Consider the following 72,089-nt stretch of genomic DNA (forward strand, 5'->3'; position numbering starts at 1 on the left):
CCGCTTTGTAAAGAAGGAGAAGGGGATATCGCCACCAGAACCTCACTTAAAGTGGCATTCTGGTGGCGATATCCCCTTGTAAATATTCCCCAGAGTGTGCCACAAGTCTCCTAATATAAAGAAATTAGAGACAGAATTTTATACAAGGACTGAAATATCCCATGTACTATAAAGACATTAGAGACAGGTTTTATACAAGGATTGCAGCATCCCATGTGTTAGAACGAAAGTGGAGACAGGTTTTTATACAGTGATTGCAGAATCCCATGTATTACTAAAGGAATTAGCTGATCTGAACACTTCGACCTGGATCCCATAGGAAACTGATCTCAGGTCAGTGGAAGATTTGTGAAGATATAGAGGTCTCATGGAGCAAGTCATACCAGGATATCAAATAAAAAATGCCTCACTCCTAATGGCAGGCGTAAGCCTACTACAAAATAGAGGCCTTGAAGAGTACCAAAAGAAAAACTTTTCCCTGTACAATAACTTACAATTTCATAGGTAGTGACACAATGCAAAATGGAAGGACTCCCCTCCAAAATGTGAAGAGGGCCCCCTGACTCTTACCTATCTCACAGATATCTATTTGCATTGGACTGAATGGGGTGGGGGCGGCGGGCTTCTGAAGTGTTGAGGAGCCTCTGAAGGGTTTGGGCCCATGTTACGCCCATGCCCAGAGGAAGAGAGCAACATTGAACCCAAGGCTTTTCTAGTCCTAATGATCTGAATCTGTAGCAAATGGTCTCTGAGTAAACGACTTGGTGTGATTAAACTGAGGAAGCCATACCATTCAACAAGGATGCATTATGTGGTACTAGAAGTACTAATTAGAAATGTCACCATCTCCCATATGTACTCTTGGCACATTATACAGCAGTAATGTAACAATTAATTCCCCAGCCACAACTAAACCACCTCATACAATGACAGTCCGCCACACCAGATAATAATGTTGTAGCCAATTGCAAGTGCTGATAAGAATGCACTTTAGTAAAATGAGTCGAATAAAGGCATGCACTACAACTGTAAAACATTTAGGGGGAGATTTTCCAACCTTTTGCGCTAGTTTAGCATCATAAAAGTGACGTTAATCAGCAATTTTTTTTTAGCTATTTTCTTTCCAGTGGATCAAGTTTGCGCTATATAAAATTTTATAAATAAATAAATAAATAAAACATGTTTTGCTTTGGAAAGCACCATCTAAGCAGTGCAAGCACTGCTTTGCGTTACTTTGCGCTGAGGGGGCGTTCCATGGGTGGTACATGGGCGTTCTCATGCAACCACCCATGCCTTTTGACACAAAACCATATTTACAAAGATTTGTAAACATGGTTTTGTGCCAAAAGTTAACGCCCTTCAAAGGAAGCGCTAACAGGAGAAATGCTTTCATTTGTCCATGCTTTTCCGACTCTCCATGCGTGCTGCACTGTTCAAAAAGTGGGAAAAGCTTTGCATTGTGCCTAGCATAGTATTTTTATTACAGGAAGGGTATGCTACACTCATGCACACACCCTTGTGCTGTGATGCTAAGATGTGTACCTGGTGCACGGCAGCTGAAATCAGTGCCGGCGCAAGGGAAAGGGGAGCAGAGAGCCATGGCCCTGAAGATATGGTGCTCTCCGACTTCTTCCCTGTCGCGCATCACAGCTCAGCCTCATGGGGGGCTGCGCTGCATTGCGTGACTTTTTTTTTAACCCCCCCCCCCCAAGACTCAGTAATTCACCTGGTAACAATATATTTGACTATGTAACACACAAAGTGGAAAACACTAATTGTTTGCTAGTAAGTGGGAAACACTCACTGAACTTTAATATATTCCTTGGCACAAAGCAGGAAATAAGAACTGAGAGGCCGATTACGGTGACGGGCAGACAAAGTCCACCCGCCATCGCAGCTGCAATATGGACCGCCCACCATAGGTGCGGCGGTCCCGCCTATCGAATTTGGATGTGCCCGCCACACTGGCGGGCGCATCCTGCATTTTAGCATTGCGGCAGGTAGCAGTACCCGCCACAATGTTAAAAAACATGTTTGCCATATGCATGTACAACGTGACAGGCACCGTGCGGTGCCTGCCACATTGTACATGCATATGTAGGGGGGTACCATAGGTACCTCCCACATGCAGAACCTCACCCTCCGGAGGCCTGCAACGGGCCCCCAAAGGCATTCACCGCCTGTCTTTTTGCGGCGGAAACTTTGCCGCAAAAGACAGGCATCCTAATACCCATGGCAGTGTCTGCACAGCACCGCCTCCATTACCCCATGCCCTATGATACCTGGTCCCGCAAGGCGGGCGAAAAAGGCCCGCCTTGCGGGACCACGGCGAAAGGTCTTTCTGTCCGCCACGGTACCTTTCCTATTCCCACCGCCATACTAATTTGGCGGTGGGAATATTCAGGGAGATGGCGTAATTCCGGCCGGTATTCCTCTCCACCAGCCCGGCTGTGGCGGACTTCCCGCCATCGTAATCGGCCCCTGAATTACTAGTTAAATTAACCCAAAGTGCCCAATATTCTTCTGCTACTGTCCTATATCAGACTGCCATGCCGTTTATTGAAGATTTATTTCATAGCGCCACCCAGGGCTTCAGTGTTAACCTCTTCGCTGCTGATGACGAGCTCAGCTCGTCATCAGCTACGGCGCTCGTATGCTGATGACGAGCTGAGCTCGTCATGTAACGCGGGTTTTTGAAAAACGCCGCACACAGCGGGAAAAGCCGCCGCAGCGATGCGGTTAAATAGTATGGTGTTTATTTCAACCTAAAAAAGTTTATATTTGATGCCATTCTGTTTTACGATTACGATGCTTCTTAGCTTTTGGTACAGAATTTAATCAACTTCGCTCTCTTTTCTCCCTGCCCCGTCCAAGCCAAGGAGTGTTTCATAAGAGAGGGGCTAAACTTGGTAAACCTGTAAACTGGCTTCAAATTGGGCCTGGCTTTTTAGCCGCCCAGTCAGTAACTCCTAAGGCTGCCATTTGAACCAGATCACCAATTAATCACCAGGGATGTCTGTCATCCCCCTAAAAGCACAGGTAGCTCAAAATTGCAATCCGTACAGACCCCATTTTTAGGCCGAAACCTATCAGACAGCATAACTGTTTGGTTTGCTAATGACTTCTTGTGGGTATTCTGAATGTTTCCTGGGAATTCATTTCACCCATTGCTTATAATTGATTTTGTGGTTTGTAACTCACAGTTGCCAGGGGTGTTACTTGGTCAGTAGGATTGGGGGGTGTGAGCTTCAGATTTTCCAACAATATAATTTTAAAATATATTATATGACAAACGGGGCACACAAGGGGGGCTTAAGGGGCAGTGAAAAGAGAGGAATGCAGATTGGCAGGGGTACTCAGTGAAAGATATCAATATTAGATAAAAAAATGAGAGAGTTTGACAGTATGTGTGCGTTTTGTCTGTGTGCATATAAAAAATCCTAATGGACATATACCTCACCATGAAAGTGCATATATCCAACTATTTTCCAGAAAATACATTTATTAGAAGCATGTAACACCCCAAACACTTCTCTGAAGCTACGCCCTCACAGTTGCTTGCTTTCTATGGGCTGGTTTTATTTACTTTAGGCTGTCCAGCTTGAGTTTGTCCCTCCTGTGGAGCGTCCCTTGTTACTGTATCCTTCTGAGTAATCGCTTTTGGTAAACAGGCCTTTATGTCTTGTCTTCTCAGGAAGTATGATGCTTACTTTTCTTTCTTTGACTTCAAAGTGAGAGATTCTGCTGGGTAACCATGTGAGAGAGGAGACTGTAGGATGTTATATTTTCTAGCACACAACAAAAATGAACTGTACTGATATTTCAGAATATATCAGAATTAGGAAAGGTCAAATGAAGCACATTTTCATTTGTAATTTCATAAGTGCGGTGGAAACTAAGGTTTGAGTCTGAACAAAACACATCAATACACTAGGTGATGACATTTCCACACATTATCGTTTGTATGTAATAAGACTGTATGTCTCTGGGGCTCGCATAACTGTGAAAAAATACAAATTGTGGAAAACAAGTTTGTTAAACGTTTGTTATCTGTCCCAATGGGCACATCTAATATATTTTGCCATGGAGAAGTTGGAATCGAGTTTATAAGTGATATTATTCACGTTGCCCCTTTAACACTATGGGCTAAGGTTTGGCAATCTGAAGAACTGAAATTAACAAAAGATATTATTCAAGATTGTCTTAAGCTTGATTATTACACCCAAATCCCGTGGCTACGATATGTTAGAGAGACTTTTAATAATATAGGTTTAGGTAAGATGTTTACAAATCCTGAACTGCTTGGTAGGGATACCAAGGAGATTATTAAAAATGCTTTCAGTAATAGTTTAGGTTCTTTTAAGACAAATGACCATGTGTTAAGTGTAAGGGGAAAACTAGTTCCCCAGTTTTATTTGTCATATATTATGAACACGCAATGGCGTTTTTATCTTACAAGATTTCGCCTTGGCACCTTACACTTTTTGTTTGCCTTCCCAAAGCAGGGGGGTTGGTGGGAGAAGTTACCCTACTGTCCTTGTAACAATAGGGTCTCACAAAATACTCTCCACCTTCTGCTTTTTTGCACTTTGTATAAAGTGCCAAGAAACACTTTCCTTAAACCATTATTAGAATCATTTGAAACGCGTTATTATAAAGAAGCGTATGATCGCTTGTTATCCTTGTCAACTGCACATATTTGTAATGCCGTTTTAAACTTTATTAGATCAGCTTTGGTGATTAGAAATAGATACTGATGGAATTTGGTTTAAAAAAATTATGTAAACATGTACTGTGATTTTATGGTTGATTGATTCAAATGTCTTTTTAAAATTGTCTATGTATACTTTTATGGTTTCTACATGAAATCGAAATAAAGTTTTTGAAACGAAACAAAAAGTCTGTGCAAATGTAATGGTAATTTCAATTGAAAATGTGTTGTCTTGAATGGTAATGCGCTAATACACCATGCATATTCCTCTACTATGCCACTCCGCTTTACATCACTCCATCTTTATAACACTCTAGTCCACTCTTTGCCCTCCCATTTTATGCCAGCTCACTTCATTCTACAAGGCTTAACTCTTCGCACCTCCACTCTAAGACACTATATGAAACGCCACTCCATTTGACGTCATACAACTCTACTCTACGCCACTCAACTCTACACCACTCCACTCTAAGTCCATGCACTCCATATTACTCACCTCACTCCACTCCAATCTACCCAACTACCCTTCAATCTACCCCAATCTACCCCAATCCACTTCACTACAATCTACCTCAGTCTGCTCCTCCACAATCTACCCTGCTTCACTCCAGTCTACCGGACTGTACTCCAATCTAACCCACTCCACTTCAGTCTTTCGTAAGGTACCCCACACCACTTCAGTACAATATACTCCACCCAAATCTATTTCACTTCACTCAAATCTATCCAACTCCACTGCACCCAGTTTACCCCACTCTACTACAATCTACCCCACTCCACTGCACTCCACTCTAATCTACACTACTCCACTCAATCTACCCCACTCCACTCCATTCTACCCAACTCCACTGTACACCAAGCTGCCCCACTCCAAACTGCACCACTCGATTTCAATCTATCCCGATCTACCCCACTCCACTCTACTGCATTCCTATTTCCCCTGATAACACCAATCTACCTCATTCCACTCCAAACTACCCTAACCCACCCCATCCAATCGACCCTACCCCACTCCAATCTACCCTAATCTATCCTAATCCACTCCAATCTACCCGAATCTACCACACTCCACTCCATTCTACCTCAGTCTACCCGACCCTACTACCATCTACATTAATCTACCCAATTCACTCCTCTACAATCAAATCTAGCTGCTCCAATCTATCCCACGCCACTCCAGTCTACCCCACTCCACTCAAATCTACTTCACTCCAATCCAATGTACCCCACTTCACTCCAATCTCCACTCTACAACATACCATCACCCCTCCATTCCAATCTATCCCACTCCACTACAATCGATGGCACTTCACTCCAATCCATCCAATCAACCCATTCCAATCACACTCCACTAAAATCTACCCTACTCCATGCCAATGTAGCCCAATGTACACCACTTCAATCTACTCCACTCTACCCCAATCTAGCCTACTCCACCCCACTCCAATCTACGCCACCCAACTAAACCCCACCCCACTCTACCCCACTTCAATCGACCCAACTCCAATCTATCCAAATCTACCACACTCCAAACTACCCCACTCCAATCCATCCCTTCCAATCTAACCCAGTCTGCTCCACTCCACCCCACACCATTCTAATCTACCTTGTCCAATCCACCCAACCCTACCCCATTCCCCTCTACTCCAATCTAACCCAATGTACCCCTCTACACTCCACCATAATCTATCTCACTCCACTCCAATCTACCCCCTTCTACCCCACTCCAATCTACCCTACTCCAGTCGACCATACACCAGTCCACTTTAATTTAGGTCACTCCAATCTACCACATTTCACTCAAATCGACCCCACACCACCCCAGACTACCCAAATATACTCCACTCCACTCCAATCTATTCCACTCCAATCTGCCCCAGTCTACCCCTCGCCACTCCAACGTACCCCACTGCACTCCAATCTAACTAAATCCATTCCAATCTACAGTGCTCCAAACCAGCAAATCTAACCCACTCCAATTTACCCCACTCCATTCTACTCTAATCTACCCCACTCCGCCCTAATATACCTCACTACACTCCAATCTACTTCAGTCTAACCCACCCCACTCTTCCCCAGTCTATCCTGATCTACCCGACTCAATATACCCAACTCCAAACTACCTCAACCCACTCCAGTCTACCCCAAACTACTCCAATCTACCCCAATCCACTCCAATCTACTTCACTCTACTCCAATCTTTCCCACCGCCTCCACTCCAATCTACCCCACTCCATTCCATTCTACCCCACTGCACCTCAATCTACCCCACTCAACTTCACTGTACTCCACTCTCCTGCACTGCACTCTACCTCACATAGAGTTGCACTGAGTGTGATGAGGTTACCCCTCTCCATGCCGCCTGACCCAAAGATGGCGCTTGAAATGCCAAGCAAGGGAATCTCCACATGATGCGCCCAGTGAAGCGTCCGGAATATGCGTGCGGCCCCCCTGGGGCTCTTTTGGAGAAGCAGCAAGTAGAAATAATGGGAGAACAATCCTTGGCAACTACCCATGCCTGACCTCAAGTTGGCATTTAGCACTGCTATCGAGTGCATAATATCCCAACAGCAATTCTTAGCTTCCCAGTAACTCCCGGATGGGTGCTGCCAATTTGTCCATGACGATGCCCCCGGTTGGAAACCTTGATCATGGTACATTCGATGGAGCCGGAAGTTACATGGCCCACTCCTGATGGAATTTTGGATAGCCCTTTGATGATGCCCCCTGGGCAGATACCAGAACTGTTGGTACTTACCTCGGTGCACGAGCAACCGTGGCCGATGCCCGGTGGAGCTGTCATAAGCAGCTATAGAGGAGTCTGGCCCTGGTTTCACCCCCTCGACCGTCACCTGCCCAGCCGGACATCTGACATTGTTTTCCTCTTTCCCTTTTGTGTTCTCCTTCCCTCCCCCTCCCCTGTGACTCTCTGATTTAATTGATGTGTAACTATGTAACCGTACTTACCTCGATGCACGAGCAACCTTAGCCGATGCCCGATGGAGCTGTCATATGCAGCTATAGGGGATTCTGGCCATGGTTTCACCCCCTCGGCCATCCCCTAACCAGCCGGTCATCTGACATTGTTTTTCTCGTTTCCCCATTATGTTTTCCTTCCCTCCCCTCCTACTCCCTGCGCGATTCCTTGATTTCATTGATATGACTATGTTAACCTGTAACTCGCTGATCCCCATGTAAAGCGCCCTGATACCTCGGTGCACGAGCAACCTTGGCTGATGCCCGGTGGAACTGTCATATGCAACTAAAGAGTAGTCTGGCCCTGGTTTCACCCCCTCGGCCATCACCTACCCAGCCGGTCATCTGAAATTGTTGTCCTAGTGTTACTGTTGGGCTCCCTTCCCTCCTCCTCCCTCCATGATTCTTTGATTTCATTGATGTAACTATGTAACCTGTAACTTGCTGATTCTCATTTAAAGCACTCTGATAACTCCGGGTCTAGCCAGTGCTACATAAAACTTTTCAAATAAAATAAATGAAATAAAAATGTGCCGCAGAAAACTGATATACAAACTTTGCCTTCCTGATCATGAGAAAGTCTGTGCAACAGAAACAAGATTTATTTCATAGTGCCTCCTTGGTCTTCTGTGTTAAAAAAGTTTGTGTTTATGTTTGATAGCATTGGGCCCGATTGACAAAGGTACATAAATATACAAGTATATTTTCTTATGGGTATATTTACTCTTGAACTTTGGTAAAACTCACTACTTTTTTACTATTCACCATTTCTGAGTGAAAATGTACACATAGGGGTAGACTTACATGTCTCCACCACCTCCAGTAAGGGGGGAGCATTATTTAAGTAATTTCATGACTGTATTTTACATTCCACCTAGGTGGAAGGCATAGCCGCCACCTGGATGGAGACCTCTGTCACATAGCTGGAGATCACCCTTTGGGAAAGCACTGGTAAATTTACTAATGTTTAATTTAATTTAAAAATATATATATTTTTAAGTATAATATGAAAATGGATTAAAGTAAACTGTTTGTGGTTGACCTGGAAACGGAACAATTACAATCCAAATTCAATGTGCATTAAATAGTAACATACATTAAATGCACGAATTCAATATATAAATATCCATTTTTTATAATATTTGCAAACAATATTTTTATTTAATATTTAGGAAATGGGTAAAAATTATGTTTTATTAGTCTTAAAAAGTTTTCATTGTTTACTGTATTTTTCAACTAAGTTTAATATTTAATTACAAATGTAACTATTATTTATAATTGTTAATCACTTAATAAAAAGGCATATATATTCACGTATGTCCAAACTATTTTTCCTCTACAAAAAATTATGCACTCCCAGTCAGAGTAGCAATTGGGCTATTGTGCAAAAACGAGTGCAGTTTTGTTTTCAGAGGAATATGGAATACCCAGGGCTACACTCATCTACATGCATTTCTAGGTCTACCTTGACAGCACAGCTGTGCCAGGCCTTATGTGAGAAACAAAAAAACTTAGTTTTAAAAATATTGCTGAGAGAGGGGCTTAGGCTCCAGCTGCATGTTGGTTTCCCCGAGCAGAGGATTTGATTGGCCTGGTGTTGAGTACTTCCTCTACAAAGAGTGATTTTATTTCAATTTGAAGGTTCTTATACTATAGTCTGAGTTGATTATGGCGGTAGGCTAATGATCATGGCTATAGGTCTGATATGTTTATTATGAAATGATACCAAAAAGGCAGTAAGTGTGATATATTTATTGTGAAAAAGCATGTGTTAAAGTCAGTGGGTGTGGAGTGGCCTGGCAACATGGTCGAACAGACGCCCTAAACGTGGCTCCTGCGGCCACCCTCTATTGATTCGCAGAGGAGACCTTCCTCATCCCTAATATAAACCAAACTAAACATTACATATTCAGACTTGCTGAACAAATGTTTTTCGTAAAGTGATCAAGAGTGATTTGATGCCTATAAGGGAGCTGACCAGTGAAGAGAAACAAGATGGCAGCGCTCCGGTTTTACCTGGTTCTGGGAAGCTAGAGTATGATCTTCTGAGACTGGTGCCTGGCCCGAGCTCCTATTGCCTGGATGTTGCAGATGGAGAGTTGGTGACTGGTTCTTGAACTCCAGAGAATACCCAGGAAGATAGGGAGGAACTTGAATCTGAGATTAATATAGAGGAGGCAGTTGCTGCTATACGTGGGCTGCACCCTAGGAAAGCCCTGAATGTTATTGGGGTATCCTCCAAGTTTTACCACACATTCGCAGAGGTGGTGGCAGACAGGCTTCTGGAAGTGTACTCAGAGGCCAGGAAGGACGCACTGGGAACTGGGGAAACAGTTTTCTTCTGGGCATGTTTTCAGATGGAATCCTGTTGATTTGCCTAATGCAAAGTAGTAACCAGCATTAGACACCCCACATGTGGCCTGACAGGTGGTAGCAGTGTGGAAAATACTAGACAAAAGAGTACTGAGGCGTCCGCCTTTAATAGAACCTTCCCACTTGAGAGACTCTAGCCATTCTGCCAGATATAGGATGGCATGTCATTGGCAGCTTGGAGTCAGGGTGGTTGCCTCACATAGGAGACTCATCCATTGGGGATAGGTTTTTAACCTTTAGTGATGCCCCACAGAACTCTGCGGTGGCTGCTGGAAAGTTTCAGCAGTTTGCCACACTGGCCTGTACAGCTAGGGTGACATGGGCGAATTATCAAGCTGTTCCTGAGAACCCGCATACTCTGGACTTGCTGTTAAATTTGTTGGATAGGATGGGAGACTTGTGTCATGTATATACACAGCATTAAAAGAGGATAGGCGAAAGCAAAGCAAGCCTGGAATTAGGACTTAAGGACTCTCCCAAGGGATGCAGATTGGGTGAGAACCATACACAAGCAAGGAATGTCAGAATCAAGCTGACCAACTTCAATGTAATGCCCTGCTCATACCTGGCTCCAACCAGACTACACCGAAAGTACCGTAATAGAACTTTAGTGTGTCCGCAGTGTAGCAAGCAAGCAGGAATCCATATTTCTCTATATGGCTGGGTCATGTAGGGTACTGATGAAGTATTGGAGAGAGATAGTCTTCAGAATCAAAAACTGCAAACTAATATGCCATTCAAAGACAGGTAAGTGAGAGAGAATGAGTCATTTCTTTTCTTTCTGAATTGGCCAATACAATGTAACTTTATTATGCATGGCAGAAGCAAGAAAGACTGGTCTAAGATTATTCTGCTTGACCATTTTGGTTCATGGATGTCCGTAAAATATTGTTTTTCCTGCAGTTTTGTGTGTTTGGATTAAAGGTGCAGGGTTTAGAAATATGTTCTCAGGTCTGGTCAAATTATTTTAAACACTGCAGAGAACCTAGGAATGTTAACACCATATTTAATCTTTTGCCAGTGCCTATTTTTTTATTGATTAGTGAAGTGGCTGGCTCATTATACTTTTGGCCTATACGTATTACCACATTTAGCACCGAACGGAATTGGTAAAATCCCTTTGATACACCAGACCCTTTTTATATCTAGATGGCATTGATAACAGGTTACCTGCCAAACACCCAAGGTTTTGAACATTCAATGCTTAATGACAGGACTGCTGTCACCATGCACATGGGATAGTGGTAATGCACAAGACTTTCCATATACAGAAAAAATTAATAGCTGTAGGGTGTTTCATTATCATGAGTGAAACCATCAGCTAAGCTTGGCTTTTCAACCAAATACACCCTAATGTGTGTGCGTGTGTGTGTGTGGGGTGGGGGGGTGAGTCGATAGTTACAATGTTTACAGCACAATATCAAGTCCCAGAATAAAATCTGATGTCTGTTAAAAGATCAGGACTGACTTAGAGTGTGAAATTTTCTATGTGGTCACTTGGTAAGTGCAAATGTCCACACAACATACCACGTTAATGTAGTTAGGCAGAATTGAGAAAAGCAGCCTTGTTCATGTTTTTAGCATCAGTTTCTAGGTGCCTTAGAATGCAGGGCTACAAATTAGTCTGGGTTAAATCAACATTTTAAAGGTTTGTTTCAAAAGGTGCTACATCCAGTGCAATAGCGTAGAATGTAGTACAGAATAGTGGATTGGCATAGAATGGACTGCCCTAGAATGGAGTGATGTAAAGTGATGTAAAGCGTAGAATGTAGTGGCGTAGAGTGGCGTAGAGTGGTGTGGCATACAGTGGAGTAGCGTACAGTGGAGTGGTTTAGAGTGGAATAACGCTCATTAATACTGGCATTCAGTGTAGTGACATAGAGTGGAGTTGCATAGAGTGTAATACTGCAGAGTAGAGTGCACTGTAATCCAGTGCAATAGCGTAGAGTGTGGTACAGTAGAGTGGAGGGGCATAGAGTGGAGTGGCGTAGAATGGAGTGATGAAGCTGATGGGCAGGGAAACAGAATTTGTCAATATTGCAGATGTTCGCCTGGAGAAGCGCACAATTTATGCAAATGCAGTGCAATAGTGTAGAGTGGATTGTCGTAGAGTGGAGTGGTGTATAGTGCAGTGGTGTACAGTGGAGTGGATTAAGGAGTAGTGGCATACTGCATAATACCATACAGTGCAGTTGTGCATACTGAAGTGGCATACAAAGGAGGAGTATAGAGTGAAATAGCTCAGAGTATTTTCTATATATTTTTATTTGTTTGTAAGTAATTTGTTTAAATACGCTAAAAATGAAAAATACACTGTTGTTCACTATATTTATACAATATAGTGCACTACAGTGTCTTTTTTGTTTTTTTACATATCTATTTTTTTAAACTTTTTTTTATCGGGGTACTCCAGAGGCAGTACCGCAGTACTCCAGACATTTAAAAAAATGTATATAGAAACGTATGAATATTTTTCCTTACCTATTGCCACTTTAGCAAAAAATATCAAATCTAATACATACCTACATCTAAGCGCGAAATGCAGAACACAGGCAAAGTGTACCTAAAAACATCTTGGCTACCTGTAACGTTTGTGAAGGCAGTCATTAGCCAATCGCATAATAATTTGTCATTGTTATGTCCACTGAAAAAAACCACAACATTTCACGAAAACACCTTGATAACCGATATCACTAAGATAAATTTCCTTATATATTAAAAAATACATACCCTACTTAACTTTAGTACCCAAAAGGATCATCTTTGCACCAAAATGTCTAATCCTGCCAAATTTTATGTACATCCGTTCAGCAGTTTTTGATTACAAGAGATACAAAAGTCTATGGAAAATGCATGGTGGAAAAACGCGAATATATATATAAATATATATATATATATATATATATATATATATATATATATATATATATATATATATATATATATATATATATATATATATGTGGCCCGCAAACAGTGAAGGCATCGTGGCAAAATTCACCAAGGTATTGGTAGTTTGCAAGGGTCCACCGCGAGAAACATTATGGACATGGGGCTGCTGCTGAATGCAGTCTGACATTGCACAGAGACGCTGGATCACTGTACCACGGCTCCGTCCAAAACTGCTCTTGGGTTGCAGCGGTGGGGACCCGAGGTGGCCTTTCACGTCATATATTTACGGGACTGTCTGGACTCAAATTTGTCCCCTTCCCCCCTTGGCAACAGGTACATCAAGGCGCACTGAAGCATCAGCTTCCTCCGCACTAACTGTGAACTGATGAGTGCATTCTGGGATATGGAGTCCTGGAGGTAACAACCACAGCTGCACAACATCAAGGCGGAGCCTGCTTTGACTCTAAATACTCGGAGTTACCGCGACGGCCACGAGAGGAAAAAGACAGACCTATGGCATGGTTAGGCATCTGATGAAGGCAACGAAAACGCCGAAATGCATTATGCCCTAATGCGACAAATTAAAGGTTACCTGGAATCCCCGTTGTTGTCCTCTGGTCTTCTCTTTTGAAGGGACTTTACATGGATAATTTTCACGAGCTGTGCCTTGGCGCGTGCAAACAGAGGACCCGCTGCTTAAGTGGCCCGCAAACAGTGAAGGCATCGTGGCAAAATTCACCAAGGTATTGGTAGTTTGCAAGGGTCCACCGCGAGAAACATTATGGACATGGGGCTGCTGCTGAATGCAGTCTGACATTGCACAGAGATGCTGGATCACTGTACCACGGCGTCACGGCTCCGTCCAAAACTGCTCTTGGGTTGCAGTGGTGGGGACCCGAGGTGGCCTTTCACGTCATATATTTACGGGACTGTCTGGACTCAAATTTGTCCCCTTCCCCCCTTGGCAACAGGTACATCAAGGCGCACTGAAGCATCAGCTTCCTCCGCACTAACTGTGAACTGATGAGTGCATTCTGGGATATGGAGTCCTGGAGGTAACAACCACAGCTGCACAACATCAAGGCGGAGCCTGCTTTGACTCTAAATACTCGGAGTTACCGCGACGGCCACGAGAGGAAAAAGACAGACCTATGGCGTGGTTAGGCACCTGATGAAGGCAACGAAAACGCCGAAATGCATTATGCCCTATTGCGACAAATTAAAGGTTACCTGGAATCCCCGTTGTTGTCCTCTGGTCTTTTCTTTTGAAGGGACTTTACATGGATAATTTTCACGAGCTGTGCCTTGGCGCGTGCAAACAGAGGACCCGCTGCTTCAGTGGCCCGCAAACAGTGAAGGCATCGTGGCAAAATTCACCAAGGTATTGGTAGTTTGCAAGGGTCCACCGCGAGAAACATTATGGACATGGGGCTGCTGCTGAATGCAGTCTGACATTGCACAGAGACGCTGGATCACTGTACCACGGCGTCACGGCTCCGTCCAAAACTGCTCTTGGGTTGCAGCGGTGGGGACCCGAGGTGGCCTTTCACGTCATATATTTACGGGACTGTCTGGACTCAAATTTGTCCCCTTCCCCCCTTGGCAACAGGTACATCAAGGCGCACTGAAGCATCAGCTTCCTCCGCACTAACTGTGAACTGATGAGTGCATTCTTGGATATGGAGTCCTGGAGGTAACAACCACAGCTGCACAACATCAAGGCGGAGCCTGCTTTGACTCTAAATACTCGGAGTTACCGCGACGGCCACGAGAGGAAAAAGACAGACCTATGGCATGGTTAGGCATCTGATGAAGGCAACGAAAACGCCGAAATGCATTATGCCCTAATGCGACAAATTAAAGGTTACCTGGAATCCCCGTTGTTGTCCTCTGGTCTTTTCTTTTGAAGGGACTTTACATGGATATATATATATATATATATATATATATATATATATATATATATATATATATATATATATATATATATATATATATATATATATATATATATATATATATATATATATATATATATATATATATATATATATATATATATTTATTCATACTTAATACCCAACATCAATCTTAAGGACTCCCATGCCCCTCCCCAACTGGAATGTAGGCACAAGGTACCAGGGTAATGTGCCAAGGTGCCAAAAAGGTAATCTGCCAGCCAGCAAAAGGTCCTATGGGGAAAGAAATCCGAAAACATGTAATATTCTACAGGGAAGGGCTTGGAGCCAGTAGCAGGGAGGCCAATTTTATCTGTGGCTCCCGACTCACATCCAGAGGTTTTTCACATTTTGCTAGTATTTCTGAAAGGCCAGCAGGGTTGGTGCCACGTTAATCAAGTCTAGTAGACACTTTCTAAATATAACTTATTCAACCCAAGCCCTGACAACAATATTGCTGTACCAAACTTATCATTGTCCACAAAACATACTGGAGAGTCAATAGTAATGCTACAAGACAGTGTGCAATACAAGTGTGTTATATTCAGTGTATTTATGTAACATTCCATGATCCTCTTAGATACAGCTGTCATTTGGTTTGTGATGTCATTACATCTTGTTACACTTGGAATGTGATGATTCAACTCTGAAACCTAACTGACTTGTGACTTCGATGTACTTCACACTTGATCAGCTGTGTAGTCTTTTGATGAATAAACCACTCCTTAAACTGAATGCTGTTGAGTGGATTACTACAGATTGTTGGCGACGATTTGATTACACAGCAGAATCCACAGCTAAACATTTTCGAATATTTTCATACTCATCATCTGCTTCCAGATACTTCAATATAGAACTGTTTTCAGAATCATTTTCTGATGAATCTATGATCCTGTACTTCTCTATCATCACATCGATTTTTTTATTCAACTTAAAATCAAGCTGTCTTCACCTACCTTTCGTGAGTTTCTATTTCTCTCGTTTCGCTGCTTTTGTCGGAGCAGTTGGGAGACATCTGCTGCATCGATCCCAATGGGATGCCTGCACTTATATCCTTTGAAGCTTTAGTCTGGTGATTTGCCTATTTTTGTCGAGACTGTTGCAAGTGGTTTCTTACTGTGAGACGTCTGTGAACAATTCTCGTCTCGTTTCTCTTCGTTCCGGTGAGTACTTCCTGCATTTCCTGTCAAACCGACTCGAAGAGGCATTCGGGTGCAGCGCCTATTTTAAAGAATTGCCGGTGGGTGATTATCTTTTTGAACTTTATTTTGTTCGCCGATTTTCAGACTTGCAGTTGTGTTCATGTGCATTCGCGCTCGTGTTTTTGCACACGCATTCTTGCGTGCACATTTCGGTGACATCACAAGTCTCCACCCTCACTATACTCTCTGCCAACCACGACGTTGCCAACCATTGTTGAAGGCGAGCTTGTCAATTACGCTCAATAACGTCACAAGTACTTTGCCAACCACATCCTCATCACAAGTGGCTCCTTGCCAACCACGACGTTGTCAACCACGGTTGCAGTCGAGTCCATCAATTATGCTTAACAACGTCACAATCACTTTGCCACCATATCGCCTTAGCTACCTGCTTCAGGAGCATTTTGCCATCCACGCATCTTAAAAAAAAACAATGAACTATTACATCGTCTGGAAAAGTTTTTAACAATGGATGCGCTTGTGTTTTTCAATTTTGAAGCATTACTAGCAGAATTTGTTTATCGATCTTGTTAACACTTCAAGCATTTATGTCAAGTTTTTATTTCACTTCTATGTGAGTGTTTCAACGTGGATCACAGTGATTCGCACACTAACCTTGCAATTTTTTCTCTAAGATCACAGTGATGTGCACACTACTTTCTTCAGGCGTTATGTACATCTTGTTTATTCAATCTTTTTATTTTTTTTAAATCTCTTTATTTGCATCAGATTGGTCCATATAAGCATACAATCACATGGCGTGTAAATTACATCATAAACTTCGTTAGTAATAATACAAAACAAGCATCTGCAAGACGTGACCAATAATATGACGAATGGTGTTACGCATTCTAGAAACCTCATTTTCCGTTTTCCAGTTCTGTCAGTGATTCGCACACATGCGAGGATGATGCAAAGAGATAAACATAATTCAAAACACATCAAAGAGAAAAATGCCAACGAGAGAGAGAGAGCGACAATCAACACATCAATCATGACAAGGTGGTAATAGCGGTTGCATAGGCGATCGTAGGACGCCGGTGTGATATGTGAATAAATGCAAGTAGAACAATCTCGTCATTCGGAGACTAGTAAGCAAAGAGACAGGGAACCACACATCCCGTCGCCAGGCTTCATCAACAATGGAATCTGTAGCACCCCTCCACATTCCTGCCACAGCGCAGATTTATTCAATCTTAATTTGCAAATTACCTTTCCATTGTGTACTTCAGTGATTCGCACACTAATCTGGGAGGTCTCCATTCAAGTAGATCTCTGTCATTCACGCACTGTTACTACACTAGTGTTTTAAGCAATTGTTTTTTGAAAATGTCATTCTTTTTAAAAATGTTATGTCCTAGTGTATTTCTGTGATTCACATATTTCTTTCTCATGCAGTAATCCATTTTTTCTCTTCAGTACCATGTCGACTATGCAAGCAATTAATTCTCCTCCTTCTTTTATGGACACACCAGGAGAACCACCTGTAAAGTGGGATCTTTGGTTTGATGCTTTTGAAACATATCTTGAAGCTATTGGAGCTTCAAGATATGTCCCGAAAGAAAAAAATGTTTATTACTACATTCTCTTGGTTTTGAGGGCAGGTCAATATTTAAACATTTACCTTATTTGGCTGATAATGGTGAAGTGTTGGATGAATACCAAACTACTGTATCCAAACTAATGATATGTTTCAACAAGCAACCTAGTTTAATAGTACTCAGAAACAAATTTTTTAAGAGGAAGCAAGTTGAGGGGGAGGATGTTGACGCATATGTCTCCATTTTCAGAAGGTTGGCCCCAGTGTGTATTTTTGAGAACTTCACTGAACAACTTATTCATGACCAATTTGTTTGTCACCGCAAAGACAAGCATATTAGACAGAAATTACTCTCTATGGATAATCCGTCACTCGATGAGACTATTAAAGTTGCAAAGAGCATTGAAACATCCCAGGTTTCTCTAAAGGAACTCGAAGACAAACCAATTGAAAACATCAATGTTGTTGGTGCTCACAATAAATCCAGGATTAGATCTTCTAAGAAGATTATTAATAATTCAACTAAATTTAATTCTGATATCACTATACCCAACAATGTTTGTCTATGTTGTAGTAGTTCTCCTCATGTCAAGGGGTCAAGATGTCCTGCTCTGAATTCTGTGTACAACTATTACAAGAAAATGGGACAATTTTCAAAAGTATGTCTCACAAAAAATGTTCAAAAGAAAACTGTAGGATGTGTCATGGAATCTGAAGATGATTCAGAAGCTGAAATTGTTTCTGTTGTCCTTGATAACACTCTTTCCAATGATTCGTCTTCGATTCCTCTTACTGGGGATCCGTCATTATGTTTTGACCCCATGGTTAAAATTCTTGTTGGGTATAAGAAACTTCAATTACTGGTAGATTGTGGTGCCAGGATTACCATGATAACCCAGAAATGATTTTCCGAAACCTTGGATGAGAGAGAGTTGTTTGCTCCTGATCGCTCACCTGACTCGTATGAGGGACGTAAAATTGAACTATTGGGTTTTATTGAAGATTTTCTTATGTTCAAAGGGAGAAGAATTCAGGGGTAAAATCTATGTAGCTGTCAAAGGCCTTAACATTGTAGGGTGGTTTCACCAGGGCCTTTTTGGCATGCTACTAAAACCAGGGACGAAGGAGCAAGTCATGCTGGTTACATATGAAGATGAGTGTACCAAATGGAAAGCGGAATTTCCTTCAGTTTTCGGTGATGGTCTAGGAACAATTACAGGATTCAAACACAAAATCATTGTTAGGGATGGTGCGACCCCTGTTAAGCAAAAACTTAGAGGTGTTCCATTCCGTATCAGAGAAGATCTCCATAAGGAGCTCCTAAGTCTATGCTACAAAGGGATCATCGAGCCAACTGAATCATCTCTATGGGTGTCAGCTCTAATCGTCGCTCGTAAACGTGATGGACAATTGCGTGTGTGTGTGGATCCCAGGTCTCTTAACAAAGATATCTGTGTTGATTCTCACCCTTTGCCTAGAATCACTTATCTTTTCACCAGTATAAAAGGTGCACATGTGTTTTCCAAGCTAGACTTAGCTAGCGCATATCATCAAATAGAATTGGACCCCGACTCTCGCTCTCTAACAGCGTTTGTGTCCCCTCTTGGAACAATCTTTATAGAGGATACCTTTTGGGTTAGCCTCCACTGCGTCGGTGTTCCAGAGGGTCATGTAGAACATGTTGAGAGGAGTAGAAGGGGTTCTTGTCTTTCAAGATGATGTCCTTATCTATGTCAAAGACAATGATTTGCATGATGTTATTATTAGAAATGTACTTGAAATGTTCAGGAAAAATGGTGTAGTACCCTAAAACTGAGAAATGTAAGTTTTGTGTAAAGAAATTGAATACCTTGGTCATCTACTGACACATGAAGGAATCAAGCCCAGACACGGTCTTGTTGATGCCATTTTCAATGCCCCTGTGCCCTAAGAGAAGACAGGTGTTAACTCTCTATTAGGTCTATTGGAATATTATTTAAGATGTATTCCCAATTACGCATCAATGGTTAGACCTATTAGTAATTTACTCAAGGGTAATTCCAAATTTTTTGGTGTGTAGAGTGTGACCGTGCTTTTAAAGAGGTTAAGAGTTCCTTAAAAGAAAGTGATGCTCTTACTCCTTTTGACCCTGATTTATCCTGCTGTATAGCTGTAGATGTGAGTCAGGTTGATCTAGGGGCCATTCTCACACAACAGAGTGGTAGTCGGGAGAAGATGTTTGCCTTGGCCTCCAGAGTACTCAGGAGTGCAGAAGTCCAGTACTCAGTAATTGAGAAAGAATGACTTGCTTGTTTATGGGCCATTGAAAAATATCGGCCCTATGTATGGGGCAGACGTTTTAATTTGGTCACTGATCATAAGCCACTTGTTTCCATATTAATATCTGGTCCCAGTAAGTGCTACACACCAAGGATTGCCAGAATGGTCAGTAAACTTCTTCAATATCAGTTCGATGTATCACACATCGCTGGGGGAAAAACACAAGAGCTGGTTTTCTGTCACGTTTTCCTTAGAGTAGTGGGTTTGGTGAAGGGACCAGTTTTCAAGATTTAAATGAAGAAGATGCTGAAGACTGTTTTATTGCTGCTTTAGATATTTCTATTCTTGCAGTTGGTACTGAAGGAGATTGGAGGGCAACCCTTTTAGGAGATAGTCTTCTTCAACAAGTATGTATGTTAGTCAAGAGTGGATGGCCAAAAGAGAAAATGTTGTTGACCACGCACAACCATATTGGAAAGTTGAGTCGGAAATATCATTGGAAGATGGTTTACTCATGAGATGTGATAAGCTCATTCCACCTCACTCCCTTAGACCTACAATTATCAAAGAAGCTCATGAGGGACATTTGGGCTTTACTCTCACTAAACGGAGTGTCAGTCAAGATTTCTGGTCGGCACGACAGTTGAAAATTGTCCTGTGTGCTTCTTGTCAGAGAAAACATTTAAGGTTGTCACTCCTCCTTTATCTCCTATTGAATGTCCATCCTGCCCATGGGTCAAAGTAGGAGTTGACATCATTGGGCCATATGAAGTTTTACCTTTAGGAATGAAGTACATTTTCGTTTTGATGGATTATACATCTAAGTGGCCGGAGATTAAAGTTGTCAAGGAGGCCAGTTCTTCTAGTGTTGTCAAGTTTCTTAAAGATGTATTTTATGGGAACGGTTTCCACAATTTTTAGTTTCTGACAAGGGAACTAAATTTTTAAGTCAAGAATTTCAGTCTTTTCTTAGTTCAAGTGGAATCAAACACCTTAGAAGCTCTTTATATCACCCATAGACCAATGGTCTTGTGGAGAGAATGAACAGAGTTGTGGGGGGTGTCAAGTGGGCTGTGAATGGTAAACATGATGTTTTAAATTCACTTGAAAGTATGCTTTGTTTTTATAGGACCACACCTCATTCATCCACTAAGGTTTCTCCTTTTGATCTTAAAAGGGGAAGGAAGGCCTATACGAGTTTTAGACCGGGATGGTTAGGAAAGTGGATAGATGCTGTGACGAATGTTGAATTTCTTATGGAAAAGGTTAAAGTCAATTCTGATATTGTACAGAGAAAACTGGGTGACTTTGTTCGCATTAAGAGTCCTGTACACACCAAGAAAGGAAAATGTAAATTTGGTGAACCTGTCAATTATTAGAATTTGTAACAATGCTTTTCAGGGGGAGGGTGGTCATTGGTGAAACTTGTCCAAGTTGGTCAAGACAAGATCTTGTCCAATTTCGAATGGTCCAAGTTCAAATGGACAGGAGGATTCTTTTTCCTCTCCTCTTCTTCAATGTAGGAAGAGCTCTAGAGTCTCTAATACTCTTCGTAGGTTTCGTGAATAAATGTTGCATTGTTGTACATCTTCTCTTAGGTACTGTTTTATTATAATCTTTGTTTTGCTTTTGTTTTTTTTTGTTTTGGTTTGAGAAAAGGAGGTATGTTATATTCAATGTATTTATGTAACATTCCATGATCCTCTTAGATACAGCTGTCATTGGGTTTGTGATGTCATTACATCTTGTTACCCTTGTAATGTGATGATTCAACTCTGAAAGCTAACTGACTTGTGACTTTGATGTACTTGGCAGATGATCAGCTGTGTAGTCTTTTGATGAATAAACCACTCTTTAAACGGAATGCTGTTGAGTGGATTCCTACAAAGTGCAAGCAGCATACTTGCCACCAAGTTTCAAGATATGACAGACCTCCTCATCAACAGACTCAATATGCTTCACACTAATTCTTCAATAAATTTAGGAAAGTGACCTCAAGGCCTGCTAACACTTTCTCCATCTCTACCCTAAGTAAGTCTACAGACAGCTGGTAATGCTAGACCCTTAAGTCATTCCTCAGCAGTGAGTGACTAGTGCATAATCTTTTTATTTTTTTATTTTTATTGGTCAACTGGAGATTAGTACAAAAACATTCAACAATATATACAAAGGATATCAGAAAAAAGGAAACAAATGTCATCGACTGTATTTACATCCTTGCAACCTAAATCAATTTAACACATTACTTTAGTCGTTCAAAAATAATGACCCCCAAATTGTCATAAATTTTACAGTTGACTTATGGCCTCTTACTTTAGCCAGCGCCTGCTCCATATCGTAACTTTGTCTTACCAACCGCCACAATCCATAACCGATGGTGGTTTTGGAGAAATCCATTCTCTGGCTATGGTTAGTCTAGCCGAAACTAGCAGTATAGAAAATAAGCTATTATTTTTAGGATGCTCGGAGCTATAACCCAGCATGACCTCCCTAAGCGATAGAGGTGCCTCTATCCCCAACTTCTGAGATAAGACCCTCTCAGCATTTAACCAAAAAATATCCAGTTCTGGGCAGGTTACAAACATGTGTGTTATATCAGCAGCGTGTAATTTACACCTGGGGCATATTAAACGTTCGCTGGTCATAGCATTATCTTTAGACCATCTAGCTATTCTTTCTGGGGTATAATACAGGAGACACAGGGTACGATGTTGTTGCAGTCGTAAATTTGTAGAATGAACGGCCTTATCTATTATGCTAAAAGCTTTTTAAATAAGTCCTGCCGCTATTGGCTCCCCTAACACATTGCTCCATTGTTCCGCTAATCTACCAGTTTCCTCTGTTCTATGGCTGTTTAGCCACTTATAAACCCTGCTAATCAATTTCTTTATCTCTCCTGTAATTAAAAAGCCCCATACCTCCGAATCCATGGTATTCAGCAATTTTATGTCTCTTAAGAAATAATCCCTTATCTGATAATATTTAAATCGCATATCATCAGGCAGCCTATATGCAACCTGCAGGTTCTCAAAAGACATAAAACCGTTATAATCGTATAAGTCCCCCAGGCTCTAAACCCCACACCTCTCCCAACTGCTGCCCCTTGCATCGTGAAATATCTCTGGCAAACCTAGATTATGCCATAGTGGATAGTCATCATGATACACAGATATGTTATTTTTAATCATAATAGTATGCCATATACATACATTATCCCGAATAGTCTTAAATTTGACCCTTTTGAAATAATTTGGGTCAGTTATCCTATACAGAAACATATTAGTCTCATCACTTAAAGCAAGCTCATGACAAAAGAGAAAATTCTCAGGGTTAATAAGGCTCCGAAGACGAACAAAGCAAGCGGCCCAAAAGTACAGCTTAAAATCCGGAAATTCTAGACCCCCCTGTATGGAAGGTAGTTTTAATCGTTCTATTGATCGACGCGCTTACTTGTATCCCCATATATTAGAATACCATCTAGTCGTTTGAAAAATAAATGAGGGATCCGCAATGGTATAGCGCGAAAAAGATCAAGAAACTTAGGTAATACTTTCATTTTTATTATATTGATTCTGCCAATGATTCCTATGGGCAATTTATGCAATTTTTTCAGAGATTTACCTGTTTCCTTCAATAATTCATCATGGTTCAGAGGGAATATTCTACCTATTTGCCCAGTTATTTTTATACCCAAATATGTAGCCACCGTGCATTCCCCGGTATAGAATCTGTCAGTTCATAATTTAACAAAACTTGGGTCTTGTTTTGTTTTCGTTTAGTTTATAGCCTGCTACTAGACCAAACTCACAAGCAGTTTCAGTTATCGCTATTAGTGCTTCTGCAGGCTTTACTGAAAAGACCGCCACATCATCTGCGTAGGCGATAACTTTTAGCGATTTAGTTCCAACCTCAAAAGCACTTATACCGGGGTTATTTAAAAGAGCTTGTATAAACGGCTCTATTTATAAAGCAAATAATAAAGGTGGGAGGGGGCAACCCTGTCGAGTGCCACATAATATAGGGAAAGTAGATGATTGTATTCCTAAGTATGCAAGTTTAGCACTAGCTTTATCATATAGAGCGAGTATCAGCTTTTTGAATTGACCCTTAATCCCAACGGCTGATAATGTTGCCCATAAGAACTTCCACCCCACTCTGTCAAACGCCTTCTCTGCGTCTAATAATATCATACCGAGTGGGGTGGTTGCCCTCTCCGCCACATCAAAAGCAGTAACTGCCAAATTAACGTGCGCTGTTTTGTCCCGCCCTTGAATAAACCTGTGCTAATGACAGGACACTAGATTAGGCAATATAGGGGTTGCGTATATTTTTACATCTGCGTTTAAAAGTGAAATTGGCCGGTTTGACCCACACTCTTCCGTTGGCTTGTGTTTTAAAAAAAAAATGATTATTTTAGTCTTATTTCAAGAATCCGGAATTTTACCATTCATACCAATATATTCTATAGCCTTACTAAAAGGTTCCAGCATAATATCTTTAAAGATCTTATAAAATTCCAAGGGAATTGCATCCTCCCCTACTGCCTTACCTGAAGGTAGACCGCTGATTGCCCTCTCCAATTCTTCCACTGAAATATTTTCGTCTAATAAGTTCGAAGTCTCCATCTCCATGCTTTTCAGAGGATTAGTTTGAATGTATCTAGTAATATCCTCTTGTTGAGGATCAGATAGAGGAGTATAAAGTGCTTGATAGTACAAAACAAACGGATCTAATATCTGTTTTGGTTGTTTATACAAAATACCATCTCTACCCTCAATTGCCTTAATGTGAGCCTTAGCCCTATCATCTGCAACCTTGTAGGCGAGGATCTTGCCTATTTTTTCGCCAAACTCATAATGTGTTCTACGATACTTATTAAATTTTGCCATAATTATCTCTCTAAATTTAATTTTGAGCTTTGACCGAAGATCAATTAAGAGAGATCCCAGTTCTTCTATTTTTTCCAGATCAATATTCCCTTTTATTACTACTTCTGCATGTTGATCTTCTACTGTACGTATTGCCAAAATAATCTCTTTATCCTTGCTGCTTTGATCTTTATTTTGCTGATAGATATATTGTTGAGTATAGCCTCTATTAACAGCCTTGCAAGTATCCCAAATTACTATTGGGGAGGCAGATTCTATATTTTCCCTGAAAAAAGCCTCAGGCTGATATCTTGTTTTAGCGACATACTCCCCATCTGATAACAAATACCTGGGAAACGAGAAATGTCTGGGCTTCCTTGTCTTATCCTCTATTTTCAACATTAAAAGAATAGGGTTATGATCTGAAGTTACTTTTGGGCATATTTCCATATCCATCTCCCACATTGCAGTAGCGGAGACCCATGCCATATCTATCCGTGAATAAAGTTTGTGTGGGGCTGAATAGAAAGTATAACCTGGAATCAAATGGTATAAAGTCCTCCACACATCTCTCAAACACTGTAAATGCCCTAATTGCTTAATTGCAGCCCTTGTTTTGTGCATTCTATGAAATGCACCCCATCTAGTTGTATCAATTCCATAATCCTTAATACAATTAAAATCGCCCATCACCACCCGCTTCCCTTCCCAGTTCAGCAATTCAACATTTATCACATCAAATATAGAAGGGTCATCGCTGTTAGAAGCATACAATACACAAAATACAAACTTCGTTCCCCTAATTATTAGCTGAGCTATAGCCCACCTCCCATTTTTGTCCGCCTTTACCTTACCCATGGTAGCAATAAAACCTTTGTGTTTCAAAATAGCAACCCCACGTATAGAGGCATTTTGCGCTATACTCACAATTACCTCAAATCCCAGTTGTTTTAATAACCCACGATCTTTATATGCCAAATGTGTTTCCGACAACATAACTATCTGTGGCTTATACATTTTCAATTCTTCTGCCACTAATTGCCTTTTGATCTTACTATTTAAACCTGCCACATTCCATGCTAAACATTTAAACCCTGCCATAACAACAGTAGAAATCTACCATTTTTTCCTTTTAGCGCTTTCTTTCTGATATTTTTTCCTGTTCCCTTGTTATTTTCTTCTTTTGTAATTAGCCTCCAGTTGACTTTTATATTTTTTAACCACCCCTCTACACCTCTAAACCCCCAACCCCCCCACCCGTGCCCTAACTTTGAAGGAGGAATCTTCCCCTTTTCCCCTGCTGCCTTTAGTATGGCAGCTGTCTGGAAGCCTGTAGCCACGTTGGTCGCCAAGTCACCCCAGACCCTTGTATTATTTACCAGAGAAATTTAATTGCATTAAGTAGAAGGGAAAAACGACCAGATAGAGCAACTGTATAGAGAGAAGAGCATGTCACCTAACATTTTACAAAAACATAGTAAAGTGAAAAAACCAGCTATAAGAAAGCAGCTATACATCTCTAGCCCACTTTAAAACCCAACTTCCAGACTCCCCATCTCTTCCCTACCTCAAGTCGCCCCATCTTTCTGCCGTTTTAGCAGTATTTCCTTTGCCTCTGACTCAGAAAAAAAAAGTATATGTTTGTCCTGCCCTTATAATCTTCAAACGAGCTGGTTCCTGCAAAAAGGCTTATGCCCCTATTGCTTTTAAAGGATCGATTAGCTGTTTCAGCCGCCATCTCCTATCCATAGTAGGCCTACAATAACCAGACCAAAAAAATACTGAATAAGACCTAATGACAACTGGTGTTCGAGGACCAGCTTTTAAAGAAACAGCTTGTCTTAACAGATAGTTCCCAAAATAGATCAAAAACAGCCTCGGATATTGATCATCTTTGACGGTGACTAGTGCATGATCAATGAATTTAGAATCATAAGAGATAGGTTAGACTAGGCATGACAAATGAACGAACGGCCATAAAGGCCTCTATGTTAGAGGTATTCAAATAATATTACAAAAATTACTACTATAAAGTGGCAACATGGTAGACTTCCATGCTATCACAACGCCTATAACTTTATTTCAGGAGCCTATCCTCTAAGTATCTATTTACATATTCCTATTGAAGTTAGTGAGAATAGTACACTGGCAGTGATATTTACTCAGAACACAATTGTTTGCTCCTTTCCTGATTTAAAAAAATAAACAGTGAAGAAAAAGCAGAACAATAAAAATGTAATATATTAAATGCTGTGGTGTAAATCTTGCTCCTGACATCACAGTCACAAGCTGTCTGGCCTGTTCGTCTCATGTCCTCTCTAAAAATAAGAATGTTGGTAGCTCTAGATCAGCCATAACAAATGACTTTTCCTTAATCCCACCTTTTCCCTTGAATGGGTATGCCATCATTGTTGGCTGAACCCACCCTAGGCAGTGAGTAGAATAGACATCCACTTATTTCTAAAAATCAAAAAACAACAATTGCCTCCACACAAAGGCTTTGTTTTCCCTTTAACCCCTTCGATGCTGATGACGAGCTCAGCTCGTCATCAGCCACGGGGGGCGTGTGCGGATGACGAGCTGAGCTCGTCATCTAATGCGGCTTTTTGAAAAAAGCCGCATAGCGTAAAAATTACCGCCACAGCGATGAGGTTAAGTTGCAGTCAATCTTGATTCTCCCTGCCTGGCATAGTCTGCATCAGGAAACTCGCATAAAAGAGGGCAGACCTCCCTGAAATACTGGTGACTGTGATCCTGTGATGGATATACCACCTCCAATATAGACTTCCAGCAGTCTAGGGTTCAACTATTACTACCCATTAACTCTGTCATCCATAGTTACTGGTAATGCTTGTACAGTGCCATAACAAGCTTGAGGGGCCCACCCTGCAAAGTTCACGAAGGGCCCCCCCAAGCTCCGGATCCAGTCAGAAGCTTCCAGACCAGGGGCCCCACCACCTGTGCACAGTGCTAGAGGGGCCCCTGGAGTTCGGGCCCCTCCACAGCACAGGGTTGCAGGGGCTATTGTTACGGCACTGTGCTTGTATTAGTAACTCTGGTGTGTGGAATTACCAGGTGCCACACCTAGGCATTCAAAATATGGCCTTAAATGAAAAGGGGAACTGAGAGCTCTTCAAATTTATGTTAAACTAACTCGGTCTTCCAAAATATAAATGACCCGCTGAATCTTCACGTTTTGGTGATTAGATTTAATTTGCATTTTCACATCCCTTATAAAACAACTCCTTTGTTTTATTTTTTAGGTTTCACCTGTCGAAAGCTGCGCAAGCAGCGTTTCGCGCAGGCGAAATCTTTTGTTTTGCAGTATGACTGTTCGTCCCGCCTCTGTTTCCCATTGGCTAGCTCCATAAATGGAGGCTAGCCATTGGAAAACAGAGGCGTCAGTCATTTTGCGAGGCGACTCGTGGGTATTTCTGAGAATTTTTCTCATCCGGCCCCTTTTGTCACGTCAGTGCGGTGGTGGGCGGGGTTTATTTTTTTGTTTGTCGAGGTTTCTTTTCGTCATTCCGCGGCCGACCGCCGCCGGAGGAAGTCCAGGTCCAGGTGAGTGCTTTCCGTGTGCCTGTTCGTTCCCGCACCTCCCTCCCGCTGTCCGTCTTACCGTTTCTGCCCCCCCGCTGTTCGTGTCCCCGTTCCCGCCCCCCCTCCCGCTGTCCGTGTGCCCGTAGGTGCTTGTTTCCTAAGGCTTTGGGTTTTCGAACAATTAAGCCTGGGCTGCGGCATCAAGTAGTGATGCCGTTCACTTCAAGGCACTTGCGCCTGGTTGGTAGTGTCTGTGGTGGTACGGTGCAGGCGGCAGTGTCGGTGGTGCAGGCGCCAGTGTCGGTGGCGCTGCAGTGTAGATGGTAGTGTCTGTGCACTGTATTTTATGGATCGCTGTGGCTTACACGTGTGCCTGGGGTCTGGGCGGCAGTGTCTGTAGTGGTAGTGCACTGCATTTCAAGGCTCACACACGTGTCGGTCTCCGCTGACTGCAGTGCTCTCAACAACGGGGCAGGCTCTTTTCCCATTCTATACACTGCACGCTGTGGACGAGTCTCTCAGCGCTGCAGTGAGGGACTCACCGGGCCAGTGACGCTGGCTGCTGCATATGTGCGGCTGGTATGCTGCAAGTTCACTCCCTACCTCTACAGAAAGGCATATTTGGGGTATAGCCAGGTAGCTGCAGGGTTCTGGTTTAGAGAGAAGCGCCCCTCAACAGTGACCCATCGCAAAATGATTCCCCTCCCCCCGCACAATGTGAAGAGGAGTCCTCGAGTCTCCCATAACTCCCATATATTCATTTACTTTGGGATTAAGGGGGCCCAGAAGAAGGGTTGGGGTACTGAAGACTTTGGGACTGCACCGCAGGGGCTGTCGGGGTTTGCGTTTCGCCCCTGTACCTCACGGGACAACACGCAACACAACAAAGCACTGACTTCTGCTGGGCACCACTCCTCACGCGTGGGGGTAACTTACATACACGAGCTGCGGTTTCACCCAGACCACTACGTGAAATGTTACGGGAGTGACTTTGCATGCTCTCTACCCTCTTCCCCCCAGTCACCCGATGGAGTCCCTTGTGGCTGATGAGGTGAAGGGCGGGCAGGGGATGAGGGGCAAGTGCGCTTCTGGGCTGAGGAAGCAGTGCTGGAGGGATCTTATCTTGGGAGGTGTCTGAGGGATGGTCTGTGCCGTGGTGTTGCCGTGTGCACCCATGACCCATTCATCCATTCATCCATCCATCGCTTCACCCTCCTTTAACTGTCTTTTCAAGGAATGCAATGCCCTGTGCGCAGGAGATGTCAGTCATGCCCATGGCAAGTCCGTTGCGCTGCCTCGGTATGAAATCGGTGATAGTGCGGAGAGAGCGCCATAAACAAGCGCCAAGAAGCAAACAGCGAACTCTGACATGATCTGTAAGCGCCTCTTCTCGCCTCCCTGGTCCATCCGTGAAGTCTGAACTCTGCCAGACTGGGACGCCCTTCACAGCAGTGCCCATTGGGATGCCGTGTGGTATTTGATAGATATGTATATAGTGCTTACTATCTCTGTCCAGACCCCCGCCGCCGGAGGAAGTCCAGGTCCAGTTTTCATCGTAGTGCAAAATGATAACTGAAATAGTTGCAATACAAATCGCATTTGCAAGAGATTAAGCTATTGCCATTGTAAATGACAATACCATTTATTTATCTGTTTTCAAAACCAACACATAAATAAAAAGTTTGTCATTCGCAATGCCAATAGCTCAAACTTTTCCAAAGGCGAAACCGTTGCATTGTAAATGCTTGTTTTCAATTGGTCTTCATTACTGTTTTCATAGCAACCTTTATAGATATCCGTGAAGAACGTCAGGCAGCTATAGTAGCTAACACATATAGACCTGTCCTTTATGCATGGGACAATTCCTGCAGTTATGAAAAACAGTAATAGCCTCGATTAGGAGACCAACAAAAAGGAGCAAAAGTTGGATAGCAAACAAAAATCTCCACAAAAGAACAAATACTTCCTCCTCACACGCAAGCAGGCACGAGATGTGCTACAAGGACCATGTTAACAGGCGGCCCACATTATTTAAGTATTGTTAGGTAAACAGACACTCAGCCCCTAAAGTTACATTTTGTTAATATAAATCATTATATAATAAGAAACACAACTCGGTTTTCTGTGTGCATGAATGTAGACCATACTCTTCCCACAATTATAACTTTTTTCTTTTTGACGCTAAATATAATACAGAAACTCCTGCTTATGTCATGTGGATGCAGTTGGCAAAGATGAAGCACTTCAACAGGGTGGTTGGCAACTGTGAGGGTATGGGCATTGTGGGGGAGTTCCTCGCCATTCCTTGCAGGAGTGCGCCCTATGGTTTTGTTACGCCAATGACACAAAGACAGCAAGACTGTAAACAACTGTTATCCAAAAAACCGAGTTCCAGCTGGAATCGCCTTGTATAAACCATCAGCTAGCACTAATCAGAGCCATCTTCTGGCAACAGCACCTGCAACATAAATGGGTCAGCGTTATGAAAGTCCCTAAAATTTGCAGGTCATGTGGGAGCAACACTTTGTCATTTTTGTATGTTGTGGGTTTTATTTCTGGTAATGCAGACCTTGTGTTTACAGTTGTCGGAGTTTTCTTTTCAGTAGTGTGTAGGAGTATGGTGGTACCTCAGTTTCTGGCTCACGCCAAGCTGGTGTGGGATCAGAAATGTGTGCCAGCTGTGGACTTTTGGGCATTGGAAGTATGTGAGCAGATCAGTGAATGCCATTGTACGTATTATTGTTCTCTCACCTTGGTGTGACCAATGACCTCATTCACAGTTAGTGACTAAAACCTCCAGACGCTCAGTCAATTCTCAGACATGTTCAGAGGCAAACAAACCACAGAGGGATATGGTCGCCACCATTCCCTTTCCCAAATTGCTCTCTGGCATACCTTTGTGGAGTTCTTCTTGAGTCCTGCCAGCAATCGTAAGAGGGATATTGAGGTTCTTCGTTGCTCCTCCAAAGTTAGTTGTGTTGGTGCATTTTGCTATCTATTTTACACACACTTAGAAAATGCCCCAATGACATTGCAAACGTTGCACCGTCCCTTCACTGCAGTGCATTCCTTAGGGTTTGTGAAGTTGCTGTTGTTCCCACTTTCGTAACACCTTACCGGACCTTCTTTCCCACAACTACCCTTCTGCCCACACACATCCGTCTTCAACCCACGTTTTTTCCTCAATACTCAGTCTGTGCAACCATCTGCCAAGCATTCCTTTATGGCCTCCTTGTCTAGTTGACCACATTTTCCATTCAATGCAGCATCCAACCAACAGCAGTGGCTTCTTTAAGTGTTGAGTAGGAATTCTTGTGGTCCCTGTGGCATGGTTTGTGTCGGAGGTGGCGGTCACTGAGGACCGGATGAGCTGAGGCCCAAAGGAGGGAGTGGAGAGTCTCAAGAGGGGGGTTGAGAAGGAGTGGTGATGGTCCCAACAGTGGCAGTATCTAGAAGACATAAGTGGCCTTTATCAAGTAAGGGCAGATGGAGAGAAAGCACATAGATCAGATTGTGTGCACTAGCCTTGTGTTCCTTGAGAAGGGCTTGTATGCATATGATGAAAGGAGGGATAGGAGAGGAGAGGGACTTATGTGGTGCATAGTGGGATTTTTGTGAAAAAGTCAGGCCCATCCAGGGAAGGGAGGTTGGTCATGATGCCATCCTTTGATGATTTGGCCCTTTTGAGTGCTCTGGAAGAGGCTCACAATGGTCCATTACCTGCTGCCCGCAAATCCACAGGCTGCTTTTCCTCTTGGGGAAGCCAGGAGCAAGAGGGGAAGGCAGGGAACTAGCGCATGACTGCCGGCCCTGCTCTGACCTTGCCACTGAAGGAAGGAGAGCACACTTCAATAGACATGGGTTCAAAAGGCCCAGCAGAAGCACACAGAAATAATGCAGAGAAAATGATCCCCAAGTCGAAATGCAGCTTTTACACAGCTGTAATTAAACCTTAGCGTTTACTGCTCAGGGCATTAACACCGGTTAAAGTGGGGAATTTGTGTATTAGCGCAGGTCTCCCTGATCTAAACCAACACACGCAATGAAAAAAGGCCAACTGTCTGGGTTTGTCCTAGTTTTCGGTACTATAATCTCCCTGAGTTCAAAGGCAAGCTTTAGAGACACCATTCTATACATTTTGAAATGCTCACCCAGTGGCAACAATTCATGCAGGCCTATTTACTCTTGTTGACTTCTTCTCAATGGTGGACACTCTATAGGCAAGCTTTCTATAGGTGGAGGCTGCTCTTACATGGTCTCTCACCCACTCTTTATCTTCCTGAACTTCCACTTGACTTCCTTAAGCCAGTTGAGTTGCCTAGTGAAAAGATCATAAACCACTTGTAATTTGAAGGTACCTCAACCCTAACCACTGGCACACACATCATATTTTCGGAAACTGCATTTCAGAGTAAAACTAGCTTTTTTTTAAAGCTCTTTGTGCTGGATACTTCCACCAAAAGCCATGTGGAGCTTTCAGGTAGCCCCACCTACTGTGAGATGTGCAGTGGTTAAGTCTTTCCAGCAGACACCACTCTGCATTACAGCACATGTACAAGTAAGCATCTACCCCTTGGCATGGATAAATTCAAGGACTACACGCCGCCTTGCTCACCAGCTTACCTCGGAGGGGTCACGGATCGCATAGTAGACAGTCTGTGGCTGTTCACTTAGCTTGAGAGAGGGAGATACATGTATTGAATATTTGTATTCAGTGGACGCAAAGTGAGGGTGCATACCCTTTTGTGATCAAACCAGTTGTTAGCCCTAGAGTAAAGGGTAGGCACCTTAGATTGCTGAATGTTTAATACACATCAGGCCTGTTTCCGAAATCTCATGGAAAAAATGATTAGAGTGAAGATTAGGCCCCCAAAATGGGACAAGTATTAAATTTAATAGGATATAACGTGTTATTGATATCAATGTATCACAGACCAGAGGTGAGGTCCCTGGCTTAAATCATTTGGCATTCTGGCTTGTTGTGTTATTTTACCATTTATATATTCAAAACTACAAAGACCAGAATGCAGCGTGATCTGAGCTGAGGAATCAGGGCTGGTCGAGCATCTATGGACACCAGGCACCAATCAGACTTGAAACTCTGCCCGGCTTCAATATTGTACACCTACCGATAAAAACACAAACACAATGCTCAATGGCAAAGCTGGAATGTGTTCAGATGGAAATCCCTACCCCACCCCCTACGTCCATAGATACATCTACTCCTGCTTTGGGGTGGGAGTGGGGGCGTAATGGGGGAGGAGATGGGCTGTTAAAGCCTGAATATGTAGATATCGAGTCTGGAGCTTCCCTCAATTCTTAGCCGAATAAATAACAGCAAAGCAATTGCACATTTTGTTAGTTTTAAATCACATCCACTTAGTTTCTCGAAAAAAAACCAGGAATGATTGCATCTTTAATGAGATGATTTGCAAGACGTGCACTGGTGTCTAAGAGAGAGGCTTCCAGGGGCGAGATTGGAAACACTCGGGCCTGCTGCATTGTTTTACACCCAGAGAGAGAGAGGCAGAACAATCACTGCGGCTGAGTCGTTATCATTTTTGTTAACTTTTTATCGACTGTTTGCTAGATGGCATGTCACTAAAGTGTATGATTTGAGATGAAAAATTAGACAGATTAACCTGAGGGGAGAGCTTGATTGATTACTAAATAGGATCAATTTGAAAGTTTTAGTCATAACGTTTCTGTGGAGCCCCTTAATACTTCAAACTTCAATTTTACGGGCGATTGAGCTAAGCATGTTCCTGACAAAATTGATATATGTATTAATTTGCTTTAACTGTTGATTAATTACTCTCCACTGAAAGAAATAGATGGCGCTGCCTGCCTCGGATTTGCATATTAATCAAATTCTAGTTGATAATTCAGGGGATGCAGCGGAATTAAGAGGGAGGGCTGGGGAGAATTCGTTTGTAAATAAATATGCATGTCCATATAAATAGAAATATCTATATATATTGTTTTTCTGCTTTCTAGCCCAGCTCGCGTTGTACTGATTTTTCCCCCCGTTGGTCCCTCGCTGCTTAGCTGCCTGTCTAGTGCATTAAACTCAGAGATGCAGAACGAGTTCGGCTGGCTATTTGGTGAAAACAGAAATTGCCTGTCCAGTTTTATGATGTGCTCAGCCTGAGCAGGCAGCTCTTTAATGTGCCCTGTCAAAACGTCTAGGATTTAAAGGGGACGCGGCCCAATTTAGCACTGGATAATTAATGACAAACTGCCCTGCTGGCTCTGGAAGCCTGGCGGTGCACCCTGCCTGGATGTGTTCGGGAGCGGATTGTTTTTGTTTGTACCCCGACCTCGACATGAACGCGCTTCTTGGCGCGGTATGTTCTGTTCGCAGGGCAGTTCAATGTAATTGTAGTGTTCCACTCCTGCACAATTGCAGAGGGCAAAAAGCTGAATTTTTAACAGGATTTCTATTTTATTTGAGCAATCTGGCCGTGATGCTGCACTGCAATTTTTTTTATTTAAACCCCCCAAAAAGGTTTTCTTTATTCTCCCTACCTCTCTAACATCCATTTTTTTAAAAATCCTCTTTAAAAAAAATATTTCTCGTTAATTTAATAGACAACCGCGCATATGACCCCAAATATGCTACATCAGTGCTCCTCTTTCAGCAGTAGTCGACTAAATGTAAAGAAAAATGCCTGCATTATCTTGCTTTATATTCATGTACTTACTGGGGTGTGAGTCTGCCGAGTAAACTTTCCAAGTGTATGGATTCAAAGGGTAGCGGTGTAATTAAAACCAGATAATTAATGAGATAATATTCTTGCATCTACATCTTTAATGAACAAAACCCTTCAGGGCAGCCTGCACTTCCAGGCTCATTAAAGAGAATAAAGTTCTAGGGGCTTATGTACTTCCCAGTGTGTTAATAATAAAGCAGCAGTGTATGCTTTTAAAAGCATAATAGCCGGAGCTTTCTACCTTGAAATGCTCTCATAGACTTTGCAGGCGTTTAAATATTTAGAATGCAAAGCAGGCCGCCGTTGCACAGAAACTGGTAATTGAGTACAACTTACATTATAGAGACATTGTTACAAGACACCCATGCCAGCTAATCGGGTTTAAAGACCTTGCGGATATTCATAGCTAAAGTGGCTTGGTTTACTAATCCAGTCTTTCTTTTGTTTATTTTACATATAGAAATCGGATTCCAAGTTCAGTGGTAAACTTCGACAGGGATCAAAATTCGGTGTTTTCCATTAGGGACACAGTTTTCTCCTGAGAGATTTCACCAGGTAAGATCTGGCGAAATGTATCAGGTGGAAATGCCTCTGTTGTAAAATTTGCATGATTTGCCAGATTCCAAGGTGGGGATGTCAGAATAAAATTTGTTTACGGCACCCAGTAAATACTACAACCCGGTTTATTAGTATTAATTAAGTGTGGTACCTACCCTACCATATACCACCTTACTTGGAATCAGTGGTTAGAAGGCATCAGTATATGCGTTATTTAGCAGTAAACTTGCCCAAGACATGGGTGTGACTTTCAACCAGGCCTGGTTTTTTTCAACCAACAGCACTCAGCATGCTGGGACTTGTTCTGGAGGTAGTAACAGCTGGTATTCTTTGAATGTGATGGGACTACACCTTTTTGGATTTGAGCTAGCGACTATGCTTATTGAGAAGGGATATCGGGGTATCACAGAATAAACGTTTGAAAAAATCAGATTAAATAGTGCATTGTTACAACAAAACGTTTCGCATCAGGCATGTTAGCAATCTCCAATTGGATGACCGAGAACTGTCTCCAGCTAAATGCAGGAAAGACGGAGCTCATGCTGCTTGGCAAAGCCCCCTGTATTTGGTCGGCTGACTGGTGGCCTCACCAATTGGGTGCCACTCCCATGCCCAAACAAACAGTAAAGAACTTGGGTATAAAACTGGACCAGGCTTTATCGACGAAAGAGCAGATCGCTGCAACTACGAGCTCATGCTACTACAATCTGCACCCTTTGAGCTCAATTTTCCCCTTCCTCCCTACCACGGCCCGTAGAACGTTGGTCCAGGCCATGGTGATAAGCAGACTGGACTATGGAAATGCCCTTCAGGCAGAGGCTAGCGAATCACTGCTCTCCAAGCTCCAGGTGGTTCAAAACACTGCTGCCAGGCTTATCCCAAACTGCCCTTCTGGCACTTCCTCAGCTCCCTTGCTGAAGGAACCGCACTGGTTGCCAGTGAAGAAGCGCTCCTACTCTAAGATATGTTGCCTTACGTACAACACCTTAAAAGGCAAAGGCCCGCTATATCTCCGGAAAAAAATAACAGCATACTCTCCTAGGCGCAATCTGGCGATAAAGCATTACTGTGTGTTCCCCACATCCGCCAAAGGCGCAGGTAACTGCCCTTGCCCTTGCGATCCACTCACAACTATTGTAAATTCAGGAAACAACTCAAAGCCTATCTATTCTGAACCATCAAGTACTTTCTCCTGATCTGCATCAGCGCCGAGATGCCCCCTGGTGAGTTGTGCACTATAGAAAATGGCTTTTTCATAACATTACATTGTACAACAAATTTTCACATACATTTGCTAAAGAGCAGGAGGCTCTGAAAAGGGACCCAAGTAATATTCCAGTAGTTTCATAGTGTGCCTTCTAAGCCCAACCCTCCAGTAGAGTATTGGAAGTTTGTCTGCTATAAGATAATTTTGAGAAAACAATAAATCAAATGCTGCATTTCTCAGCACAACTTCCAAAATAAAAATGTATAAAAGTCATAGGTAATAAAGGGAGTTGATGTTTTTTTTTTACATAGCCTATAATTTACCAAACCATCAAACTACAATTCTACATTTGATTTCCCTTTAATTAGTTTGAACTTACTAGACAGGGCATTCAAAGTCTATTGAGAGTCATATTGTGGCTTGCCAAGAAAATAGAGGCGCTTGGAGCCTGCCCATTGCTTACCATTGTTTGGCTTAACTGTCACTCTCCATTTGTCTACATTTTATTAGTGTCTCACCTAGTCAATCTTGTGGTTGTTCCTCCCATGGAGCAGTGCCTCTTTACCATCGCTTGGTTTGGCTGGCATTTCTACTTCCACTGCATGCTTTTCAAGCACTACTTTTCATGTTATGCGCTCTGTGAGGAAAGGGAAGTATTATATGGTGAGGCTGAGTGAGTCTAATACTCTCACAATACCAACTTGGGTCCAGGCAGGCTCCTTTGGTAAACCTTAGCTCAACCCTGGATAGGTGTGACTTTAAGCAGTCAGGCTTAAACAATAGAACACTGTGTAAGGCATTTAGAAGCAGCAAACAAGAAAAGAAAAAAAGTCACAGAACACGAAATAAATCGAACATCAATTTATAAAAGCAACTCTAATTTTTATGCAAAATACAATTTCAATTTATAAGAATTGATCCTAAAGTTATGCATTTATAGACACCAAAATAAACAAAATCGACTGGAGGGTTCTGGCGATATATAATTTTTTTTAGTACATTGTAAAACACTGTTTTAAAATTCCAACAAGCATTGGTAAGCAGAAAGTGTGGAAACCTTATAAAACATTTTATAAAGTTGTGTTAGGCTTTTCCTGCCCAAGTTGGGCAATCAACCCTGGCAGTGGGAGAGGTCAAGGGAGCCATTAAGGAGTTGTAGAACAGTTAATTTGTCACCAAAGCAGTCTCAAGTCCAGTTTCAGGCTCTATGGGTGAACCACTGTAGACTTTAATGGCATTGTCCTGATGCAAGGGATACAGTATGGTGAGGATGCTATGCAGCCACCGGTGTCTTCCTGGGCTACTCCTCAGTCCATGGTTCAGGTGGGACAAGTTTGGCACAGGAATCGATGTGCCTTATAGTCTCTTTGGTCCAACAAAAGTCTACTTGCCAAGGACTACTGGTGTTCAGTCACAGCGGAACCTGTGGTTCTCTATGGTGAATGCTAGTGACCTGTCCCAGGACACCCCCGCGCCGCACGGCCACCAGCTGCTGCGTGTGCTCCTCACCCCTCTGCTGCTCGCAGAGCCTGCCTCGCTGATCCCAGCCCTCGCCGTATCTGTGTGTGCTATCTCTGTTTTTGTGCCGAATAACTCTGTTTGTCTGTATTTCTCCCCATTTGTGCCTCTAACACCAGTTTTTTCTCCCATCTGTGCTGCCTTAATCTTTTTGATCAAGTCTTGTGTTTGACGCTGCTTTTTTGTATCCCCAGTGCTGTTTAGTATTTCTCTGCCCGCCCGCTCCCGCCGCCGTGCTCGCAGCCACGCCCCCTTTTTCTTCTGTGCCCTAGGTAAGCCCGTCTGCGCCCGTCCGCGCCTGGACCGCGCCCAGTGCCAGGACCCCTGGCCCCCACCGACGCAAGACGACCTGACAGACCTACGACATCGTCGCCCTCAACGCACTCAATACCGGCCGGAACCCCGCCGGGCCGGGCCGCCCCGAAACGCTTCCACGGACCCTTCACCTGCACAACCTGCAAGTTCACCTGCCTCCGAACATGCACCACGCCCGCCAAGCCTAACCCCAGCAGCCACCTCAAATGCATCCTGCTCACCACCCGCTCCGTCCACAGACACGCCGTCGAACTCTGGAACCTGCTCGACACAACATCACCAGACGTCGCCTTCCTCACTGAAACATGGATGAACGCCTCCTCAGCCCCCGACATCGCCATCGCCATCCCGGATGGATACAAGATCATCAGGAGGGACCGCGTCAACCAGACCGGAGGAGGCATCGCCATCGTCCACAAGAACACCATCCGCATCACGACCGACTCCAATGTCACCTTCGCCGCTGCCGAACACCTCCACTTCCAGATCCACACCGACCCAAAGACAACACTCAGAGGCACCCTTATCTACAGACCCCCGGGACCACGCACACAATTCAGCGAAGACATCACGGACTTCATCAGCCTACACGCCCCTACCCTCCGCCGACTACATCCTCCTAGGGGACCTCAACTTCCACTTGGAGAACAACAAGGACCGCAACACCGCCGCCCTGCTGGACAACCTCGCAAACCTCGGACTCAAGCAACTGGTCAACACCCTCACCCACTACGCCGGCCACACGCTTGACCCCGTCTTCTCATCCAGCAAGCACATCGCCTTCAGCCACTCCACCGGACTTCACTGGACGAACCACAGCGGCGTCCACTTCAGCTTCAGAAAAACCACAACCCACCACCACCCACAACAGGTTCCTCACAGAAGCTGGAGCAAGATCACCGCCGACCAGATCACCACCTCCCTCAGCCAGAACCCACCCACCAGCACACCGGACCCCAACGAAGCAGCCCGCAACTTCACGCAGTGGCTGACAGCCTGCGCCGACGACCTCGAACCACTGAAGAAACCTCCCAGCAAACCCAGAAGCAAGAAGGCCCCCTGGTTCACCGACGAACTCAAGGACTCCAAAAAGATCTGCTGCACCCTCGAGAAAGCCTGGCTCCTCGACCGGACCACTGACAACATGGCCGCCCTCAAACACGCGACCCGCAAGCACCACCAGCTCATCCGCACCACCAAGAAGAAGTCACTGAAGGAACGACTGGACAACAACGCCCACGACAGCAAGGAACTCTTCAGCATCGTCAAGGAGTTCTCCAACCCCAGCACCGGCAACAACGACATCACCCCTTCACAAGATCTCTGCGACTCCCTCGCCTCGTTCTTCCACCGCAAGATTGCCGACATCCACAACAGCTTCGGCACACCATCCCCGCACCCAACCGCCGAACAAGTGCACCCCACCACGACCCTCCGCACCTGGACCGCAGTGACCACCGAAGACACAGCCCGCACAATAAACACCATCCACTCCGGATCTCCGACTGACCCCTGCCCCCACCACTTCTTCAACAAGGCAGACACTACCATCGCACCCAAGCTCCGAGACATCATCAACACCTCCTTCGACACCGCCACCTTCCCAGAGAGTTGGAAGCATGCCAAGCTCAGCGCCCAACTGAAGAAATCAACAGCGGATCCCACCGACCTCAAAAACTTTCACCCCATCTCGCTCCTCCCGGTTCCTGCCAAAGTCATCAAGAAGATCACCAACAGACAGCTGGCCGCCTTCCTCGAGACCAATGGATCCCTCGATCCCTCGCAGTCCGGTTTCAGAGCCAACCACAGCACCGAGACCGCCCTGATCGCAGCCACCGACGACATCCGAGCCCTTCTCGACAACGGGGAAACAGCGGCCCTCATCCTCCTGGACCTCTCCGCAGCGTTCAACACTGTCTGCCACCGCACCCTAGTCCAACGCCTCGGCAACTCCGGCATCCAAGAGAAGGCATTGAAGTGGATCATCTCGTTCCTCACGGGATGAACACAGAGAGTCCGCCTCCCCCCGTTTCGCTCCGAGGCCACCGAAGTCATCTGTGGCGTCCCGCAAGGATCATCACTCAGCCCCACCCTCATCAACGTCTACATGAGACCTCTCGCAGCCATCGCACGCCAACACAACCTCAACATCATCTCTTACGCCGACGACACCCAGCTGATCCTCTCCCTCACCAGAGACCCCGACACCGCCAGAACCAGCCTCCACGAAGGGATGAAAGACGTCGCAGAGTGGATGAAGAACAGCCGCTTGAAACTGAACTCAGACAAGACGGAAGTCCTCATCCTTGGACCATCACCCTCCACATGGGATGACTCCTGGTGGCCCCCAGCCCTGGGCACCGCCCCCAAGCCGACAGACCACGCACGCAACCTGGGCTTCATCCTGGACTCCTCCCTCTCGATGACCAGACAAGTCAACGCCGTCTCCTCTTCATGCTTTCACACCCTCCGCATGCTCCGCAAGATCTTCCAATGGATCCCGATCAAAACCAGGAAGACGGTCACCCAGGCCCTCGTCACCAGCCGGCTGGACTACGGAAACACCCTCTACGCTGGAACCACAGCCAAGCTACAGAAAAGACTACAGCGCATCCAGAACGCCTCCGCCCGACTCATCCTGGACATCCCTCGACGCAGCCACATCTCCGGCCACCTGAAGAACCTGCACTGGCTCCCCGTCAACAAGAGGATCACGTTCAGGCTCCTAACCCACACACACAAATCTCTTCACAACTTGGGCCCCAAGTACCTCAACGACCGCCTGACCTTCCACACGCCCACCCGCCAGCCTCACCCTCGCCGCAGTACCACTTATCCGCAGAGCCACTGCCGGAGGCAGATCCTTCTCCTACCTGGCGGCCAAGACATGGAACTCCCTCCCCATCCACCTTCGGCTGACCCAGGACCACCTCGCCTTCAGGAGACAACTCAAGACCTGGTTGTTCGAGCAGTAGCGGCCCCCTTCCCCCAAGCGCCTTGAGACCCTTCCGGGTGAGTAGAGCGCTATACAAGTGTTGTGATTGATTGATTGATTGTCTTATGCAACCAAACTGCACTCCAATGATTCTCTCTGATCCAACAGACTTGTTTGCAACTTTTGAGCATTGGAACTTGAACCTCTTGTTGCACGTCGGCGATCAGTGGCAATCAGGGGATCAGGCGGTTGTGGCTATGGACTAGCCAGGACAGTCTTCCTCAGATTTTGTGGTCCTGTTGCTGCAACAGGAAGTCAACCAACGGACTCCTGAAGTTTACCTCTTCTGCCTGGGTCTCAGGAGCAACTTTTCCATGAGGCAGTCACCATCGCTCTTTACTCGCCTAAGGATCAGCATGTACAGTACAGCATTTGATGCAGTCTCTCTTGTCAGGTTCAGGGTACAGCAGGGCAGTCCTTCCTCAGTTCTCTCTCCATTCCAGATGTGATATGAGGTCTTGACCAGGGTTGCAATATTTGTGCCTAGAAAATGCCTGTGTGGCTTTCTACCAGGGAGAGCTAATACGTCTTCCAGCAGTAGGCCTCTATTGTGTCCTATCCTTGGAGTCATTCGCACTTCTCCCCAAGAGGACTGAAGAATGTCTTGTGGTCAGCATCTGCAAATCATCACTGAAAAATATGGGCAACATAGAGGCAACTTTCTAAAAGTCGATTTCTTATAAAGTTTTATTAAATTTGGCTCGCGCATTAAGTCAAGTTCAATGTAACAATTATACTGATACTTCAAAGTACCAACTTTAGTAGTCTCATTCAGAATTTAGCACAACTGAGTTGTCTGCGTGTAGCCATTTACTAGCCTTTCTGCAGTAAAAACTAAAAACAACAATTTGGGGTTTTTACTGGTTGGACATTTAAAAATACATATAAAATACATAACACTGATTTCATCTATACACATTACAACAATTTTACAATAAGACATACTAACAATTTTATCAGACTTTGAGAATCAAATCATAAAGTGATATGTGTTGAAGAAAAAAGATTTTATCAACAGTTTACGGATAAAACTAAAGGGGATACCCCAAAGGATTCGATCAGGTCAGACAGGTCCACTCTTTTCCCAGGCACATGCCTAGTTGCATTCTGTCCCTCGGGTACCAGAGGCACCTTAAATGGAGCAGATTGTATGGTTACCCAGTGGAGGGGCCTGGAGTTTGTGGTCCTGGCCTGATGAAGACCAGTTCAGCAAAGAAGCAATGGCGCATTTTGCACCGCGGGTACCAGAGGTGCCTTAAATAGCACAGATTGTATCGTTGGCGGTGGAGAAGCCTAGGGCTTGTGGTCCTGACCCCCGCTGAAGGCTCGTTCAGCAAAGCAACAAAGATGCGTCCTAAGCTGCAGCTTCTGGAGCACCTTAAATGGTGTAGATTGTACTGTTGCTGGGTGGAGGAGCCTGGGGCTTGTGGTCATGTGGTCTCAGAAGAGAAGCAAAGATGCGTCCCTTTGCTATTAATTTTAATGGCAAAGTTGAGTCTGCAGTGGCAAGCTGGGAGACATGGTGTCACATTGTCAAATCCAAGGTGTCACAATAGGCCCTGCAGCCCTAGTGGGGCACTTTAACTTACAGGCTCTGGCTACCCTTGGTACCAAATACTAGGGATTGATAAGTAAGTAAAGTTATACCAATCTGTTATAAGCCAATCAAAACATATACTTTAAAGAGTCAGGGCACTTGCACTGAGGTCTGATTAGCAGGCCTTAGTACACTCTCAGAATCATAAAACCAGCACACACTATGAGAGTGCATGTGTTTTTGAGCTGTCCCCCTTGTGTACTTGTCTCTCCCTGTACTCTGTCTTACTTAGTCACTCCAGTGCTTCTTCCTGCACCCCTCCCTGTTGCGCTTGCCTGTGTGTGTTTTTCCGCATTGCCTAACGGTTCCCTTCACATGCTTCCCCTCACCCATGCCCTCTTCTTGCCCCTTTGTTTCTTCCTCCCTCAAGCACACTCCCTGTGGTTTCTCCTCAACTCCTGTGTTGCTTTTACATTCTACGTTTTTATGGCTCACTTAAAAAAAAAAACACTGCACACATTTTTTCTTTTCTTTTAAGTTACCGATCCAACTCGTATCTGTAACTAACAAAAAAAAAGAAAAAATCACCTGTATAATTTTGTAAGTGCGCACATGAGTGGGCCTACATAATTAGGAGCCTGGCTGGTTTAATTTTTTTTTTTTTTTAATTAGAGCCGGGCTGCACAGCATTGCTGATAGTGTGTAGCATGGTTAAAACCCATAGCGCAAAGGTTATAAAGGTAAGATCTATTGGCCTTACCATCGCTTGTTTTACCTAACCTTTGCTTGAACTAATGGCATGATGTAGACCCCACCCCACTCCAAAAAACAAAAAAGCTTGCTCTTCTAACTATAGCAGTGAGGCTGTAGTAGAAGGACGTAATCTCGGGTTTTTCAATGCCATTTGTTTTGTAAAGCACTCTTTGCACACATGTGGGGACTCCCTCTATCTATCCCCACAAGGCATTATACACAAGTGCAGCAGTCTTAAAGCTGACCTTATGTTGCAACATGCAGCTAGCACAAAAACACCACATCCATTTGGTCCAACACCCTCAGTTGGTTTAAATTGCTTTATTCTGCAGTTTCTGGTGCCGATGGACATAGCTGGAAGCAAAGCTTATAAAGAATTAATCCAGCCCACCTTGTGACAAAAAACACAGTTTTCATCTGCCACTCATTTTCTAGGTCTGAAAATAATGCAATATAAATTTTGTTCCAGAATTAGAAGATCTGCTTCTGCTTGGACAGTTCATGATCAAACAAAAATCCTAGGCTTCTGTCTGACGCACAGTCTAGGCCAAGTAAACCTGGTGGAACTTCTGCTCCAATCATTAGCATCCCTTTCTTAGTGTAAATGAGAGGGTCAGCAATCTTTCCATCATCAACACCTGGACATCTTTGAGGCAATCACTGTTCTGCTCTTCTCCCACTTTCAGAAAATCACACTACAACGTGGGGGACATCAGGGTAGGTCTACGGCTCCAGCAGATGCCTTCTGAAGATCAAGGTATTTAATATATATATATACTAGTTAGCAACAGGGAATAATGAAGATCCTAAATGGACCCCATCATACATGGTCAAAGTTCTGACATGAACTGCCTAATATGTAGCTTTTATCGTCTTCCTTTCAAGAGTGGGTAATCTAATTTGTAGCCTGGCCTGTTACTCAGTTGACAGCCTACCAGTGAGCCTTCTGCAGATAAACTATACCAAATGTAGCCCGCGGATTGAGGACGACCAAGACTGTCAGCTACGTTTCATCTTCAAGCTGAGACCATCAGGAGCAAAAAAATCTTCCTATCACCAAACTGCACACTCACCTTAAGATCGTCTCCCAGAAATGTTGTCTTTAATTGTTCCGACCATCTGTGCTGAATCCTTCATTACCACAACAGACAATGCTGCAGCTTATGAAATACTACACATTAACAGAAGTTGTCCCTACATCACCTTCCACATGACCAAAACGGTCATCTTTGCCCTAGTCCTTTAGATTAGATTACTGCAACAGACTTGTTCTTCTTCTTTATACTTTCTTGTCATTAGACAAGGCTTTATACATTGTCATTAGGACACTTTAATCGCTCCAGACAAGATCCTAACTCACAATAACGACATAAGCAGGTGGCTTTCAGCAATAACTGAGAAATATTCAAATTACGTGTTCTTATTCTCAAAGCTATTAACAGCCTATCTTCTAGCTTACTGTCCTATACTATCAAAATATATGTTCACACATGCATCCTGAGATCCACAAACCTAAACATTCATGTGAAGCCTCTGGGTTTCATTTAGTCTATCTACTTAGATTGCACCATTGGAATAAACTCTCACTCAAGCTACCACCTCCACTTCTACTGACAACCACTAAAAATGACCAGGATTGGTTATCTCAAGTAAATATAACTATAACTTTCACCCACACAGTGCACAGAGTTGTCATCAACAATGTAATTTCAGATGCTGCAGTCATGTTACCAATGATGTATCAACAAAAAGAGACAACAACAGAAGAGTGTTCAGAGCTCGTCAGAAAGGGAAGGGTTTCAGACCAGCACTTATATCTAGAGGAAACAGGCCATGAAATTTATCTGGCTGAGTTTTCCCACACATACTTTTACTATGTCTTATTGATCAGGCAATAAAGAATGTTTTGATACAATTAAGGCATTTTTAATCTCACCACTAACACTTTCTTTAGTCACTTACACAACCACTTAGTCACTCACGATTTCACATTACCCGCTCCGCAGTAAATCTGGTGTTGAAGCACACTGGGGTGGCACTCGGCCACTCCCAGTGGGGCCCGATGATGAAGCATGTCACCGACCAGGTCGGTGAGTGAGGGCTTTCTATAAACACCAAGAGGGTGTTTCCACTTTCTTCTCTTTGTGCTCTGAAACCCGTCCCTTTCTGACGAGCTCTGAACACTCTTCTGTTGTTGTTAATGTTACCAATGATGTCATAGAACATGTCATGAGTGATGTAATTTGTGAGATCATAAGCAGTGGATGACATGGGCAGGAGTTAAAGTTTCTGGAGTTACCTATAACTGGTGTATTACAGTGGTTTTTAGAGTTTAAAATGTAATGTATTTACTGACATTTTCACTAAATATAACATTACTTTAACCTTTGTTTTTTTCAGTGAATTTCTAGGTTTTTTGTTTAACACAAATTCATATTTTATTACCATACCAAAGTAAGCCGACCCCGTGCCATGGACAGCCTTTGGCTGCATGCAGCGTGGGGTTAGCCAAAGGGCTCGGCACCCATGGTCAGCCAAGACCCCTTTTATGACCAACCACCACAGTCTTGCTGAGCCTCAAGACCTGTTTCTTTTTTTTGGCAGCACCGCTGTACGATCGAGAATTTACATGGGTGTGGTGCTGAACACCACAGTAGTACCAACTCATCACAAAGAAAAAAAAATCCCCCCTACACCCCCACCCCCCAACAGCTAGGGGGTCAAGTTACCCCTATCCTGCCCCCTTATTGCTCATTTTTATATATTTTTGATGGAATGGTGACCGAGTCCCCAAGTCATAAAATGGCAGCCACAACGTTCTCTTCAGGCAGCCAATCAGATCATGTGTTTTGAGCCTGTATGGTTACTTTAGGGAACTAGTTCCAGTTACTTGGGATAACTATATCTGGCGAATTTCAGTGGTTTTGTTAGCATAAAAGGTTTGGTTTTTCAGTGGGTTTTAGAGTTTAAAATGGAATTCATCAACTGACATTTTTACCAAACTATACCTTCACTTTAACCCTTTTTTCAGTGAATTTCAATGGTTTAAAAAAAATGTAAATAAGATGTCACGACCATACCTAACTGCAAGGTCACTTTAACTTTTACCTTTCATATACTTACCATGCGTGGTAAGGGCACCTAGGGCCAGATGTAGGTCGCCCAATACCGTGTCGGTAACAGCCAAAATTACTGAATTTCGGCCGTTACCTACCGGTATTTGGCTTTTGAAATGTAGGTGGCATGATTCCTGGATTCTGTATTTTACCAAATCAGTAATTTAAGGAATCGGTAAATTACCGAATTCTTAACATACCGATTCGGTAAATTACCGAATCCGTAATGTAGGGAGCACTCAAGTTAGTGCATTCCTGAGTTAAGGATTCGTTATTTACCACCAACTACAAGTTGGTGGTAAATATCTAAAACCTTTGAAAAAGCAATTATTTTGCTTTTACAAAAGTGCGATGTGGCAGACATACATGGCCTTAGGGCATGTATGTGTGCCACATGTGCATCCATGCACTATTCAGGGGTGCAACAGGGTGTCAATGTGACACCCTGCCACCAGTGAAAATATTGCCCCTATTACCGATTCTGTATTTACCGAATCGGTAATACGGAATGGCTTCCCATCCATTCCTATGGGCCTCCAGGCCCATAGGAATGAATGGGAATTACCGAATCGGTAAATACTGATTCTTAATTACCGAATCCTACTGATTCGGTAATATTTACCGAATAATTTTCTACATCCCATTTACCTATTCTTAAATACCGAATCGGTAAAATTCGGTTGTCATATGGTTATTACGTTTCCATAGGTTGTGTTAAGTTAGCATGTGCTTGTTAAAAGTTTAAACGCCATCTTTTCTTTCTGCTTCGGTTTGCACACGACACCTAATTGTTATTACAGCTTTTAACCTAGAAGAAAGATGTGATTTACTTCAGAATAATATATTATTGTACTGGTATCAGTCGTGCCTGGAACACTTGGTACAACTGTCTGCACACTGAGAGCTGCACACTCTAACACAAGGTTATTGTAGGCCTGATCCTCGCACTATGTTAGTCATAACACAAATAATGTTTGTGCCAACTTTGGGCTTTACGTGAGTTCAAGATACAGTTACAGGGAATTGAAAAACACACTTGATGCTGGGCATGCTGAGAGCTGGTAGCTGTTGATGTGATCTCCTACTACTGAGAATTTGAGGTATGGGTTCGCCCAGCTAAAGCCCAAATGAGACCTTCTTAGATATAATATAATATGCTAATTAGGGTGCGCGAAATATAGGTGATACAGAATTCTATAGATTTTGCATCATAATATGTTATCACAGTTTGCTTACTATGGATTAGTGACTATGCTGCTGACTCTGATTTTTATAATATGTATGTTGATATTATACAAGATACTGCGTTTGAGAATGTTGCATTGAAAAAATAAACATTTCAAACTTGCACGTGTTCTCATTGCCTCCCAGTTTCGGTTTGGAATGATAATATAACGAAAGAGTGTTCATGTGTTCCACGATACCTGAGGTATTCTAAGTTCATGTTCTGGATTGTCTAAGACATCGGGAAGTATTTACTGCCGATGAGATACTGTAGCTAGCCTGGTAAGGGGATTTCTGAAACATAGGTGAGTTTTGGGTCACCCTGACTCACCCAGGTTCTAGGTCTCTGAGCACAGTTCTGTGAGAGAACGGAAACCCTGCGACAGGTATTTAAGAATAGGTAAATTGAGATTACCTACATATGGCCCCTTGTGCCTTATTTCAAACATCTTGTGCCTTATTTCAAAGACCTATTCATACAAATATGGGAGAAAACTTATCTTTACAATACATTATTCTCCTGTGGAAGCCTGTGTACATGCTGAAATGAAAGAGTTGTTGTCATGTAGTGCTAAAGTCAATTTCCATAAAAGTTTGAGATTTATAATCTGACAATATTTTTTTTCAAACATTTCCTAAAAATTGTGAGACATACATTGTTGTAGAATGTAAAACTCTTGGCTGACTTACAGACACTTCAAATTACAGTATGATTATAAATCTTCCTAAAGATGGTGTACACCATTCTGCTTATATAAGGAATCTGTCAAATGTATTTTTAAGTGCTACAAAATGTTGACCATAGAGCCTGGCAGTGCAGATCTTATCATTGGCTAATATGCAGAAGTGAAGCTGCTGACTCAACTGAATAAAATCCGTTGTCAGATGAGTTGTTTAACTGACATATCCCATTAAGGTAAATAATGTCTACAGAGAATTACATTTCTTCTGCCCCTCAATATAAGTAAAAACAAAAAAGTATAATATGTACTTAAAGTGGGTGATTTCAAACACATGCTTCATGATCTGCTTGTTCTGCTGGAGGATACGCCCATTAGTACTACAGATTTTATGGACTATTGGGTCAACGTGTACCTTGCTGAATACCTTCCAGTATGAAAAGCGTATTTTCCACTGTCATATCAGTTGGATGTTGTCAGTGATGCCATTTAATATGTTATGAATTATGTAATTTAACATGTCATGAATAATGAAATATGTGAGGTCATAAGCAGGGCATGGGGGCACCAGTTATTGTTAGCTAAATAAACTATACATTGTGAATGTTAGTGTTTTTTTGTTTTTAAACATGTTATTATATCATTACAACACCTAACTGTAACATCTCTTTATCCTTTTTCTTTCAGTAAATATATATGTGTGTATGTATGTATGGGTGTGTGTGTGTAGGTTTACATTTTTTAACTCCATATTAATATACCCATAAGATCTTTATGCCACCAAGGTGAATATTAAAGATAAGAAATTAGAGTTAAGAATGGTTAATTCATACTTAACTATATATATATACTAGCAGCCCACCCCAGCGTTGCCTGGGGCAGAAGGGGGCTGGGGGCAGCATTTCAGGCTAGCGTGCACTCCCGCCCCGGCCCCCGCCCGCCACGACATTGTCTGTGTCCTGGACAATGTCGTGGCGGGTGGGGTCCGGGGCGCGAGTGCACGCAAGCTTGAAATGCTGCCCCCAGACCCTGAGCCTTACCGCAGTTGTTCCGAGCCAACCTCCCGCACCGGCTCCCTCCCATCCCGTGTCCCTGAAATGCTGCCCCCCGGACCCTGAGCCTTACCGCAGTTGTTCCGGGCCAACCTCCCGCACCGGCTCCCTCCCGTCCCGTGTCCCAGAGACTTACCTGAGCTGCCGCTCCTCCCCGAGCTCCTCACTTCACCGCCGCTCCTCCTCGTCATCACGTACGTTGCGGCCAGCGCTACTTCGTGCCCGTCAGCGTCGCGGCCGGCGCTACTTTCAGGGCACTACTATTTTTTTTAAGTTATATTTTTAAATTTACGTATTTTTTTTATTTTCTATAGCCTATGTCCATCTGCACACCCTGAGGATTACAACAATGTATTGGGTGTGTGCATTGGCGCTGTGGTTCCCGAGTTTACCTTGCCAAAAGGTTTGTGTTCTCTCTTTATAATAGTAGTATATATATATATATATATATATATATATATATATATATATATATATATATATATATATATATATATATATATATATATATATATATATATATATATATATATTCACTGAAAAAAACATAGGTTTCACACCAGTTATAGTTAGCTGGAAATTTTACTGACATAAAACCATAGAAATTCCAACGTTATAGTTAGTTGGACTCACTATAACAAGCGCGCCTGCAATGCACTGCTGATGACGTCACATATTACATCACTCATGACATCGTCAGTGACATCACTCATGACATCACTGATGACACTAGCCAGTGAATGTGTGTCTTTCTGAAAAATCAATATGTTTTATATATGGATTTGTAAAGGTTGATGGAAGAATAAATGGTTAAATAAGTGTGTAAATTGATGTTTAAAAAAAAAATGATTGGTTAACTGCCTTATTAAGTGTATCTTATTGAATACATATATTAGCGAGTAACTTTTAAATATTGAAATATATGTATCAGTGTTTCACTTTGTGTATAAATGGCTGCATGGGTTGGTGACTGACTCACTGTTTGTATGTGTTTTTAAGACAGCATATGTGCAGGACTGTATGGGTGGATGAGTGTGTATATGTGTGTGTTAGTGAGTGAATGACTGTCTCACTTTTAGTAACAACATATATTTTAATCTAGTGTATGTGAGTTTTGATGTATATAAGTGATTATATGTGAGAGTAAGAGATTGTAAGAGTTCCTGTTTAAATAAGTATGTGTTTCTATAAGTGATTGTTTAAGAGAGTAAGTATGTGTAAGTTTCCTTAGAAGTAAGGAGGTAGTGTGTATATAGTTGTGTATGCAAATAAATGGATGTTCAATAGTTTATTTGCATGTGTGAGTATGTGTGTGAGTAACTTTTGGATGACTGTCGGTGTATAACAGGATGTATAGATGTATCACTACATATGAGTGAGTATATGTATGAGTGACTATATAGAACTGTTGGTGAATGAGTGGATGTGTATATAGATGGTGGAATTACTGAATTGGTTGTTGTAACTGGTATGGGTATCTCCATTTTTTTGAAAATGTTAGTTTATATTTTTGAATATGTGTTTCAAGGGTTACATTACACTAAAAGGAGGTCTGTCACTCTGTCACAAGGATGGTGTCATAAGTGATGTCATGAGTGATGTCACTGACGATGTCATGAGTGATGTAATATGTGACGTCATCAGCAGTGCATTGCAGGCGCGCTTGTTATAGTGAGTCCAACTAACTATAACGTTGGAATTTCTATGGTTTTATGTCAGTAACATTTCCAGCTAACTATAACTGGTGTGAAACGTATGGTTTTTTCAGTGAATTTAATAGGTTTTTTAAATGCTAATTCCTAACTATAACTGGTGTGAAACCTATGGTTTTTTCAGTGAATTTCATAGGTTTTTTAAATGCTAATTCCTAACTATATATAGGGCCTCAAACCTATGAAATGTAATATTTTTTATAATGAATCCTATATTGTATATTTATATAATACTATTTTTTTTTTGCCCTGGTGCGCTCCCGGTGCGCGCCCCGGTGTGCGCACCGGAAAGCACAGTTTTCCGGCGCGCCCCGGGGCGCGCACCGGTGAGCGTCCCGTTAGCGCTATTGCCGCGAACGAAAACATCATCGTGACGTATCGCGTAGCCGCGCCACATGATACGCATGGCGTAAGCGCACCCGGAAGCACTCGAGCGAATACGATTGCGCAACGTAAGCACCCGACGCGCTTATGAGACGCGCCCCGGGGCGCGCCCGGGGGTGCGTCGCTTAAGCGCGTCGGGTCATGTGACCTGAAAATAACACTTTTTATTGGTGCAGAACAGTTTTGGTTTCCAAATGATGAAAGCCCGGGTCATGTGACCTGAAAATAACACTTTTCATTGGTTCAGGACAGTTTTGTTTTCCAAATGATGAAAGCCCCCACCTTTTTTCCTTATTCTGACTTTGTCCTTTGACTGAGAAAGACCTGTTTGGAGATCTTTGAGTAATATTTTGTACTTTAAAATGGCTACAGTAGCAGCAGCAGCTGGAGCATCTGCACCACCACCAAGAGGACCACCACAACATCACATTGGTGGTCAAGAAGAAGAGGAGGAGGAGGAGGAGGAGGAGGAGGAGGAGGAGGAGGAGGAGGAGGAGGAGGAGAAGGGGAGGAGGTGGCTGCCAGAAGGCAATACCCCATATAGGCCAAAGCAGCACATTATATGGGTATGTTTTTTTCCATCCCAGGGGGCAAGAAGAAAGTGAATGCGCCAAAGGTGACTTGCCAAATCTGTGGCATTGAACTTTCAATGGGGAACCCTAATAAGAAATATTCATTTGGTAATAACACCATGATTCGGCACATGCAGCGCAAGCATCCCAACAACTATGCTGCCGCAGAGGTGAGAGAACTGGCCAGTAACCCTCTCCAATCTTCACCCAGCACCTCCAAAAGAAAGCAACCCACTCCATCGGGACCAGAGACAAGGGAGATGGTCCCAAACATTCAATCAAAGTTTGGGCAATACAAGATCTCTTGTATTTTTTGTGGTAAGACCATCACCTATGGTGAGCAAAGTAAAACGCTCATCAACCCTGCTGGTGACAACCACAAATGCCCCAAAAATCCATAATTTTTTCCTGATTTTTTTTTGCTCCAGTTGAGCCGTTTTCAATTCCCTGTTTTTTGTTACTCCCCATAAAAATAACAAAAAAAATATAAAATAGTTCATAAAAGCCAAAAAAAGTACAAAATGTTCCAAAAAAATAAAAAAAACATATAAAACAAAAAGAAGAAAAAAAACAGTTCTTTTTAAAACTACCTCCAAATTATAAAAAAAGGCTACATTTTTTAAAAACTCTATCATTCTTTTTTCCCCATGGTACGCTCCCCGGTACGCTCCGCGGTGCGCGTACCGGGCGCTCCCCCGCGCAAATCGAAAAAAAAACCAATTTTTTTTTTGCCCCGCGGGGCCCTTTTATAGCCCCCACATCAAACCTAGGGGGTCAGGGGGTCTACTCTGCCCCCTTATGGTCATTTCCCCCTTTGTTTTTGCCACCTCTTGTGTCTCGATCCTACCGAGACACAAGATGGCGGCCGCTCCGGACTGTTTGGAATGTTGACAGACACCCGAGAGCCAATCAGCTTTCCGGGCGCGAACTCGCGTAGCGCGCTGGTTAGCGCCCCGGTGCGCGTACCGGGGCGCGCTTATAGATATATATATTTTTTTGAACCTAAATTACTCAAAATCCACTGGCGCACATATCTTGAGACATAGCAAAGGCACATCGGGCTACCAGTCCCTACAATTTTGCCAAGTTTGGTGGAAATCCATTCAGCCGTTCAGGCTAAAAGTGAGGTCTACCGCCCTATGGAAATTACCATGGGGAAAACACGTTTTGGGACCCCCCTTTTTTCTCCGCCCCCGCTTGACGAATTCCCACCCAAACTTTCAGGGAAGGACCGGAGCGCCGCAAGGCAAATTTGAGGAAATTTTCAGGCAGATTCCTCAACCGACGCCAAAGTTATTCACAATAGAATGTTGAGATTTTCTATTGAAAATAATCCTAACTATAACTACCTACTGGCGACCGCCAGTAGGTAATAATAAAAAAAAAAATATATATATATATATAGATGTATGTCGATACGACGCATACCGTTACAACGCGGTATGTTACAACGTGGTTTTAACAACGCAAGTCATTATGTCGACTTGCACTGGGGGGTGCTGGATTTAGGAATAGTGCAAATTACTATTCCAACTCCAGCCTACGTACAGTAGGGAAGGTGTTGGAATAGTAATTCACACTATTCCTTAGTCTAGAGCGCCCTCCAGTGCAAGTCGACATAATGACTTGCGTTGTTAAAACCACGTTGTTACATACCGCGTTGTAACGGTTGCGTGGTAAAGGATGTTTCCCATATATATATATATATCATCCCCGTGGCGCATACTGGAGGTTCCTGGTGGGCTACGTGGCCCTCAGGGACCCCCAGTATTTAAGGTGAATTACTTCCCCCTCTGAAAACGCACCAGGGGGTGCGTTTGCAGAGTGTTGCAGGGAGGGGGCGTGGCCTCCTCCACAATCCTGTTTTTTTCAATTTTTTGGTTTTTAAGAAGGGGGCTTTTTTATTTTTTGGGGGCCCTGGGGACCGCATCCCCCAGGGCCTGAGCCCCAAAAATTATTATTATTATTTTTTAACGGGAAGGGGGCTGCGTGGCCCCCCTCCCGTGGCTAATCCAGGCCCCGGGGACCCCATCCCACCGGGCTGGCCTACATCCTTTTTTTTATTTTTATCTTTTATTTTATTATTGGGGAGGGGGGCCGCATGGCCCCCTCCCAGGCCACTTCTTGCCTCTGGGACCCCAGCCCCCGGGGCTGGCCCTCTCTTGGGGACCGTGGGGGGGTCCTTAAGGCCCCCACGGTCCCTGCTGGCTCCCCGCATCCTGCTCCCGAGACCCAAGTGGACCAGCAGCAGGGGATTGATGGCTCACCCACCCCTCGGGCCCATCCAGGGCACCTAATACAGTTAAATTATTGTGGCGGACATGCACTGCATGACCCATAAGCCTTAGCGGTTATTCACCTGAAAGCAGCCCATTTGAGGGTGGTTAAAAACATAAGGTGGGTGTGTCTACTCCACGAATCTCCTGTCGAGCCTCTGATGAGGGCATTAGCCCAGAAACGCGTCAGACTTCATTATGCAACACGAGGACTGTAATCACAAAAGGACGGAGTGTAGCTTTTAACTTTACAATTGCTGCGAGGAATATGCTCGTGACAAGCTGCTGAAGTGTGCTGCCTTGCCTGCGGGCAACTTTGGAGCTTTGAAAATGTACACGGCAGCCCGGCCGTGAAGGCGCGCACCACTCCGTGTCGTAGGGGGCCACGAGTTTCAGAGACTCCTGAGACCCAAGTGGACCAGCAGCAGGGGATTTATGGCTCACCCGCCCCTCGGGGCCCATCCAGGGCACCTAATACAGTTAAATTATCGTGGCGGACATGCACTGCATGGCCCATAAGCCTTTGCGGTTATTCACCTGAAAGCTGCCCATTTGAAGGCGGTTAAAAACATAAGGTGGTCGTGTTTACTCCACAAATCTCCTGTCTAGCCTCTGATGAGTACCGAGACTGCTCTCTTGGTCATGACGGAACACCTCCGATCTACTCTTGATCACTGTCAAACAGCGGCAATGATCCTATTGGATCTTAGTGCCGCCTTTTACACCGTTTCTCATAGAATCCTACTTCATCGGCTTGAGGAGGCAGGGATTACCGGCATGGCCCTTTCCTGGTTTAGATCTTTTCTAACCGAGAGGTCATTTCGTATTTCCACCCCTCCCTTCCTATCTCAAGCGCATCCTTTTGAGCAGGGAGTTTCTCAGGGCTCGGCATTGAGCCCTACCTTATTCAACCTCTATGTTTAGCCACTGGCCGCTGTCGCCAAGCACTGGGACCTTACCATTGTCTCATATGCTGACGACACGCAGCTAGTGGTCGCCCTTACAGAAGGTTCGGCCCATGATTCTGTCAGGTTAAAAAAAACGGCCTGACCGCCGTGGCTGACTGGATGACATCTAATTGTCTACAGTTGAATGCTAATAAGACCGAGGTGCTCTTGGTCGGAAACAACACTCACCTATGGGGCGATCACTGGTGGCCTAATGTCCTGGGTAAAGTCCTAGAACCCAAAAGTGAAGTATAAAATCTGGGGGTTTGGCTGGATTCCTCCCTCAGTTTCTGCGCACATACTAAAAAAGTATCCGCCACATGCTTCGGCATCTTGCACGGTTTAAAACCTATCCTAAAATTATTTGACCCAGCCACAAGGCAGCTGATTATTCAGTCGACGGTCCTTTCCTGACTGGACTATGCCTGCTTCCTGCTGTTGGGTGCAAATCAAGCAGAAATTACCAGATTGCAGCGCATTCAAAAGGCGACTGCTAAAGCTTTAGTAGGCCTTCCTCAATTTTGCTCCATCTCTGGCACCTACCGGAGTCTTCATTGGCTCCCGGTGGCACAGCGAAGTCAGTTTAAGACTTTATGTCTCTCCTTTAAAATCTTAAAGCTTGCCACCCCAAAATGCTTGGTAACCTGTTGACCCCATATGTTCCAACTCGCGCATTACGCTCTGCAGGTCAACACCTGGTCAGCGTACCTCGGATTAAGCGCTGCCGAGCAGGAGGACGTTCCTTCCGCTTCTTAGCAGCAAAACTGTGGAACATATTACCAGCCCACATACGAGAACTGGAAGGCCTGTTAGACTTCAGGAAGGCTATCAAAACCTATCTCTTTCCCCTTAACTAAATTGGTCTGGAAGTTAGCCATGTCTAATTCCTTGGAGTCAGCTACTTATCTGCTATACAGCGCCGAGACGCCCCTTCGCTGGGGCAGCTGAGCGCTATACAAGATAATTTAACATAACATAACATAACATAACATAACATAACATGAGGGCATTGGCCCAGAAACGCGTCAGGCTTCAGTATGCAACACGAGGACTGTAATCACAGAAGGACGAGTGTAGCTTTTACCCTTACAATTTCTGTGAGGAATATGCTTGTGACAAGCTGCTGGAGTGTGCTGCCTTGGCTGCGGGCAACTTTGGAGCTTTGAAAATGTACATGGCGGCCCGACCTTGAAGGTGCACACCACCCCCTGTCGTAGGGGGCCACGAGTCTCGGAGACTCCTGAGACTCAAGTGGACCAGCAGCAGGGGATTGATGGCTCATCCACCCCTCGGGGCCCATCCAGAGCACCTAATACAGTTAAATTATCGTGGCGGACATGCACTGCATGGCCCATAAGCCTTTGCGCTTATTCACCTGAAAGCAGCCCATTTGAGGGTGGTTAAAAACATAAGGTCGGCGTGTCTGCTTCACAAATCTCCTGTCGAGCCTCTGATGGGGGCATTAGCCCAGAAACGCGTAAGGCTTCATTATGCGACACGAAGACTATAATCACAGAAGGACGGAGTGTAGCTTTTACCCTTAAAATTGCTGCGAGGAACATGCTCGTGAAAAGCTGCTGGAGTGTGCTGCCTTGCCTGCGGGCAACTTTGGAGTTTTGAATATATATATTGCTATTGCTGATTCTCTTTTTAGCAAAAACATGCGAATTACTGATGTACCATATTGAAAGATATGCATGTGATTGTGGATCCGGGTAATGATTCTCCTGCTAGCACCCAGGAAATACTATAATCTATGGGGGCTGCTAGCAGTAGTCCTGCCATTAGTCCATTTTGTCCCCGATCTACATTTATTCCTATGATGCCTAGGGATGCAATTGATGTTTTTAATGATCATTTGGTAGAAGACTTGAATGAATTAAATAAGTCTATTTCTCTGAAGCAGAAACGTAGAACCTATACAGAGATTAGATACTCTAACCTTATGCGAAAAATTAGCGATCATGGTAACATCATTGTTAACAAGGCAGATAAAGGGGGAAACATTGTTTTGTGGCCACATGAGATGTATATTACAGAGGCACAGAGACCGCTGAAGGACCCCTGTTGTTATAGGAAGGCTTCCTTCAACGAACTTAATAAAGTGAAGGACTTAATACATACCCAATTGGCACAGTGGAAAAGGGAGGGTCTTATAACCAAGAATGAATTTCTATATTTGAAAAAAGAGCACCCTATAACCCCCGTATTGTACCTTTTGCCAAAATTCCATAAAGGTTTGTCTCCTATACCAGGACGTCCGATTATTTCTGCCCAAAACAGCTTATTGGAACCGATCTCTAAATATGTTGATTTTTTTCTACATAGTTATATGGAATCTTTACCTTCTTACATTAGCTAAATTAAAAGAGGTCACTTGGAATCCAGATTATTATTTTATTGTAATGGATATTTGTTCATTATACACTTCGATCAACCACCTGGACGGTTTGCATGCTATTCAACATTATTCGTCAAGTAGAGACATCAAATTTTATGAACACAGTAAAATGCTAGTAAAATTGATTGAATTATGCCTTAACAATAATTTTTTCCTGTTTAACAACAAAGTTTATCAGCAGCTACGGGGCGTGGCCATGGGTGCATGATTCTCCCCCAGCTACGCGTGTTTACACGTGGGCTGGTGGGAGGAGCATGTCCTGGGTCACGCCTCGAGCTCTGAGGGAAACGTAGGCACTGGAATCATCCAATTTTGGCGTTTTATAGATGATGTGTTTTTAATTTGGCAAGGGACAAAAGGTAGTGCAGAAGAATTTGTGAAGAATATCAATAACAATATGCTCAATCTGGAATTCACTGCTACTATCAGCCAAGAACGGGTCAATTCCTAGACGTAGAAGTGTATATCTCTGAGAACGTTATCCAAACTAAACTCCATAGGAAGAGTACAGCAGGTAATTCAACCCTACATGCCTCTAGTGCCTATCCCCGCCACCTAATTAAGAGAATGCTCTTAATAAAATGTTTTTAACATCTGATGCCTCGCAAAAAGCTACCGAATCTGGAATTGTGCCAATAATGGGCATTGATGCCCCCATGAAAGATGATCCGACAGTTAGATTAATTACGATTTATAGTAATCATGAAAAAAAGATTCACAATATTCTTAAGTCTAACTGGCCTATATTGAGGACGGATATTACTCTGGCACCATTACTGAGCGAGTTCCCATGTATTATATTTCGAAGGGCACCCTCAATGAGGGATGCTCTGGTTAAGCCCAGTCCCGAGGTAGTAAAATCTTCCAATTGGCTCTCCAACAGTACATGTTTTTTTAAATGCAGTTCATGCAGAGCCTGTAATTTCGGAGTTAACATTAAGGAGTATCATGATGCTTTTAGTCAAGAGGCCTACCAAAATCAATGGTTTGTTCACCTGTAAAATAGATTATGCCGTGTATGTTTTAAAGTGTACTTGCAATTTGTAGTACATTGGGAGCACTAAGCTCCAGGTTTATAACTGTATCTTGCAACATTTAAGAGCAATTGTTAACTCCGACCGAGCTATCCAGTGGCACATCATTTCAAACTAGTGCATCAAAATAATCTCAATGATTTGAGTTATTTTGTCCTTGATGCGGTCCCAAGCTCTAAGAGAGGTGGGGCTAGGGAATGTAAACTCAGACAATTGGAGAGCCATTATATTCTACTCCTCGATACCAATATCCCGAACGGTCTAAACACAGGGGAAGATTTATACAATTTTTTATGAATTGTTTTTTGAATATTTATGGAATATTTATAATTATTTATTGTATATATATTAAATATTGGGATCTCTGTAACAAGTATTCAATTTGGACATAATTTTTCAACTTTTTTGGGGGCAGGCTTGCTCCCTTCATATTATCTAAATGGTTTACAGTTTGACCTTTAATTGCTGCTATTTGTGCTGAATGTATTTGAAGCTCTAAATTCTGCTTTAAGAATTTCATTCGGTCTCCCTTTTTATGTTCGTAGCAGATTTTAACTAGTTTTTCTAGTGATCTAGTTTTTCTGTTTTTTATCTGTGGGAGATGTGGCAGGGGACTCTGAAGGCCAAGAAGTGGGCATAATTTGATTTGTGGCATTCCAAAATATTACATTTGGAGAACATAAGTACCCTTTTGCTATGATTAACCACTGAGCATTGTTTCATTAATGGATTTAACCATGTATTTGTTATTATTGATAAGCTTTTTTATAACGTTTTGAATACATACCACACTGATCATCTAAGGTTCATTTGGAGAAAATTTGGGCACTGGCACTTTATTGATGCTTTTTCAACATCCGCTATTATGATATTTGAGGGAATATATTTGAGACTCAATTTTAAATTCACCTTTGCACAATGGTTATTTGCACATTGCTCTTTCTACAACAGGCTTTATAGACTGTGCTAATAGCTTTTACTGTAAATTATTTTAGTCTTGATCGAATGTCGGCACTTGCCCTTTATTAATATCCTTGAGTGTAGTTTTTTGATTTAATATAGATTATATTGAATGGTTTTGTGTAATATACTCACTCATTGGCATTTTATTAATTATTCATTTCTGGACGTAAATTTTAAAAGCAGTAGGAAAAGTATTTTGCTATTAATAAGTATGTTTTCATTGTCTATGCCTGGGTGGGAGGGGCATGTGTGGACTTTCTGCACTTAAACTTGTTGATCTCTGAATGCACCATGTGATCAAGACCTGGTTGCCCCGGTCGAAACGCGTCATGCTGCCAGAGTAAAGAGGAATAAAGCACCTTCATTTGAAAATTGCACAGGAGTGGCCTGTACCTGTATTGTTGTCCGTGGTTTCAACTTCAGGATTTTGGATCCGATATATATATATATATGTATATATATATATATATATATATATATATATATATATATATATATATATATATATATATATATATATATATATATATATATATATATATATATATATATATATATATATATTTATATATATATATATATATATGTATATATACACACACCCTGACAATATGGTATGATATGGTTCAGAGGTCAATATTTTTGTAGGTTGAAACAAGAATCTTTCTGTTCTTATTATACACCCCAAAGTGCATAAGGATCTGTTTTTCAAATGTAGAAAGGCAACAGGAAAGATTTATTGGAGAGGGTGTAACCGAGAACCGGCACACATATATCCAGATTTAAGGAAAAGGGGATTATCAAATTCAATGAAAAATCAGTACCTCATCCTGTCTAATAGATGTGTTTTTGGAAAGAGCTCCATTTTTAATACCCTGATCCAGCCTAATAAGAAGGAAGTTTTAGGCTAGATTTCAGTCAGCCCTATTTTTTATAGCTGACATACCGAAGAATATAATTAGTGATACAACTTAAGTATTTCACAACAATATGCTGTCCATTTTTGGATAATTAACATTTAACACAGACATTTGGGAAGTCACCATATAAAGAAAAATGTCTATAGCTAGGACTTTGCCATTTTTGTCTCTCTAAGTGAGTTTAATAATACATATCAGCCAATTTACAAATTATATTTTATGGATTACAGTAATACATATACAACAATTGTTTGCATACAAGCTATTCTCTAGCCAAATGTGAACCTCTTCAATAAGCAATATGCCATTAAATACTGTTCTCGGTTATACAACATTGAAGTGGAAAATTATCCATTTATAGCCACCATGGAGAAAATATTATGTTATGTTATGTCACCATAATTATTAGCTGCGATCTGCAAACCTGCTTCCGTGGTGCGTCTTGAGAATTAAAAGGACCCGAGAAGTGGGCGAAGAGTTATAATATATATATCTGTATGAAAAATATTTTATTTTTTATTTTTTATTTAACAGAGGGAGAGATGTAGTGTCTTATGAGTTAGCAATGGCGGAACCCTTTTGGTCAAAGATGGACTCCGTAGAACTGTGATGTTTGTTGGGTGTGGAGAATAGCTTTCAGGTTTAGAATATTGAGTTTGCAGTTACACGGAGAGGAATAAAGGCATGTAATAACAAGCTCTGTCTGTGGTGTATTCATTCACGAGTACTCTGGCTGGGGAGGACCTTACACATTCCAAATAGCAATTCATTATGGTATGTATCAATGTTTTAACATAACCCATTTGGGAAACATTGAACAACTGGACTTCTGGTGAGGGGGGGCTAACAGATTCGTGAAAGAGAAGAGGTACGCCCATCCCTTTTGTGAATGTACAAAAAAAGAAAAGGTTTGTTGGGGAATAGGCAGTAGTCAAGTTATTTGCATCATTAAAAGCTCACATTCACCTATACTATATCACACATAAACACTGGTGAAAAACTCTCTTAATATACAGATTCCTTCTTTAATTCTGCATATATTCAATTCAAGAGTGCACATGAGTGTATTGGCCAATGAAAATGGAAATGCTGATGATTCCTTTTTATTAAAGGCTTGTTGTATGTGTAAACAGGAGAATGTATCTCCTTCGTGACAGTGACCCCAGTGATTCAATTGGATATTCAATTGGATATATATTATACGTAGGTGTATTTTATGTGTGAAGTCTCTCTTGGTGTTATGATGCCATTTGTAAATTATGTTTATTGTAAAACAGCCCAAAAATATTTGATACATTTTAGAGTTACTTATATTCAATTCTAACAGTGTAACTCAGTCTTAAAATATTTTATAACTAGCTGGAATCTACATGTACAGTGGATTTGAGTGCTTGTTTATCTTGCGGAACCTGTAAACACTCTTGTTGTTCATAATTTTAAAGATTTATCTTATTAATATTATTAAAATTATATTTTTGTGGTGGTTTTCTCATTGATCTCAACCTGTAATCAGAGGGGCAGTAACTTCCCATCATGGCTCACGTATTTCTCAATGGTCTGATCCTGTGATCAGAGGGGCAGTAACTTTCCAGCAAGGCTCACGTATGACAGGAGACCACTAATCTTGTTTTGGTCTTACTTGGGATTGTAGGTGTGAAAAGAAACAAACAACTTTTGTTGTAATTGACTACATATTTGGGGACATGAGTCTGTACCCTCTAGTGCTCCTTTCCTTCAAGGTCCAATATTGTACAAATCCCAAGTGGTACTTCCACCTTGCTATTTGTTTTATAGGGAAAACTTTCCAAGTGATCGAGTTGGCAAGTGTCCACATAGTTGATTAAACAAAAACATAAAGATTCTTTTTGCACAATGACATTCTTATTACAAGTAGGAAAGCTAATGTACAGGCACCCCAACATATGCTTATCGTTACTAGAAGAGATATTCCACAATGTAATATTGAAATATCTGACTACACTTTCCACGGTGGGGAGTATCAGTTGTAACATTCTCATCTACGAGTATGGTGCGAGCAACACAGGGCTACGAGTATGGTGCAAGAACCATCGGACTATGAGCATGGTGCGAGGACAAGGCTATGAATACTGGTCTCAATATTTTTTTTAAATAGAGTCAAAGGACAGAAACATTTAATTTGGTCCACTATTTAACTTACCCAAGTATCAAAGTATGCATGAAGTAAAAATAGTAAAAACTCACACCCTCATGATTAGTGGCCAGTTGTTCAATTATATATGTGCCCAAATTAGTTATAAAAATACACAAATAAGTACAGCAACACTTGAAAGTATGAGTTTATACAATACAAATTTAAATCTCAAGATATTATCTTCCTTATACATGTGTACACTTTTTATGTATTTTTGCATCCAGTAATTAATTACTTTCCTCCAAATGTAGAAGAAAAACACCTTTAACTCTCTCGAATGCACTACTATATGTCTCACCCTACCTCCCCTCTCTGACTCATTCTCAACCTTATTCAACTAATATGATCTGCAAAATAGCCCTTTCTAGACTCTCCCCTACTCTGTTCCTCCTTGGCTCACCCAAAACCTCATTTTACTACTAGAATCTCCCTCGTCGCTTTCTATAACCTCTTCACGCCTTCATCTAGCTGTTTACATATTCCAAACCTCATCTTACAACCATGACCTCCCAAATACCTCTTTCTAGACCCTTCCTTCTTCTATCCACCTGTTATCCTATTAAATCCAACTAACAGACTTGCATGTCCACCGCTCAATTAACTCATATTTTCCTATACTAATGCACCACTAATTCTTTTTGGGTTCTGGAGTAGCGTGCTACTCACAGAAAAGTTCTTCGCTGCATCGTCAGGGGTAGTAAGTACTATATAAATACAATTACAATTACAATTCTGAGACAGTCTCTTATACTCACTTTTACCCTCCCACGTATAAATGCACTCTATAGACTGGTTTGTGATGTTTATGTTACAAATGTCATATTCACAGAGCTGACATTGTTGTTACTTAAATACGTTTCACTTAATTTGCCATTGTAAAGATTCATTTTGCTGATAACATGGGTTGTTCTGTAGATTAATAGGATTGAGGCTGTGCCTTAAACTATTCTCTGCAAATGAGAATATGGATTAGCTCTGAGTGGTGACCTGCACTGTAATCAGCTAAGTATATATGCATGCACAAAGGATGTTAATTACTCTTGATAGTCTACCAATGTGCCCCTAGTCTGCATGCAGTAATGTGTCTCCCAGCGAGAAATATTTCTAATTGTTATATTTACCAGCAACGTTGTTTTGGTTTGTTCTGAGCCGATGGCGTTTAGTTGTATGCTGCTGTAGTTTTGAAACCATTGAGTGGTATTAAGTGCGCAAGAGGCTTCTGCTCCCAAAAAGATTTTCCTTAAGGAGGGTGCGGTATTAACACTACATAGGAGCCTTATCAGAAAGGTAACTGTATATGTACCAGTTTACTCACATGTAAATCTATTACTGTACTTTGTAGTAACTTTAGACTTTTTTTGCTGTTTTCCACTTATGAGTGTAAAGTTACTTCTGGGTGCAGACTTACATGTCTTCACCTCTTGGAGCCTCCTATACCAGCATTTACAAGTGTAAATGTACTACTCATAACTTTTCACACATTACTTTCCACCACCGTGGTGGAAATCTCCCTATTGGGAAAGTATAGTACAAATGATTCAAGTTCATTCATGAAATAATAATGTTAAATAACTATATATATGTATTTTAAACATAGAATTGATCAAATAAAATGGCAAAGAACATTAAAGATGTGTATTAAATAATTCATTTAATTTTGAAACAATAGTTCTTAAGAATCATTTAAAATGACCATCTACAGTAATGCACTTAATATTTAGTCAAAACTCCTAAAGGTTATGTATGGCATTCATTCAAATAATTTTTCTTTTTTTAACAAAAGGTTCATTTAATTTCAATGATAAATAAATAATGTGCATCACTAAATTATCAATTATAATTATATATAAGTGGGTATGTAACTATGGGCTAGATGTAGGTAGAATAGATTTACCGAATTTTAATTACCGAATTTTACCGATTCGGTAATTAAAAATCGGTAAATCTAAGGGGTGGGTATGTAGGTATTCCAGATGTGCTAGAATACCGAATCGGAAGAATTCCGTATTTACCGATTCGGTAAATACCGAATCAGTAATGCCCACTCATTCCTATGGGCTTTGAAGCCCATAGGAATGAATGGGCATTACCGATTCGGTATTTACCGAATCGGTAAATACCGAATTTCACAAGGGTGCAGGGGGTGTCACTTTGACACCCTCTGGCACCCCAAAAATAGGCATGTGCGCCATGTGGCACACAGACATGCCTGTCTGTCACATGGCTAGTTGTGCATGCACACAAGTGCATGCACACCTGAATTCAGTATTTTAACACCCAATTGGATTGGGTGTTAAAATACCGAATTTGTAGGGCCTTTGGGACTCAGAAGAGTCCCACCTGCATCTGAGATTTACAGAATCGGTAGAAACACCGATTCGGTATTTTACAGAATCTGTAAATTTACCGAATCGGTAAATCTACCGATTCTGTAAAATAATGCCCCTACATACCATTTCTGAAATACCGACCTACATCTGGCCCTATATATGTATATGTATATATTTTAAACAAAATACATTTGTTTCAAAAAGTGTTGTTTTGTTTGTTTATTTAATTTGTTTATCAATGGCTGAGGCGGAGGTGTTATCTGAAGTCTCTGCCTCAACTGATTTATATGAGAGTGTGCTGCCGTACCTGTGATTGGCAATGCATGTTTTTTTACTTACTCTGACGCTGAGCTGGAGTACATGTAATACCCTTTTCAGACCTTTTTAGCTGTAGTATCTTTATAAGTATAGTTTGTGAATAGCAATGGGCTTACTCTTTTGTGTGTGGGTATTTGTATTTGCATTCCCTCCCTAAACCCCTTCTTAACCACCTCCAAACAGCCCCCATTTAGGTGTATCTAGTCCCCATTTTCTGGAAGACTTCGTTTTCTACTCAGACGTTAGTGAATATAATTTCTTAACACATGAGTAGTACTACTGTAGTACTACTGCAGATACTACAAAATGTAGCTTGTACATAGGCCTGTAGTGGGATATGCTGCACTGCACTAGATGCCCTGCGGCTAAATTTATCAAAAGGGTGAATATATAGGTTCCCATTAGCAGTGAGTCCAGTTTAAAAACAGGCTTAATTAGAGTAAATAGCCATTTATACCAATTTCAGATAAGTTGAACAATCACCACCATCTTGGATATCCTGTCATTATTATGCTTGTTTTCTCCTTAACCAATACATTTAGTAGTCAAACTGCTGTTACTTTTCCAGAAGGTATGCAAAGAAAGAAAGACGCCCCCATGTTGAACCCAAGACATCCTCTGTTCAGGGGGACTCTTATTTTGGCCTGTCTCAGAGTCAGACTGATGACCAATTAGGCAAAGGCGACTCTTGTTGAAACTCAGACATTTGGTATTATTATACCACCCACTAGACTAATTAAAGCTTCACATTATCAACGTTCGCACCAACATTCTCTAATAGTAAGTAAATCATTCATTGCACTTCACAGATGTGTAATGACATTCTGCTTGAACTGTCTGTGCACAAACTTCTTTATTCACCTGCTCCCAATCTGTATAAAAGTTATGTATGCATTTGAAATATCTCTTACCAACTTTTAGTCACAACTCTAATTGAGTCACTCGAGACAACCTATATATGAGTCACCTGTTCATTAGATTCTCCTGTACCTAACTATTATTTGAGTCACCTGTGCCCAAATTGCACTTGCATGCTGAAAATAATGTTCAATCTGCAGACATTAAACAAATTGTAAAAAAAAAGTATAACCCCTGACCACCTCACAATTACTGAATTCAGCAGACAGACAATTTGTGATATCTGCAAGAGCCAAGTACTATACCAACACTATCAATGAAGCTGTCAACAGACGCAGAGCATTCTTCAAGACACTTGGGCACAACATCAAGCCCCTGCTTGACTCTCAAATCACAAACTCCAAGGACAAGTGCAATATCACCAATCTCTGCTTCAGTGAATAAACACAGATAATCTGACAGCACATTAACAACCCCAAGCCTGCCCGTCTTCTGACTCCCTTACCCCAACATCCGCCTGCACCCCACGATGGTCATCCTTCGAACTACTCTCTCTTGCAGACCCATCAACAACCTCACCTCCCTCAAAGCCGCCTCCAGTGAAGATGAAGCCTTATCCTCGTCCTTCATAAAGGAACCTCTCTGGAGATATTTTCTGACCTTTACTTGCCAATATTAATGCCTAACTCACTCTGTGCAGGTTTCCATAAGCTAAGTCATGCCAGATCCTCCCACTCATAAAGAAACCCACTTTAAATGCTGATGGCCTTGACAACTGCCAGCTCCTCACTCACCCACCCCTCATCTTCAAGATCACTGAAAAACACTAAGATCACACACACCACTAAGAACAGTGGCATCCATCTCCTGCATGGTTACAAATCTGGCTTCAAGGCATGCTGCAAAACAGAGACAACTACCTTACAAATCACAGAAGACACCCTCTTGATCACATAGAAAAACAATCTCTGTTTCTTGATGTTTCTGTACCTGGATGCTCAGCACCTACCTGAAGCTCGCCTCATCAAAAATGAACTTCTACCATACACCATGAATAGCAAGGAAAAACTAGTCTAAAACTGACTCATCAAGATGATCCCAGACAGTTTGGGACACCAATTTCAAACAATGCTAGGTCACCTGCATTCACTGAGGAGACAGGCCTCACCTTCAAGGGAAACATTGACTAGAAAATCAAGCCAGCCTGTCCTTGCAGAAATGTGACTTGACTGCGAAAATGCTGCTCAAACTGCTATGCTCTCTTATCTGAATGGTGGCATTCAGTATTGGATGTATTGAAGGAAGAAAACGAAAGAGGTGCCATACAAACACTGGTATTCTCCCGACCAATCTGCGGCTTTTGACTTGGTCACCCATGAACTTCTGGTGCACCATGTCGGAGCTACAGGAATACAGGGTATGGTACAGGACTAGTTTGCTCCCTTTTAAAATAATATACTCCCAGTCAGTCTGTTTGCCTCCTTTCAGCTCTGCTAAGGTTCAACTCAGTGGGGAGTACCTCATGTGTCTTCCTTGTCCCCCATCTGTTCATTCTATATATTCATCCTTTAGTGCCTCACCTAAGGAAAATGAAGGTGGGAGCTTTTAATTATGCAGATGATATGCAACTCCTTTTTGCTATTGATAGTTCTGCTGACTCCAAAATACAATGCTATTCATCCGTGACTAGATGAATGGCAATCAACTCAAATGAAGCTCTGATAAAGCAGAGATCGCCCTGACTGGAGGCACACAATATGTTTGTAACTCCAATTTGAGGCTAACTGAAATGGGCAATCCTCCTCAACCAAAGAACTCAGTAAAAGGTCTTGGAGTCCTTGTTGAGAACAAACTCTATATGAAGCCTCAAGTTGGGACAGTAGTGTCATCCTGTTTTCGTTAGCTCAGGATGCTTAGGAAAATTGGCAGATTTCTCACCTTTAAAACCCTCATCCAGGTTATCCTTGCTTTAGTTACCTCGTGCATAGATTAGGCTAACTCATTCTATCTTGACTTCCAGACTATTTGACTAAGAGATTGCAACTGGTACAGAACCAGGCAGGCAGGTTGATCTACCGACAACCTAGGAGATGTCATATCACCCCCTTTATAAGGAAATTACACTGGTTGCCGGTGAAACAGCGCATGGCCTTTAAGGCGGGATGTTACATTTTTAAATCTCTCTACAGCAAAAGTATACTTCCTCTCATAATTTGAGGTAATCTCATCTCAGTCTTCTGACTATTCCCCCTTTTAAGAAGAAAAGACAAGGAGGTACCAGATTATCTGTATTGGCCCCTCGGTTCTGGAACCGTCTCCCATCTAACATCAGAATGACTGTTGATCATCTCAGATTCAGACAACTTTTGAAGATATGACTTTTTACACAAGCATATTAATAACATTCTGGGCTACAGTTCTGCTCCTATACTAGTTCAAAGAAACCGATTGGTGTTCAAACGCTGTATAAATATTTTTAACATAACATGTTCCACAGACTCCAGGTCTCCACACTGGCACCCTTTAAGTGCATTTTCCATGGCACAGTAAGCCTCATCAAAGGTCAGAGAAGTAGGACTACATCACTGGCACACTGCTAGAACTATATTGGTATCCCCTGCCACTCAAGACCATCTTTAAAGTGAGCTGCAGCATATACAAAGCAACCATGACCGGTACCCAAGCCTAGCTCACTGTTACGTTCATTATCTTCAGTGGCTTTAAGATCACCTACAGCCAAGACACCATTAGACTTGAGATGAAGAAGTGAAACACTTTTTTTATAAAGGCAACAGTGTTTCTCCGTTTATGCACCCAGAACTTGAAATGAAAACCCTGAATCCAACAGGATCAACTCAGCCATTCTCCAATTTGGAAAAGAGCTGAAGACATTTTTTATTAGTTCTCATATCACCATCGATAATAATAAGCACCAACCTGATTCGCCCTTCCCAATTGCTCAATATCGGGCTTCAGTTCAATCAGAATTAATGGGTTGTATCAGGTGGTCATAACCTCCCCAGCCTTACTGAATTGAGAGGGCATAACAATTGGACGAGAATATCTTACCATAACTTTAACAGATCATAAAACTCTTCTTTTCCGTTCCCATTATTACTTCTTCTGTCCAGTTCTTTATAAATGACCACTGCTCTCTTCCAGGCCTGCCAAATGGAGGCCGAAGCTTAGGTCTAAAGCTTACATATTTTCCTTCTACCTAAGAAAATGATTAAGTAGCAGTATTTTACCCACTGATTAAAGCTGTCTTTATTTGCTGTGATATCCCAAACATTATTAAAGTGGTGCTTAGATCTATATTATTTCCCATGGAGAGCGAGATGGTCTTACTCACAGCTGACCAAAATTCTTTGAATCTTGAGCACGTGGCAAAAATAAGTATATCGTCTACTTCTCCAATGTCACATTGCTTACATTTTGTGTCACCAATTCCCCTTATCTTTGCCAGCTTTTTTGGGGTCCAATAAATTCTATGCAGGTTAAAAAAGTAATTATTACTTAGTGCAGCAGGTTTAACAATTGAATAAAGTGTAGTAGTAGATACTTGTCATAACTCAGCCAGCTTCACTTCCGGCAAGTATCCACCCCATGCAGCATATGACACTTTCATCTTGTCCTCCTCTGCCATCTGCAGATACTGTTACCAATGCACTACTTCTTTCTCCCTGACCGATAAATCCTGGAGATCTGTTTCCATGTGTCCAGAATCAGGTTCCGACCAGTTCTGGCTCTGAAGCCAAGCATTTACTTGATACATTTTAAACCTAGCTATAAACCCATCCAGCTTGTTATTCCAAAATTTGCTGGTTAGCCTTTACCAATTGTCCACCAACTGTCCCCACTTCGTGACATCACCCTGCTTCAAGGGCTTTGTGAGACTATCAAGCAAACACTCTGGAGTTCCTGGGGAATACCATATTTGGGATAACCTGCTGTAATAAAACATGCCCAAAATTGATCTAATCTCATACCAGGATCTTGCTGCCGCCTGCAAACATTTCAGTCTGACCTTTTTAAAAAACTTTGGGGCCCCAAATTTATAGGAGAACCCTTATTCAGGCAACCCCCTCAGCATAGTCCAGAACATAATTCCTATTAGGGACTCGTCAGGACAAAGAAGAAGCATTCTGTTATTCTTTAACTGAAAGGCTCAGCAGTTAACTTGTAAGTCAGGGAATCCTAAGCCTCCTACTCCCACTATGCTTCTCAGTTTCTTCCAAGAGAGGCGTATTCCTCTACTTGCACAAATAAATGCTGTTATTCTCCCTTGCAGTTTCAGGAGGGCCTTTTTTCTCAAAGTGTAATGAGATAGTATCAAACTCAAAAAGTAAGTTTGGGGAGAATTGAAATTTGCACTTGGTTGATCCGCCCATATATTGAGAGTGGGAGGTTCTGCCATCTTTTCAGTAGTTCTCCTATCTCCTTAGCCACTTTCTCGAGATTAACAGCCACAATCTTCCAAATGTCTTTAGTTATTTTTAGTATCTCATTTCAGGGATGCTTATTATCTCCCCACCATTTTGGTTCCAGGTCATTATTTCTGTTTTTTCTTCATTGGTTTCATATCCTGTAAACGTTCCGAAATGTTCTTACTTTAACCCTAAGGTGTTGCAAAGCAGAAGTTACATCTGAGATATAAACCATTCAATCATCTGCGTATAGGGAGATCTTCCTTGAATATGCCCCCACTTCAAAAGGTTTGAACTCCTCATTCATTCTTAGACTTTCAGCTAAAGTCTCAATTATAGAGATCAAACAATAAAGGAGAAAGTGGGCAGCCTTGTCTTGTCCCCCTTCCTATTCTTACAGGGGATGACAGATTATCATTCACCAGGATCCTAGCCGTTGGAGGATGATAAATCTTAGATATTGCATCTATCACATTTTTACCTGGTCCAAAATGTTCTAAAGTGATCCTAAGGTACCTCCAATTAACACGGTCAAATGCTTTGGCAGGATCTAGGGTCACAATCGAAAGAGGGGTCCCTAGTGTTGCGGCTAGGTCTTTTGATCCTATCAGGGTATGATTAAGTTCTCTCATGTTTCTCCCTGGTATGAAGACCCTTTGGTCTTGATGTATTAATTGCCCCATCCATTTATTCAACTGAGCTGCAAGAATGCTGGTAAAAATTTCACTATTAGGTAACGAAATCAGATGATAAGACTGACACTGTAAGGGGTTCTTACTGGGCT

Source organism: Lissotriton vulgaris, chromosome 5 (genome assembly GCF_964263255.1).
Source record: "Lissotriton vulgaris chromosome 5, aLisVul1.2, whole genome shotgun sequence".
In the NCBI taxonomy this organism is placed as follows: Eukaryota; Metazoa; Chordata; class Amphibia; order Caudata; family Salamandridae; genus Lissotriton; species Lissotriton vulgaris.